General features: G+C 34.2%; 5 protein-coding genes across 7 annotated transcripts; all 5 read right to left on the bottom strand.

Annotated features, from left to right (window-relative positions):
- Positions 1–1,058: 1,058 nt before the first annotated feature.
- Positions 1,059–2,663, bottom strand: LOC145326978 (small ribosomal subunit protein eS21-like). The gene is made up of 3 exons (XM_080170447.1): positions 2,523–2,663; positions 1,984–2,048; positions 1,059–1,348 (listed from the first exon to the last, which is right to left on the bottom strand). The coding sequence occupies exons 1-3, from the start codon at positions 2,634–2,636 to the stop codon at positions 1,276–1,278; spliced, it is 252 nt and encodes an 83-aa protein (XP_080026573.1). The 5' UTR covers positions 2,637–2,663; the 3' UTR covers positions 1,059–1,275.
- La (La autoantigen-like) lies at positions 2,660–10,342 on the bottom strand. The gene is made up of 10 exons (XM_080170446.1): positions 10,201–10,342; positions 9,523–9,667; positions 8,848–8,995; positions 8,575–8,699; positions 8,042–8,182; positions 7,487–7,607; positions 5,633–5,765; positions 4,031–4,130; positions 3,469–3,564; positions 2,660–2,974 (listed from the first exon to the last, which is right to left on the bottom strand). Exons 1-10 carry the CDS (start codon positions 10,251–10,253, stop codon positions 2,939–2,941), a joined length of 1,098 nt encoding a protein of 365 aa, XP_080026572.1. The 5' UTR covers positions 10,254–10,342; the 3' UTR covers positions 2,660–2,938.
- On the bottom strand, positions 10,303–16,828 carry LOC145326976 (ribosome biogenesis protein WDR12 homolog). Of its 2 annotated transcripts, XM_080170445.1 has the most exons (11): positions 16,687–16,828; positions 16,399–16,470; positions 15,838–15,920; positions 15,439–15,501; positions 15,032–15,110; positions 14,358–14,446; positions 13,755–13,899; positions 12,960–13,004; positions 12,262–12,458; positions 11,492–11,776; positions 10,303–11,017 (listed from the first exon to the last, which is right to left on the bottom strand). In XM_080170445.1, exons 1-11 carry the CDS (start codon positions 16,740–16,742, stop codon positions 10,845–10,847), a joined length of 1,287 nt encoding a protein of 428 aa, XP_080026571.1. In that variant the 5' UTR covers positions 16,743–16,828; the 3' UTR covers positions 10,303–10,844. The 2 variants fall into 2 exon arrangements, with proteins under 2 accessions (XP_080026571.1, XP_080026570.1); XM_080170444.1 differs by lacking the exon at positions 10,303–11,017 and having other exon boundaries at positions 11,445–11,776; positions 15,838–15,916; positions 16,395–16,470.
- Positions 16,829–19,054: 2,226 nt separating this feature from the next.
- MCU (mitochondrial calcium uniporter) lies at positions 19,055–28,192 on the bottom strand. Of its 2 annotated transcripts, XM_080170442.1 has the most exons (12): positions 28,105–28,192; positions 26,976–27,133; positions 26,577–26,687; positions 26,200–26,270; positions 25,431–25,616; positions 24,782–24,955; positions 24,268–24,390; positions 23,663–23,807; positions 21,716–21,798; positions 20,101–20,232; positions 19,770–19,815; positions 19,055–19,169 (listed from the first exon to the last, which is right to left on the bottom strand). In XM_080170442.1, the coding sequence occupies exons 2-11, from the start codon at positions 27,130–27,132 to the stop codon at positions 19,786–19,788; spliced, it is 1,212 nt and encodes a 403-aa protein (XP_080026568.1). In that variant the 5' UTR covers position 27,133; positions 28,105–28,192; the 3' UTR covers positions 19,055–19,169; positions 19,770–19,785. The 2 variants fall into 2 exon arrangements, with proteins under 2 accessions (XP_080026568.1, XP_080026569.1); XM_080170443.1 differs by lacking the exon at positions 19,770–19,815.
- On the bottom strand, positions 28,182–46,407 carry Polr1A (RNA polymerase I subunit RpI1). Its single transcript, XM_080170441.1, has 25 exons — positions 46,114–46,407; positions 45,433–45,648; positions 43,746–44,778; positions 42,611–42,716; positions 41,842–41,977; positions 41,328–41,504; positions 40,759–40,856; positions 40,371–40,434; positions 39,880–40,057; positions 38,674–38,822; positions 38,276–38,393; positions 37,712–37,979; positions 37,172–37,282; positions 35,959–36,043; positions 34,978–35,115; positions 34,097–34,455; positions 33,622–33,745; positions 33,112–33,257; positions 32,263–32,330; positions 31,722–31,801; positions 31,084–31,194; positions 30,560–30,667; positions 30,168–30,281; positions 29,553–29,687; positions 28,182–29,132 (listed from the first exon to the last, which is right to left on the bottom strand). Exons 1-25 carry the CDS (start codon positions 46,399–46,401, stop codon positions 28,356–28,358), a joined length of 5,187 nt encoding a protein of 1,728 aa, XP_080026567.1. The 5' UTR covers positions 46,402–46,407; the 3' UTR covers positions 28,182–28,355.
- Positions 46,408–60,948: the final 14,541 nt, after the last annotated feature.

Here is a 60,948-nt window from a genome sequence, read left to right as displayed (position 1 = left end):
TCAACAATTTGAGACATACAAATTAACATTCATATGTCAACTTGAAACCTTTACACAATGTGTTTCATTACAGAGATAAGACAATGGCCAATAAATTAATCATCCCCAATGATGATACAAAAAATTACTCCTTCGGTAGATTACAATTACTGGTTGAAACGTTTAACCAATCAACTTAATAAACCAACCAATCTAATCACTAAAAGTTTTTTTTGTAGGTTTCCCTATCTATAATACAAAGTAGAACGATGTCTGTCTGTTTGTAGCGAAGGATCTCGCTAACCGCTTAACCGATCAGGTTCTCCTTAACAGGGCAGCTAATAATAGGTCCAGGAAGGTTCATATATCTATTTTGGGGGAGGGAACCACCACCTTCCTAAGAGAAATCGCCCCTAGAATTAAAAAAAATCTAATTAAAGATCCAATCCAAAAATCTTTTCTTTTAAAATCTAAAATAAGAAATTGAGTTTTCTAATTCAACTCTCCCCTCCTCAAGTGTCCCTAGAGACCTCTAGGGGCGTAGCCGCTAGTACAATAAATAGTAACAAGATGTTACTGTGTGTAGTATAGGATCTCGGTAACTGCTGAACTAATATAGTTCTCAACAGTGAAGATTCTTATAGATTCATGGAAGGTTTAATACCATTTCGAAAGAGGTCACCATTACTATCCCTAGGCAATATGGGGCTTAGCCACTAGCAGGTATAAGGTATAACCAACAAGTGAAATAAATCTATAATAATATTTGGGGGGCAAATGGAGAGGTCGTCAATTTTACGATGTGTTGCCCCCCAACGACAGCTGAAAATTACGTATAGGTTTCGTGATTTTTTCCCAAATTAATTTCGTTATTGGTATAAGCTGAGCCACTAGTAGCTTTTAAAGGTTTGAAATCGATAGGACAATATAACCAAATTAAAGATAAAAGATATCCAATTGGAATTCCCAATATATGTAGATATTTTGGGAATGCTCGAATCTTCAACCCCGCATAATATAGACATATCGACTTTAAAAACATTATAGAGTAGAACTGCTTAAATATAATAAATAAATAATATATCTCATTAATTTATTTCATAACATATGAAAATAAAAATTTGGGCACAAGAGATAATTGAATAATCCCGGTTTTCTATTGAATTAAAATATTTTTAACCAATAGGAAGCTCTTAAGGGAAACATTAACCAACCAAAGCGCTTTCCGCCAAAAACATTTGACCAATGAAAAACTAGGAATTGATTAATGTCAACCAATGAGAACGCGGGAGAATGTTAAAAGCTTTGCCCCATCATTCCGTCTTTCTTTGCAAGTCTGTTGATACAGTCATCGCTTTCTCCAATGCGTCTAAAATAAAATCATAATTAACTAAAGAAAATTTTAACTATTGATATACCTATTATTACTTGAATATTGCACCAGATTTTCATGAAACATAAACTGAGGACAAATTTCCCCCTGTCAATATATTCACGTATATTCTATATCCATTTTTAAACACGCCAAGCTACAATTGAATCAAGACAAAAGTAAGTGCCGAGCTCTATGACCTATGTATGGTGAAATTAGACATAAAACCATAATGATTCCAGGTAAAACCAAAATATTTCAGCGGGGTCTTTTTGAGAAAATTAGATTTGAAAATTTCAAATTCAATTTTTACCCCCTAGGAGTTTCCGCATAATCATGACAAGAAAAGCAAAGATTATATATTTAAAATTTTAAACAACTTTGCTTTTATGAAGTCTTTCATAAAACCTCTCTATATATGATTTATTCCAAGGCTGAATTTCCGTGACCTTTGAATTGAACTGGAAATTTTTAAATCTAATGTTCTTAAAAAGACCCCGCTGAAATATTTTGGTTTTACCTGGAATCATTATGGTTTTATGTCTAATTTCACCACACATATGTCCCAGAGCGCGGCACTTAATTTTGTCTTGATTCAATTGTAGCTTAGCGTGAAAAAGTAAGTTTGTTACCTGATGGAACCAGCAATAGCATAGGTCTTGAATTCACCGGTCATTCTACCAGTCTCAGGGTCAACCTAAGGTCATATAAAAAATTTCAATGTGAAAGAAAATCAGATGGACAAAAAACTTTTCTAAATTGATTGTAATACTTTTATTAAAAGATGTGGAAATATTTCTAATAATTCGTCTTTGCTACAGAAATTTGAAGTTTCTACTGCTGCTATGTCAAAGGCAGGAAAATAATAGGGATGATATTTGCCCAAAACCAGATACAATTTAATATTAAACAGATATCCCCGACTTAAACTTTGAATGGGTTGTTACAAATAAAAAGTAAGATCTTCAACAGCGAGGGAGGGGAGATTGGACTGTAAATTGTACCAGTATCCAAAGTTAATTAACTAATTCTCCATTCATTCGCTTGAAAACCTAATCTTGATTACTAAGTTCAAACTAGCAGTGTCCAAACTTTTCAACCAATAATTTTATTTACATGATATGCAATTATTTTTAAGATTATGTCTTCCCTGAATATTAAATGAACCTACCTCAGCAAAGTTGAGCTGGACCGAGGCATGATCCTTGGCTGCCAGGATCCTGTTGGAGGCGGAGCACTTCCTGGGGATGTACAGGTCAACATATTCTCCAGCTACGTTCTGCATATTGGCGAATAATTAGAAAACTCTTCTGAAAAAAATGCAAACAATAATGTCAAAGTTTTTCAATTGCCTGTTTTTTTGCGTGGATAATATAGAAGATTTTGTAACAAAAATAGTTTTAGTTAATATCACAAAAGTTGTTGAATTAAAAAAATATCACACACACAAAAAAGGCAAAAACAAAGGGTTTGTACGACCAATACCCCCGAGCATAAAATGCTTTACTGTTGTTATTTTTATGATACAAATAGTGATTGATTGATTGATGAATGTAGATTTTGTCAGGTCCCGATGTTGTTCTTCTTTTAACGTCTTCCTCGCTTGGCGTTTCCACCGCCACCCTAAAAAAATAAGGTTAATGTTATAATATTTATGAAATAATTTTAAGATTAGCTTTTATTTTTATATTTTATAATACTTCAAGGGCCTGACCAATATAACAAGTTAGAAGGCAGTAACATCCTAACTATTGTAAACAACCAACCATTTGATTGCATGGCTTTGGTATGGGTTTTATTGAATTGCGCCAAGGTATTTCTTCTACTTTTTACTACTAATGTAACGTATCAGTCGTAACAGCAGTAGGATTTACTTTTACTTGAAGTAGATGTTTTTTTTTAATTCGTCAATCAATATCTCGCTAAATACCGATTGAGTTATCCATTTTAGGAAAGCTTTATACAGGTAATAGGATGGCTCTGGGCTATTTTCATTTAATTTTAAGCCTTGGTGTTGTTTTAGTAGGGGAGGGGAGGTTTATGCAACCATCTCGTAATCAATGATTTAGTTATTTTACTGACATCCTGAGATGAAAAATGTAAAATAATCCAGTTACCTTGCCGAAATTCTTCCTCTTATGGTTCTTGCTCTTTAATCTTTGGTTCTTCATCTCAACAAGAGCGGCAGCCAAGTATTTTGTCTCCTCTTCTCCCTACATATTTAATACATTTTTAAGTTATGGATATAGATGATACGTTATTTGATAAGATAACTTTCTTGCATTTGATCACCATTAAATGAATAAGCCTCTCTGTCCTCCTATAAAGGGGGGAGGCGGTTGTGACTCTTTTTGAAACCAAAACTAAGTCAAAGGAACTTAACTAAAAAAAGTTACAGCACTGAAATTTGGTAAGGCAGTTGCTTTAAAGAGGTACAATGTGGAACTGTGAAGAAACGGCGGCGGAACCACCTCTATCGCCGATTTGTTTTTTGGCGGGATATAACGGTAGCGGCTGTTTCACCAACTTTTCTTCACAATTCCACATTATACCTCTTTAAAGCGACTATCAAGCCAAATTTCAGTGCTGTAACTCTTTTGTAAGTTGAATTCCTGTAAATTTGGTTTCAAAAAGTGTCACAACCGCCCCCTCCCTTTTAAATTATTTATCAATAAATACCTCTAGAACAGATGTTTCAACTTCATTTTTTTCAATTTTCATCTTTCCTTTCTTTGTGATCTTCTCTAGTAGTTCTTTACCATAGTTCTCTGCCTTGAATCTAGAAATTAAAAGTATTAGTGGGGTTTTTGATCGGTAGGCTTATTGAGGTACAGTACCAAATAATCTGTTATCAAGGGCTATTTTTCCTAAACTATCTGTTATGAAAATAGGTTTGCTACGTCTGTAAGAGGTTGCGGCGTCTGTAACAGACCAGGGATAAGGGATAGGAAACCTGGCCATAAATTAGGTCTCGGCCTGGTTTTGAAAGGGATCATGCAACTTTTACCATTTGCCTAATTTAATGACCTTACTGGCGGACGGCTCATATTGGCTACCGCTCTAAACCAATAGTGTTCTGTGATTTGGGCTTATTTTGTATCAACCAATCACCAATTGGCTCCGTCAATTGGTGATTGGTTGATACAAAACAAGCCCAAATCACAGATGGCGGAAATTTTAGAAGCAGACAATTTTAGAAAAAATAATGATTTCGTCTGCTACGAAAAAATAAATATAAATGGTGTTAGATCACATTAGTTTAATTATTAAATCTGCTTAGAGTTAAACATTAAAAAAGGGCCACATAGAAAAAACAAAAATAACGGGATTATTTTTTTGGAAAGAAGGTAGCTACGAATTTTCATTTGGTAGTTTATAAATTAGATGTTGTATTTTGAATTTTAAAAATTTAGTACGGAGTTGATACAACACCTTCACCCTAATTTTTGTACAATACAACACAGTACAGATATATCATTACATTATATCCAGTATAGTATCCAAAGAACTTGATAGAATGTTACCCAAGTGCATATTTATTTATTTATTTTGAATTTTAAATAGCAATGAAATTTTCAAATAAAATTTTTACTCATTAAAAAAAATGCAAATAATACAAACTAAAATCTGTCTGAGGGAAACCCAACGATAGCTTTCTGACAGTTCAAATTACCAAAGTAAAAGATAAAAAAATTTGGGAGAGAAAAAACTTCATTTTAACAAAAGCCATTAATATATAGGTTTATAAAAAGTTATGTTTTTTACTTTAAACTAGCTACCTGAATTTGATTCTATACTTTATCTACACACACACACACACAGCTTTTTCATTAGCATTTTATACGAACTACTGCGCTATCCCAAAACTGGTTTATTAGGCTAGAAATAGGCCTAGGCTTGAAATAGGCCTGAAATAATATTTTCCTACGTTTCCCATCCCTTATCCCTGTAACAGACCAAGCCAATCCCCCCCTACTTAAACTGATAATCTCAAGCATTAAACGTAGCGCCAGCAGAAACACATATTAAAGTCTTTGGTTATGACGTGACTTAAAGAATGATTCTTAACAATATATTTCCTGGGAAAGATCTGATGTCAAAAATAATAAATACATGGGTATATATTTTGCTCTTTTTATAGTTTTTATTTCATAACTCTTTATTTTTTCATTTTTCACATAATTTAAAAAATCTTTATTAACCCCCTTTAGCCGGGGATCCATAGCAGAATGTGCACCACTGGGTCTCCAATCTAATTTTACAAACATGAAAGAATCCTACCTGATGAATGCCTCCGTCTCTCCCTTGTTGTATGTGATAAAAGCAATATCCCCATCATCCCTGGCAATGTTGACACCAAAGTCATCTTTCAACTTCTCCTTGATGATCTCTCTTGTGGTTTCATCTCCAAGACCTAACAATGGATTAATCATTGCTTGGATCTTACACCAGAATCAGATTATCATGTACTCGAATAAATTAAAACTTGTAGCTGACTTAATTAACGACACCCTTACCCCCACCACACTCCCTTTCCGCCTATTGGATGAAAGAACTGACCAAAAAGTGATGTCCATGTTAGCCCTAAATTGACAATTTTCACGTGTCATAATTTCCACGTATTTATATATCCATAGACCTAACACAGTAAAGGGGGGGGGGGGGAAATGTGGTGACTCGTGCCACGACATACCAGCAATTTTATTTTGGGTGCTACTCCCTTAGTTTTAGAGATAATTGGGTGAAATCTTTTGGGCTGGGTCACTAATTACCCCAACTAGAGGTATCTTTCAAAAAAAACGGCGGCGAGTCCGCCGCTCCCGCCGTTCGCCGCCATTTTCCGCCGCCGCCAAAAAAAAATTTTTTATTGCATTTCTCGCCGAATTAGGCAATTTGGAATCATTTGAGACCATGTTATTTTTTTCAAAAATTTTTCCCCTTATAACCAACCCTGCAGGGGGACTTAGTCATTTTTTTCAAATTCTCGTTTATTAAGGTATATCTTAAATTCAGTGCCTCTCCTAAGCTTTTAAAGATATTGAAACAAAATCTTTTGAGGTAGATCAGCAAAAAAATATTTGAATAAAAAATGGCGGCGATACCACCGCTCCCGCCATCCACCGCCATTTTCCGCCGCCCACAGGACGGCTTGTAAGGGGAAAAATTTTTGAAAAAAATAATATGGTCTCAAATGATTCCAAATTGCCTAATTCGGCGAGAAATGCAATAAAAAAATTTTGGCGGCGGCGGAAAATGGCGGTGGACGGCGGGAGCGGCGGTACCGCCGCCATTTTTTATTCAAATATTTTTTACTGATCTACCTCAAAAGGTTTTGTCTCAATATCTTTAAAAGCTTAGGAGAGGCACTGAATTTAAGATATACCTTGATAAACGAGAATTTGAAAAAAATGACGAAGTCCCCCCGCAGGGTTGGTTATAAGGGGAAAAATTTTTGAAAAAAATAACATGGTCTCAAATGATTCCAAATTGCCTAATTCGGCGAGAAATGCAATAAAAAATTTTTTTTTGGCGGCGGCGGAAAATGGCGGCGAACGGCGGACCCGCCGCCGTTTTTTATTAGGGCAGCGAACATGAACAAGGATGACATCTGTTATAAGCGGAGCGCACAAACAAGATAACAAACTGACAAAGTGAATTAAACAGCAAAAGATTTGGTGTTTATAAAAAAAGTGAGGAAAGGAGATGAAAAGAGAAAATAAGAAAATCACGTAACCACATAAAATAATATAATATTTTGAAGCATGAACGACATATTTTTTTTAAAAAATTGCTCATTATATAACAGCCGAGAAAATAACATTTCCCTCTAAAGCGTTGCGGACTGACGCGGTGAATTAAAGAGTAGCCTGCTATCTAGCATACTTTGGCCTTCAAAAGCCTAGTCGATAGTCAATCAAAATACACTGGAGTAGATTTATCATTAATTGGACCATACACAAGATTATTATCTACCGGAATAAAGTGAAACTTGTAGCTGGCTAAAATTACGATACCCCCATACCCTCCTTACTGGACGAAAGAACTGATCAATAAATGACAAGGGAAATAGCAACCTAAATTGACAATTTATTCCCTTTCATAATATCCACGTATATCATACATAAAGTTATTAACCTGTAATTTTAAGAACGGCTCCCTTAGGAAGTTCAGCAATAGCCGCCTCCTTTACAGCCTGGTGCACTGCAACTTCCTTTTCATGATTATCTCTTCGTTTTTTGTTCTTGTTTTTTCTCTCCTAGGAAGATTTAAATGATCTTAAAATATTACCATAAATAAATTTTCCAAGAGTTGTTTAGGTAGACGATCTTTTTACTGCATTACGCACCTAGATGCCTCTAGGAGCAATTAAAGTGGGGAGGGGGAAAGAGACCCCCCCCCCTCTCACAATTTTCAATTAAAATTTTAATCTAGGGGTTATTTTACCTTGGGGGGGGGGGGGGTGGAGATACCCTATCCTCAAAAAGTTATAAACATTTCATGGACCTAAAAGAAGCTTTAACGTAATGGAGAACCATATGGGTTCAGCTGTTAGCAAGATCTACAGACGCAAATACATTGAAAATCAGATGAAAAAATCGCCAAGATATGCAAAATATCGTACAGAATTAACAATTTAAGAAATTAAATCGAAGTTTTCTACAATTTGAGTGTAAATAGTATACGTCTTACCTCCAATTCCTTGGCCTTCATCTCAAAGTAATCCTTCTGGAAGAGGACTTTCTCCAGCGTTATATCTTTGTACTTCTGTTCGGGGGCCTCAACAAACTTCTTACAGTCCTCCTCAGTTGCAAAGGTCAGGAAACATGATCCCTAAATGTTTATTCGTCTATAATACAAAGTAGTAGGATGTTTGTTTGTTGGTCCGTCCGTCTGAAGCCTAAGATCACGGTAACCAGTGAAACAATTGGGTTGTGTGTGAATAAACCAACTGGTTCATTACTGATTTTATGCTATTTTAAAGGGGGAGAAGAGTGTGGAACACCCCACGATGCGTATATTCTTCACAAGAATTATTTTTTTCCCCTGCTGCAATATATTTCATTTTTTCCCCTAAAAAGAGGGGAAAATGGATACATATGTTTAATAATCTTTATTTTATTCATTTTTCCCTTTTCCACACAAGGACTGTTTATTTCTTCATTTTTTCCCCAGTGCAGTGTAACCCATGCAGAATTTACACCCCTGATTTAAATCTCGCCTACCTTGAAGCATCTCTGTTTTGTCTTGTTATCCAGGTAGGATCTCATGTTGATGTTCACGATAGTCACATTCTTTTCAGAATAAAAAGTTAACAGGTCATCCATGCAGATGTTGGTCTTGGGGTAACCTAGGAGCAATAAAAATATTATTACTTGGATCTTAATTTTCATTTTTTTTGATAAAGTGAAGCAAACGATTCTATTAGCCATACAGACAAACTTGCAGTGAGTTGTAGAGTAGCTTCGCTACAAGCAAAATATAGACAAATTTCCTACCTTTAGCATAAGCAGTTCTGGCCTCCAGACCCTTTTTGGCCTCTTCGGTGTTTTCAGGAAGGGGGTTGCTGGGGGATCTGCGGATCTTTTCATTCTCCTCTGACACCTCCATAAGGCCAGTCTCGGACTTTTTCAGGGCAGCCATAATCTATATAATGTAAATATTCTATGAAATAAAGTAGTTTTTTGTCTGAAGCTAAAGATATATCCGAATTGTAGTTTTGCAGAAAAGATAATGACATTTATCATAGAGAACAGGGCTAGTGCCCCTCATTTTGAAATAGTGGTAGGGAGGGGGAGGGGTATGTAGTTTTTAGTTTAGGAATTTGTTATTGCGTTTGTCATATTAAATTAGGTTGGATTGATACTGCTTTTCTAAAATTAAAATAAGAGGGGGAAAAGTTTAACATTGTTCGACTGGGCATTTTGAGTGAGAATACTAGGCAAAGTAATTCAGGGATCTTAAGGGATAAGGAAATGGCCGATAAATTGATGTACATCCCCCTTCTGTAGATTAAAATTATTGCTTGAAACGATTGAACTCTTAACTTCATGAACCAACTAATTAAAATTCAATAAATCCCTCAAGATATTAAGCCAATGAATAAGAAAACTTTTTGGACTAGTGTAATAAACAGCCCATTGTCTCCTCTCTCTCTATCTGAAAGTAATCACCTGTTTAGGATCAGTCGACAGGGAGGCGAGCCTCTTGAAGTTGAGCATGGTCTCCATGCTGATCCAGCCATCGTCCTCCTTCAGCTTTTCCCGCATAAACTTGTCCTTGATCATGTTCACGTCACCGAAGTAGAACTCTACTTGTCTGAATAAATTATAACGTTCATTTTTTAATCTAGCTTATTATAATGCGAGGTGAGTGAGTTTTGCCTTATTATATCATATGCTTTTTTGAAACGAGTGCAAGATAAATACATCAATAAATAACCTATCATCAACTATATTATTAAACAAATCCTTATAATAAAGTAACAGGATCTGTGTGTGTGTGTGTACCACTAAACCGTTATGGTTCTCCTTTACAAGGTAGGTTCTCGTGGAACCTGAAAAGATTAACAACTATTTTGGGGAAGGTTACAACCAAACTCCCAAAAGAAATCTCTCCTAAAAATTACCCCTTTTTAAAATAATTGAAATTGGGGGAAGCCTCAATGGTCCCTAGAGTCTTCAAGGGGCGAACAGCTCGTTATTGATAAATTGATGTACATCCCCAATGGCAATAATAATCAACAAAATTCCTTAAAAAAGATATTGGTTAAAAAGTTTGGTAACCAACCTATCAAACTTTAACAAAGTTTTTGAACCAACGAATAAGATAACATTAATAAATTGTCTAACCTGATAATACTACTTTCAAGAGGGGAGATCTCAACCTTAACATTCGCAACCATTTTTATTCTTTTTTTGTATCAAAATTTACAAGTAACAACCACTTCTATCTGAAAATTTATAAAAAAAAAATAATAATAGTTATTAAATATTGCTTCATCACAGATGTAAAACAGATTAGTATTGTGCAACTAAAAATCATCCTAGTGATGATACACAAATTTACCCCTTCTCTTGATTACAATTAGTGGTTGAAAAGTTTGGACATTCAACCAACCAAACAAAATACAATAACCCAAAGCTGTTAAGCAAACGAATAAAAAAACCGAATTTTCAATTGCATAATAATAATCAATTTTAAAGGCTTGTCGTCGGGTACTTTTAATGGCTTACCTAGTTGTTTTTACTTAAGAAATTACAAAAACAATCAATATTCCTTGCAGGGATATATATTTTCCAAACAAGTTAAATTTCCACAGTTTTCATGGTAAAAATATGTGAATAAAACCTAATTTGAGGATCGTGGAATATTCACCCGTTTTAATGCAAAGTATAAAGGTATTACAAGGATAACATTGAAAGTCCAGAATAAACTGCCAACAAAGTCCCCCCACCCCCGCATATCCTGAACATAAAGTAACAACAAAACATTATCACTTTTCCGTCTCCTTATCTGGGGCCATATTATAGAACTTGAGTTGGTTGTCTGCTCCACCAGAAACAATATGTGTGCCCAGCCAGTGGCAGGCCAGCACCTTGTCGCTGTGCCCGGTCATCTCGTACAGCGGGGTCGTACAACTTCTTATGTCCCAAACTCGCACACTATATCATGAAAAATAACACTTTGAAAATTCCTGAATAAACAAAAGTATCAAGGCACAAGGTACAAGAAAACATGAATGGACAAACGGACAAAGTGAGGTATAGAGCTGACGTTTAGTGGTCATGAAAGGAAAAAAATAACCATAAAATATATTTTTTTGGCATGACCAAAGGAACAAGTTTTGGAATAGGATATTTTTACTAAAAATCCTATATTCTATTCATTCGCTACTAAAAAAGAACAACTATTCCATAAATTGAGCAAAAATGTAAAGCCAACGTAAAAAGTTTAACACAGACAAATTTATTTTATCTGAGGAATCTACACTAAAATTATCAAAGCTTTCACTAAAATATTAGCAAAGTAAGTCCATATGACGTTCGACCTACAATGCATTTATTTATAGAGAAGCAGCTATGCCCGAAAGTATTATTCTTATCTAAATCTAAAAATCAAAGTGTAAAATTTCTTTCCTCGCATCATGTGAAGCCGAGACAAAACGATTTGTAGAATCCGGGGCCCAACTAACCGCCGTCACCCAGCCGGTATGCGAAATAAACGCCGCCTTCACATCAGTACCAGACTTGGGGTCGTACAGGCGGATAGCACGCTCCGCCCCGCTCACCAACAAATTATCTCCGCGTTCGCCGCCGACCGCCACACTAAACAGAGCTTTGTTGGCGACTATTTCGGTTTTCAGGCCGCCCAATTCTAGCTCCCAAATTTTGATGGTGTGGTCCCAAGACACGGAGATTAGGTCCTGATTTCAGTTGGATTATTAATATAAAGCTATGATCAGGGATCTTAAGGGATAAGACAATTGATTGAAACCAACAACAACGGTAGAAAAAAAAGTTTGGACACTGATATTTTGTATCAACCAATGAAGATTGATTTAAGGTCCTACAAGTTTCGAAGCCAACGAATGGGAGAACGTGTTAATAAAAATTTAGGGACTAGTATAATTAACATTGTCCGCTTCCTTAGATATCGGCATTCAGAAATGATAACAGTAAATTTTATTACCATGTAATTTTGGAGATAAAAAAAGTACTTTACATTTTGAAATAAAAAAGTTATGATGTGCGTAAGTACACATTTTAAGTGTTTGATATCCTTATAAATAAGTAACAGGATCAATGTCTGTCTGTGTGCACCGAAGGCTCTCGCTAACCACTAAACCGGTAAGGTTCTCCTTTAAAATTTGACTTATAGTCAAATATTAAATAATATAAAAAATCCTTCCTCTTTTTGCCACGCTACGCCGCTGATCGCCTCTTTGTGGCCGCCAAGTGTTCGCAATGGCGTTCTTGTAACCGGTTTAGCCGCCGTGCTATCGCTACGAGCCTTCTTGGCCTCGCTTGCCCCGCTGTCACTGCCCTTAGTGGGTTTAGCGCTCCAGATTTTGACCATGCCGTCAAAGCTGCCAGAGATAAAATGCTTCCTAAAAATACAGTACATATTTTCAGGGATCTAAAGGGATATGAAAATGACCGATAAATTGATGTACATCCCTAATGATGATACACAAAATTACCCCTTCCGTATATGAAAATTAGTGGTTGAAACGTTTGAACACTCAACTTAAAGATACAACCAATCAAAATTCGCTTAAGTTTCAAAGTTGTTAAGCCACGATTAAGAAACGTTATTACAAAACTTTGGGGACTAGTGTAATACACAACCCATTATCCCCCCTCTCTCAGACATTTTACCTTTGACTAAAATAATACTATAGTAAAAGCATAGTGGTGGTGTCAATATTTTTGGATAAAACAGATGTATAGTAAAACTAAACAGTCGGAACAGAAGCATTTGGATGGGTAGAAAATTGAAAAGGCCTGCTTTCATAGTAACTTAGAACCGGTTCTAATTTACCTAGCTGATATATTAATCGGTTTCGAAGCGATTCTTGATACATTTTTTGATATTAGAATTAACTTACTTATCGGGGCTTACTGAAACACATTCTACACTTCGCTCGTGCCCCCTAAAAAATAACATTTATTAAAAGAATGAATACAAAAACATTGTAATATTATTTGGATGTTTCACCAATTTTGTTCCAATATATTCTCTGATAAAGTGATGCTCGCAGCTGGCTAAAATAACGATACCCACTATCCCCTCCCCTCTGACTTGATGGACAAGCCCAATAAGAGATGTCCAAGTTAGCAACCTAAATTGACGACAATTTTGCCCCTGTCAATATATCCACTTATATCCTATATCCATTAATAATTAATAATCCCCTTCTTACACAACCAGGGGAAGTTGCGTGAGAAGGGGATTAGTAAGTAAGTTTGGATACTTAATAGTCAAGTACATAATATCAGTACTACTCTTATCCCAAGCTCCTCTGCGGAGAGCGTCATTCATTACGGTGACTTAATTTGGGACACCTGCCATACTCGGCGAGGGTGAGGTAATAATGAGTAGCTCTCATGAGATAGCGGGTCAAGTCATAATGTGCTTGAACGTGGAGCTTGATAGCCCGAGTGGCTATACAAGAGTGTCTCAGCCTACTCCATGACTACTTAGGTCCAAACCCTAAGAGACTATGGCTAATCAATCAATCAATCAATTAATTAAAAATCAAAGATAAATATATGTAAAATGACCCCCCCCCCCAAAAAAAAAGGTTTTAATTATCTACGAAAAAATAAAAATACAAAATAATGTCCTCTAAACTTGTCCTTCCAACAGTTCTACCAAAGACATTATCTAAACTCTGACTTACTTGCATGTGTTGATATTTTCAATAGAGTTTTGTTTTCTGTTCCAGGTATAAATATTGAGGTTCTGGTCATGAGAAGCTGATACAAAAATGCCGCCATTGTCTGTACACTCGATCCAGTCCACGGCTTTTACTGGTCCCTCGTGTCCTTAAACAACATTCAAATACTATTTTTTTTTAATGGGGGTGTTAAAATGGCAAGTATAAGTTTCTTATTCCACCACCCTAAAAACGGGGGTAAAATTTACTAGAGCAACCTCAATTTTAGAAGGGGGGAAGCATTTACCAACCCCCACTTTCCATAATTAAACCTTATAAATAGAGAAAGAACGTAAAAGGTTTCTTTTTATCCAATGTAGAGCTAATGTGTTTAAAAGATAAGATAATCGCCGTTAAATTGATGTACATCCTCAATGATTATTCACAAAATTACCCCTCCTGTAGATTACATTTAGTGGTAGAAACATTTGGACACTCAACTTAATACATTAGCCTATCAAAATTTAATGATATCTCAAAGATGCTAATGTTAAGCCAACGAAAAAGAAAACGTTCTTATTAAACTTAAGGTACTAGTGTAATAGACAGCCCAAAAAAGGTGTTTACCTGGAATGACCAATTTCTTTTCTCCTTTCAGAGACCAAATATTGACTGTATTATCGTAGCACCCAGTTAGTACCAAATCTCCATTTATTCTAAAGAAGTGTAGTTTGGTGTTTTATGATTATGCAGGCACTTCGTTTAGAAAAAGGGTTTGAGATTTTTTTTATATATTTTTTTGGTTTTAGGCCTGGATTTAAACGGAATCTGAAACTGTTTAAATCAAACCTAAATTTATAGAAAATCACTTAAATTGACGTACAGTATTCTCTATGAATCAAAAAACACCCTGCCTGATTATGACAAATGTATTACCTAATTACAAGCCTTAAAATTCAAGGTAAGCCAAATCCCAAATAAAATGCCATGAAAATAGCTTTAGACATAACAAGAGGTGAATATTCTGCACAAGATAATTTTTTTCCCCTGATGCAAAATACTTCACAAGCCTTACCCCCCCCCCCCCCTAGTTTTTCAGTACTTTTTAATTTACCCCTCCCACATATTTTTCTAGTTTATTCCCCAATGAGGGGAAAATGTTATCAGTATCTACTCTTTATTTTTACCCTCTCCAATATATCTTAAATTCCCCCCTCCCCCCTTTGCGCAGAATATAAACACCTGACATATCAATAATTATGACTTAACGAGCCCTAAATATTTCAAGTAGAATGTCTTACCTGCAGGAGCTGACCCAATCGTCATGATTTGAAACATTATCAGGGCGTGGCATAGAACACTTTTCAACATACTCAATAACTAAATAATAAAATAATTAAAAAAATATGGCAAGATTAACTATTCTTATTAATTGGACGATAAAATAAAGATATTTTCCTTTATGATGATAAAAAATTGCCCTTTCTGTAGATTAAAAAGTATGGGTTAAAGTTTGAATACTACTAGTCTGTGACCATCTTACGAAAATTCAATGAAAGTACCCCCCAAAAAAACGTTTTTATGGGACTTTGGGTACAAGTGTAATTGTAATTCAGTATGAAACAATGTACCCCTTCCTCCCTGGAAATAATTCAGTATGAAACAATGTACCCCTCCCTCCCTGGAAATAATTCAGTATGAAACTTACCAATAACACTTTCTGTTGAAATATCGTCTCTGTTGGCTAAATGCTCTGATAACTTGCCACGAACTATAAACAAAATATATTGTTAATATGAATTATAATATGAAACGGTAATTAAATTACCCTTATATAAAAGTAACAGGATGTCTGACTCTGCATATCTATACCGTTAATATCTCATTAATCGCTAAATCACCCTCAAAAAATAAATCGACCCTAGGATAATATGCCCACAATTTTTTCAACACTTTCTCTTGTTCAAACTAAAATTAAAAATAAAGGGCCTAAGGTGCTGGGTAGCCACGCATTGGGTAAATATAGGAATTCACACCCCCTATCATAAATTAATTTCATATGAACTTAAAGAATGAAGTATTGTGCATAAAGCACCAATAAACTTACCTAAATCATTGAAGCAAAGCCAGTCAAATTCAGGTACATCGTCGCTACTTGATAATAAACTTTTTACAAGACTGTTTAAACCTGACAATTATTTTAATCAATCATTTCGTAATTAAGATTAAACTTGCGGAATGAGGGTGTAAGGTGACTATGGAGGAAAGTATTGACCCATATCTCAGGTCCTGAGGACTATATATTAGAAACCTAAATTGCCGACAAAAATTCCCTCTCACATTATCCACGTATTCTATATCAATTACAATATTCTCATACATTTCGACAATTTTTCAATAAAGCGCCTGGCAAATGTGACCCACTGTCCCCCCCCCCCCCCCCAAAGGGACACGACTTATTTCAATATTCCGCAAAACTAAGTGATTAATACATCCGGCTAAAAGTTCATATATAAAAGATGTTTATTGGGAGGCTAATTTGAAATTAATATCAAAATCTTGTAACTTAACGTCCGAGTTTTGCAATTTATCTCATGCCCTTTGTAGCCAAACGCTTAAGAAAATACATATTTGTCCTTAATAAAAATTTCAAAATGATTAAATTCCTTTGGGGTCTATTGAGAAAGGGACAGAAAAAGGAGTGTCTTCAACACTGTACTCTAGTAACTCAGTTTTTAACCTAAAATAAACAGTATTAATATTGTCCATAAGTAGCGCAGCAATATTAAGATATCCTTATAAAAAATGCACCATAAATAACTTCTAGTTTCCAATTTTGTTCATATTGACCTCATTATATGCAAGTAAGAAAAGTTTCGTCTGCTTCTTTCTGATTTTAAAACTTCGCTTTTATGGATGTTATGATCCTTGTTGTAGTAGAAAATTTGAAAGTCACCTTATTTGAATTTCTTGATCCTTACTGGACGCCTCGGCTTTCTCTTTTTCCGGCATATTTAATAAATGTTGTGTCTAACACTTTCTGAAAGAACGCGAGATTCAAACTTGTGACTCACTTGACTTGACTGGTTCTAAACTTACACAACACATAGGAAGAAGAGAGAAGAAATATAATGGCACCATCCCACTAATAACAAGTGAATCAGACATACCACCCCCCCCCCCCTCTTGTTTTATTTGATTAAAAAATGTATTTGTAAGGATTCTTACAGATTATAAGGAGAATTTTAATATCATATTTAAACTCTTATCGCCACATAGGCTGAACAAATATATGAGGGGGGGGGGGGGGGGTATGGTCCACTAAGCAATCGTAGGGTTAGTGCCGATAAAATTTTAACAATAACATAGAGACATAGCCTAGTATTCTTTAAAATAATAAAACGGGATAATGAAAAATATCAATGACAATGGAATGTAACGGAAAACTGTATGCGACATTTTTCTTTTATTTTGTCCGATTATTTTTTAAAGAAAACTAGCCAATATCTTCTAATAACATCAACAATTTAACATTTTTACAATTTAGATTATGATAATATCATATCATAGCTTTAATTCCTTAATTCAATAAAGTTGAAAAGGTGATTGAAAGTGAAACACAATTTTTAGTTTGAATCATAAAAGATTTTTTGGGGTACATAATTTGGAATGTGATTTGCATAGAGGATGTGATTGCTATTTTTTGGCCTTAATTTTTTATAATTCTATAACGGTCCATTAACCGTTTTTTTCCCAGCGGAATCAAACCGGTTATGAAAAGCGAAAAAAATACATATGTCAATAGACTTCAAATACGATAAGAAAAAATCTTTTAAATTGGAAATATTTAATCCACATTTAAAATTGTAAGATAATTTTGAAAATGCCAAAATCTAAGAATATTAATAAAATATCTTAAAATTAATATAATAAACTACATAGACTAAATGTAAATTTAATATAATAAAGGATAAAAAAATAAATAATTTTGAATAAAGTTTAAGGGTCTTGGTAGTCCCTTTCATAAAGGTATCATTTAAGAATCAAAAACTTTATCCAAAGATAGTAAAAATAAACTTTAATAAAATTTTGAACTGACATATGAAACATAATATAATATTTCTCTTTTTTAAAAGCTGGTTGTTAATAAAACCCTCATTTACCTATTATAGGTGATGCTTAAAGTGCAAATTACGATATTTTTATAAAACTTTTTAAATTCAACAAAAAATATAATTCTAGATTTAAATTTTCCAACAACCGTAATGAATAAATTTTTTTTATATATAAATCAGAAAGATAAAGAATGAAATATCACTAATAACATATTTCTATAATAATTGTATAACTGACTAAAAAACTAAAGCACCAGAATTAAATAAACTCAAATTTATGTTATATCGGGAGGGGTGGATGTGTAGATATCACGTAATGTCCAACTAGATCTGTTAATTTTATATGATGGTTGTGTGACTTTGATTGGGATGACGTTCATAATAATTTCTCGCATAGTATTATAGACAGCTTTCCGGGAATATTAAAATGAAAAATTATAATATTAAAACCAGTTTTGTTAAAGCCAAGACGCCGAAGGCCCGGGCAAACAACACTGGTATTAATATTATAATTTTTATTTTAATACTCGTGGAAAATTATCTGTATTACAATGCGATTCATGATTTTTCAATATGGTTGAGAACCAGTACTAATCCAGCGGATATTAATCGGTTTCGAAGCCATAATGGAAATATTTTTGGCTCAAAGATTACGAGAATTCTAATGATCCAACCCCCCCACTTAATAATATTTGGATAACTAGTTATATAATATATTTAATATATATTTACTGTATGTAAATCGAACACCAAACATGGAATAAATGTGACTGAAAAAAAAATATTTCATCATATTATGCAATAGAAATTGCGTAAGATTATATTTGATAGGGCAGAGACTATTTTTTTAATCCTAGGTATTTGAGAAAAGTTTTTAGCCTTTAAAAAACCAGTTATTAAAAACTAAAACTTCCTTAAAGATCTAAATTTCACAATAACTATAACTATAACAAGAGAAAGAGAGAGATAGAAGAGGGAAAAAGTTAAAATCTTAAAATCTAAGCTGATGTTAAAAATAAAAATCAGCTTTACAAAAATCCTCAAAAATGCAAGAACAATTGTTGTTCTTTAATAAATGCTTGCCTGAAAAGTAAGGATTTAGGCAATTTTTCAACCAATGCAATGCTTTAAGCAAGCATATTGAGGCAATTTCTATTAAGCGATGTTATCAAGCAAAATGTCGTTGGTGATATAATAAACCTTGGTGGATTTTCTTTGAAATTGTTGGTGCATTTTGTTGAGGGTTGAAACTATTGTAAGTTATGCATTAATTCCATGTGGTTGGTGCTCAATGCTTGCGTCACTGCATCTTGTTCAACACATCCTAAATTAAGTGTTAAAATTGTAAAGAATATTCCCTCCATAGATAAATTACAAGTAGAGTAAAGTAAATATGAAGATAATGATTAAAAATTAGTTTAAACCTTAATCTTAATTATAAAATGAGTAGGTAAATATAATGAGAAAGAAATTCATGACAAATAAAATACAACCCTTCAATTAATTTTTACTTTCTTTTAATTTTATATTTTTATTATGATGACTAAAAGGACACAAAAAACTAACACCTTATAAAAATGTACCATTTTAATAGGTAAAGAGTAAATATCATTAGTAGTTTCAGATGAAAAAAAAAAATTAGTTCTTTAAAACTTAAATGTTTTGGCAATGAAAGTTTTCCTCTCAAAAAGTCATAAAAATCTAAATTACATGCACAAACAAAAATTAACAACCAAGACCTATAATATTTCATTTTGTTTAAAGGGTTAGTTTGAAAATTAAATATGAAACAAAACAATGTAAGAAAATATATGAATTAGAAAGATGTAAGTAAAGGAATATTAGTAAAATGATTAAAATATAAAAAAATTGTAACAAATGTTAGTAAAAAGTTAAAAATGAAACAAGACAAAACAGCATTTACTTGTTAAGGGAAATTTTTAAGAATTTTCTGATTTAATAGCAGAATCCTGAAAAAAACCGCTTGTTTAAATAAGGATAACATTTTTTTGGATGCATATTAACATTAACAGAGGGTTCCCTATTTACATTCCCTATGATTAACAAAATAATCCTATCTGTTAATCTAAATTATTGGTTAAAAAGTTTGGACACTGCTAGTTTGGAGAGCACAGATCAAAGGTTTTTGCGTCAACGTGGTTATAACTTATGGTACCAGTGTAATTTACAGTCCAATGTTCCCTCCCTCCCTAATTTCAAGGCTATTATTTTAATAGTTTTGACGGATTTCTTACCTTAAGATTGTTAATGCCGAAAATTCCCGCCGTTTTGCCGTCCTCTTGCAAATATTTGTGCTTGTTGGCACCTCCCAGGGATTGGATAGGGGTCCTTAGCCTTCGTAGGTCAGATTCTACACTGATTATACCCTAGAAATAAAATATTGTTAAACAAAGGGCTTGACTGGGTAAACTATTAATTTTTCCAGTTTTTTTTTCTATGTATGTGTGATTTACAATGAAAAGTACTTTGATTATTGTTCGTCAGACTAAATACAATATTATCAATGAATGTAATTAATAAGTTATGCTATTAAAAGGAGATTGCTTCCTATAGCCTTAAGCTTTTACTTTCATGACGTATTTATGAAACCGAGATAATTTATACAGTGTGTTTTTTTATGAGAACTTTTTTGAAAGCTATTTTACCCCACTTATAGTTATCAGAATTTAATGATTAATGGCTTATTTTCTTCGTTTTTTAATGCAATTAATAGAACACCAAAAAAATATTTAAGTTTTCATTTAAACAGTACAGTAAAATCTAAAATTCAAAACTTAGGTGTCATCATCTAAAAATGGTTTTAGCACATTTTCTTATGCCTAAATCTTCTAAGAAAAAAAGAGGGGGGGGCGAAAGTGACACTTTTTGAAACCAAAACTAAGAGTCAAAGGAACTCAACTAAAAAAAGAGTTACAGGTCTGAGATTTTGCATGGCAGTTGCTTTATAGGGGTACAATATGGAACTGTGAAGAAACGGCGGCGCAACCGCCGAAAACCGCCGAGAAAAGGCAAAAAAAAAATTCGGCGGGAAACGGCGGTTTTCGGCGGTTGCGCCGCCGTTTCTTCACAGTTCCATATTGTACCCCTATAAAGTAACTGCCATGCAAAATCTCAGACCTGTAACTCTTTTTTTAGTTGAGTTCCTTTGTTGACTTTTAGTTTTGGTTTCAAAAAGTGTCACTTTCGCCCCCCCCCCCCCTTTGATTTTCTGTAGTTGACTTTGGGGGCCAGTCCTCCCTCCCTGGTTAAGATATGACCTTTAAACTTTGATATGTTCTAGTACATGTCCCTAATAGTATCTGTATAAATTTTTAGCTCTATATCTAAACTTTGAAGTGTTTTGCAGCCATTCTTGCAAAAGGATGAATATTTGAGCATAAGAAAAATGCGTTAAAACCATTTTTAGATGTTGACACCTAAGTTTTGAATTTTAGATTTTACTGTTTTTTTAAATAAAAACTGAAATATTTTTTTTGTTGTTCTATTAATTGCATAAAAAAACGAAGAAAATAAGCCATTAATCATTAAATTCTGATAACTTTAAGTGGGGTAAAATTGCTTTCAAAAAAGTTCTCATAAAAAAACACACTGTATATTTATCTCTTTAAAATAGTCTTGTTCACTACACACAAAGCAAATTTTTTTTAATTAGCATTAAACAAGATGACAAATAAAAATTTAACGGTTTTTAAACGGTTTAAAAATAAAAATTAAACTTATAGATCTAAAAATACCAATGCCTTTTTTTATCATTTTGTCGTGTTCCAGAGATCACCCTTCCCCACACTACCAAGTATAAAACCTAGAATTTTAGCAACGTTTGACATCACAAAAGCATTTGACTAATACCTGTTTAAGATTATTATATTTTTCCACATTCCATCTGTGCTTGTCCGCCTTCTTATGGAAACTTTGTAGCCAGGTTCTCTTGGCTAAACAAAAATATTATGGAAACTTTGAAGCCATGTTCTCTTGGCTAAACATAAATATTATGGAATCTTTGTTGCCATGTTCTTTTGGCTAAACAAAAATATCATGGAAACTTTAAAGCCATGTTCTCTTGGCTAAACATAAATATTATGGAAACTTTGAAGCCATGTTCTAATGGCTAAACATAAATATTATGGAAACTTTGTAGCAATGTTCTCTTGGCTAAGCATAAATATTATGAAAACTTTGTAGCCATGTTCTCTTGGCTAAACATAAATATTATAGAAACTTTGTAGCAATGTTCTCTTGGCTAAACATAAACATTATGGAAACTTCATAGCCATGTTCTCTTGGCTAAACATAAACATTATGGAAACTTCATAGCCATGTTCTCTTGGCTAAACATAAACATTATGGAAACTTCATAGCCATGTTCTCTTGGCTAAACAAAAAATATTATGGAAACTTCGTAGCCATGTTCTCTTGGCTAAACATAAATATTAGGGATGGGAATCCGTCGAATTTTTGGGCGGATTCGGATTCCGGATTCTGAAGGAATCCGTCAAAAAAAGTGACGGATTCTTGCGGATTCCGGATTCTTATTTTTGGCGGATTCCGGATTCGGATTCCGGATTCTAGCAGTATTTTAAAAGGCCATCCGTCACAGGGATAGCTTTTTTCGTTAATTTATCACTATGTTACTTGGTTGAAGCCTTGATTTGTTTAAAGTGTTGACTTCCAGCATAACTAAAACATTTACATCACATTAGTAATTATTAAAATTTGTTTTGTAGAAATTTTTTTTTATCTTTGCCTTCAAACAGAGGGAGTTGTAAGAAAAAAGACGGTAATTTTAGCCTACCAATTTAGAATCCGGAATCCGCTATAAAAAACGGATTCCGGATCCGGATTCGGATTCCAAAATTGGCCGAAAATTGGGCGGATTCCGGATTCCGGATTCGGATTCCGGATCCGGATTCCCATCACTAATAAATATTATGGAAACTTTGTAGCCATGTTCTCTTGGCTAAACATAAATATTATGGAAACTTTGTAGCCATGTTCTCTTGGCTAAACATAAATATTATGGAAACTTTGTAGCCATGTTCTCTTGGCTAAACATAAATATTATGGAAACTTTGTAGCCATGTTCTCTTGGCTAAACATAAATATTATGGAAACTTTGTAGCCATGTTCTCTTGGCTAAACATAAATATTATGGAAACTTTGTAGCCATGTTCTCTTGGCTAAGCATAAATATTATGAAAACTTTGTAGCCATGTTCTCTTGGCTAAACATAAATATTATGGAAACTTTGTAGCCATGTTCTCTTGGCTAAACATAAATATTATGGAAACTTTGTAGCCATGTTCTCTTGGCTAAACATAAATATTATGGAAACTTTGTAGCCATGTTCTCTTGGCTTAACATAAATATTATGGAAACTTTGTAGCCATGTTCTCTTGGCTAAACATAAATATTATAAAAACTTTCTAGCAAGGTTTCTTAGCTAAACAAAAATATTATGGAAACTTTGTAGCCATGTTCTCTTGGCTAAACAAAAATATTACTTTCAAAAACATAAAGTACAAATTACGTTGCAAGTCTTAGTTTAAGATATTATGTATGGAGAATATACAAATTGATGTAGAATATACGTGGATTTTATGACAAAGGAAAAAATTTGAATTTAGCTTGCTAACAACTAACAAGGAACTTGTTTATTGATCAGTTCAGGGGATGGGTAAAAAGGGTGGATGAGGGGATAGTAATCTATCCAGATACAAGTTTCTTTTTATTAGAGAACATGAAAATCTGGTGTAAGATCCAAGTAATAATAAATCCACAAAAAATGCACGAAATTACCTGCATCGTTGAACAGATACTCTGTCTTGGTGAGGACAAAATAGGCATACGCAGCCATAGCAGTTCCATAGGTCACAAAGTACGTGACTGGCTCCATGATATCCCAGCTGTACTCCCACCAAGTCAAACGGGCCAGCACTCCAAACTATCATATTTTTATTTTATTACTAAAATATTTATGAAATAAAAACAAATGTATATTTGCAGTATGGCTTCCCAACCGGTTCTTCGCTGAAAAATCATGTATAGCATCGTATTAGACAATTTTTCAGGAATAAAATGAAAATCATAAAATAAATACCAGATTTTTAAAACATTGATGGTTGAAGTCTTATCATTTTTAATTTTAATATCCGCGGAAAGCTGTCTGAAATTCGATGTGACAAATAACTATTATCGATTCGATCATACACTTCTTAGGTATTTAAAAAAAAACAATGGTTTATATTGATTTCCCTGAATTACCTCACTTAAGTTATATTTCATACTGAGTAGCCCCACTGGGTTAAGACATAGAAGAAAAGCCTAAAACTACTTCTTTCCAAAATTAGAGTGATGGGGTTCAGTGCTCGATATGCACTTTTAGGGAAATTACCAAAATCTACCTGAACAGACATAAGACCAAGGCCAGCCCAGCTGATATAGCTTGTTCTTTTCTCTGCCCAATCCTCCAGCTCAGCCTTCTGGTCCTCCAGAGGTTTCAGCTCTTTCTTCAACTCCTCCAATTCCTGAGGAGAATTTGGGTAAATACAAGGATGACATCATCCATAAGTAGCAAAGCTAATAAATCATACAGTGCAGGTATACAGAAAAATGGAGCTAAAGAGCAAATGTTGTGTGGTCATAACATATATATTTAAAGTAGAAAATCACAATATTAAATCAAACATTCATAGGCCTTTGGTAGCATGACCGATAGACAAAGTAACTTGTGCTCATTAGTACAGAGAATCTTCACGCACAAAATTCAGCTGTCTATCTTGAATAACACCCAAGAAACACGCATTTCCCCCATAGCGTTACGGACACACGAACAAAATACTGTAGAGAATCATCGCTACTTAAGATAAACACATTAACGTCCATTGTTATCCCTTCAGATCAACAAAAAAAATGTACCTTAACCAGCTGTGCCTCTTTCTGCACATGGAAATCCTGGATGTTCAAGGCATCATACAGCTGCGAGATCAAGTACTTGACGTCAGAAATTTTCTTCAACTCCTCGCCGCTCAGAGACTCCAGCTTGGGGGGTGAGACGTGGTACACGTTGTCGTTCATATAGATGGAAAAGTCCTAAATAAAAGTTTGAGTATACAAAGTGCATTTCATCAGTTTGATCATATCAGGTTTGTGATATTAAATATTCAAGTGGGTCTTTGCATCGATTACTCAATCTCTCCCCTCCTTATTAGGTTTCATTTTCTCCCTTACAGAAGGGGGGTGGGGGAAGATGAAATGTTTTTTGCATCCGGGAAAATAATTTATCTTGTGCGGATTATAAACCCCTGACTAAGTTAGCTTACGGGAAATTAAATCGTCGAAAAATTTTGCCGCTTGTTTTAAAGGAATGAATCGTATACAATTAAAATTCTCTAGAACACAATTATTGGTTGAAACGTTTGAACACTAAACTTCATGAACTAATCAATCAAATTCAATGAAAGTCCCTAGAGTTGTCAAGTCAACGAATCAGAAAACATAGAACATTGGGGACTAATGTAATAAACAGTTCAATGTCATCTCCCTCCCTGTGTACAATATTTAATACCTGTTCAAACAAAGTCTGAATCGATGTTTTAGAAGCAATCCTGACGCCGTCCATGTTCTTGATGAAGACACTGTCGATGCCCTTGTCCTCAAACTTGAGCATGTCCACAAAGTCCCCGACATTGTGGGAGATGGGCTTCAACGAGAACACACACTTCTCGTTACGTGATGGCAGCGGAATTGTTATCTAAATTTTTTTTTTAAACAAATACTGAACATAAAGTAATAAATATTTTTTAAATACTATAAGAGACTTTTCAGAAAGGCTTCGAATCCAGTTAATTATCGCTGGATTAGAATAGAACTGCTTCTAAGCTATACTGAAAAATCATGTATCGTAGGTATTGGAGATAATTTTCCAGGCATGATAGAATAAAATTAATCTTATTTTCTTAACTTTCTGCAAAAAGCTGTCTGTATTTCGGAGCGATAAATGTTTTTTTTATCTGTATGGTTTCAATTCGTAAGAGCTTATGTTCAATTGTATAAAAAAAAATAGTCCATTATCTACTTTTCTAAATAAAGAAAGCTTTCCCTGAAAGTTAGAAGCAAAAATCAAGGGGGGGGGGGGGACTTTATAAATGCCTAATTTCTGCAGGGCTACCATATACCCAATACCACTTCACCTAACTTAACCTAGACTAAGGTAACAATTCACACAAGAAAAAAAACACAACTCCCACTTATCTCCAATTTAGTTCAAATTATGGGATGCGGGGGTCTATGCTCGACTAGGCACTTTAAAGGAAATAACCGCAAATAAGAAATACCTGTGGTAGACCGTTAACAACTTTGACATCGTCTATTAACCCTTTGTTGACGGCTGATGCAGATTTTACTCCTATTAAAAAGATTATTGCTTAGATTTTATTTATTACAAAGATCATCATAAAATGGAAAAAAAACAAGAATGGCGAAATTCATAATTAGATTATCAAAATAAAATAATCTTAGTTTAATGGACAAAGTTAGTTAAGAAGCAGATTTTCGAATTTTATTACTTAGAAAAGAGGGAGAATATGCAAAACCTTAAAATAATGAATAGACTAGATGCACATTTATCTGAAAAATTCAACTGTTTTTTTTGTAATAGCAGCTGAAAACAAAGAAAACAAATTCAATTTCCATCTTAAAAAATAATATTTACCTGTGGTGGAGTATTGCTTGTACCCTTGCTGTCCATGTACACCAAAGTACGGGCTGTACTTCGGCTTCTGTACCGAGTACAATTTGTAAGGCTTGTTTTCATTATAATCTGGTACAATAAAGTTATTTATGTTTGAATTGTAGTAGGTTTAGTAATAAATATTGGATATATTGATAGGGGGTCGATAATTTAGATCGCCAACATGGACCACATTTATTGGTCAGTTCGTTCATACAGTAGGGAATTAAGTAAAGGGAGCGGATGGAGGGAAGGGGGGGGGGGGCGTATCGTTATTTTAGCCCGCTGCGAGCATTACTTTGTCTTTCTCAGAATACACGAAAAAGTAGTGCTATATCCAAGTAATAATAAATCCATTCCTTTAAAACATAAACATCCCTGTGCTGTGCGACTGATGTGTAGAGTGCAGTTGTGGCATAGTAGTGAGCATATTATTATTGGTTGTGTGAAGGTGTTGTGTGGCCGCCAGGGGCATGACAGACCCGCAGGACTGTGCACCCATCCACCACACACCGCGCTGCAGGCCCAGGAAGGTCATCCTAAATAACAAATAAATGACATTGGCAAATCGTTTTCTTATTCTTTAACTTAACAACTTTGAGGACTTTTAATGAATTTTGATTGGTTGGTTTATCTGGTTTATCAAGTTGAGTGTCCAAACGTTGCAACCACTGATTATAATATACAAAAGGGGTAATTTTGTGGATCATCATCCGGGATATACAAATTAATTAGCCATTTTCTCATTCTTTTAGGTCCATGGCCAAAACTATATTAAAACTTTGTAGTTATATCTATCTTTCTTAAATTCATAATCCCAGTTTCTTCCACTCATTAATAAATACACCCCCTTCAATTTTAGTCTTGAAAAAACTTCTTTCTGGCATCTACTGGCCTCTATCCTTGCTAAGTTAATAAAGAAAAAGTAAATTCTAGGCATGGGAGGTACATTGCGCTGTTTATTATTCTACAGGGGTGAATATTCTGCATGGGATCCCCGGCTCAGGGAGGAAAAAAAAATAAAAAATAAGTGGTTTGAGGGGAAAAAATGTAAAAATTAAGAAAACTGAAAACATTTTTTTCATTTCGCCCCCCTCCTTGGTTAAAAAAACTAAAAAAATGTGTAGTAGGAGGGATAAAATAAATAAAATATAGAGTTCTTTAAATATTTTTCTATTTCCCCCCCCTACTTTTTAAGAAAAATCTAGGGGGGATAAAAAATAAAAAATTTTGTAGCAGGGGAAAAAAAATAAATCTTGTGCAGAATATACACCCCTGTTATTCTAGTCCCCAAAAATTTATTATAGCGTTTTCTTATCATTCGTTTAAGAACTTTGTGGTCTTTTAATTTTTTTTGATTGGTTGGTTCATGAAGTAGAGTGTGCAAGCTTTATGACCACTGATAATGTAAAGAACGAATAATTTTGTGTATTATTATTGGGGAAATACAAAAATTAATTAGCCATTGTCTTATCCCATTAAATCCCTGAGAAGTTCACAAAAAAATAACCTGTAAAAGCTGTGTAGAGGTGCAAATAACAAACGTTGACTATCCTTTGATAGTGACTAACCTATCAAATCATTTTTTTTCTGAAAAAAAAATTATTTGGTAAAAAAATAGGCACACTTTTATCACAGCCGCATGACTAATAAATAACAATGTATGTACATAACATGATATTTCTTGTATTTTCACTCATCTCCTACTTTTCTTAAATTTCTGGGTTTTTTTTCTCCACAATTCCACTTTGTATTGGATGTTCACTGTATTCTATACTGCAAATGGACGGAACCGGTTCCGAGGCCGACATGTTTGCCCGTTACAATGCTCGCCGACGGCGATTGCAGAAAATCGTAACTGTTATTAGTAACGGCAGATTTAAGGAACGGAACCGCCGTTTCAAATGACATTTGCTGCAGTGGCGATGGATTATTTCTAATGCCGAGACGGTTAAACGGCCTGTAACAGCCCTCCAGTGTCATATAATCGGCAATTAAGCTCAAGTGTCGGTAGTCCACATTAATGCCGTAAACACCGAACACGTTTTTAATTTCTTGTACAATGGTCCTGCCGGCTGCCTCAATGCCATACCACCTGGCCATATCGTGGATGCTGTTGGCCCGTAATCTGTCCAAATCCAACATTTTGCCGTACTTGTACATCCGTTCAAAGTTGATGCCGTCAGTTTGTAGATTGAACTGACGGTCCTTCTCAACAATAAATGCCTTCTTGATCCCCTTAACCTCGAAAATGACACCTTTTCCCGCCGACTTTTTGATAATGTTGACAAAATCTGGCTTCTTGGCATTCACGTCTAGATTCAAAGTAATTTGACACCATAGATTACTATCCACATCATAGGCATAATCAACAATCTGGCCATACTCTGCATCGCCAAATTGTTGCAGGAATTGTTTGCGTCTTTCTCTGGCTGTACCAGTAGACATTAAGGCAACATTTGGATCTTCTACAACCTCTTCTCCTTCCTTCTCGTTGAAATTCATGTCTCCTATAGCTTCGTCATCTTCATTTTCAGGCTAAAATAAAAATATTCTTTGAAATATTACATAATACAAAAAAAACTAGCAGCTAAGCTCTAGGGGCACTAAAAGATATTGGTGGGTTGAATTCGACCCATCATTCTTTATTTAGGTAAAAGAAGTTTTAAGGTGGTGGGGTTATAATTTCTTGTGGAGGGAGGGAGTTATCGACTGTCCCCTCCCTTATTTTTAATATTAGTTGTAAAAGTGGATTTTTTGGGGGGAGGGGGGATTTTTTTCTCGAACGATTTCTCTTAGGAGGGTGGTACCCTCCCCCAAAATATTTATGAACATTCCAAGCACTAATTGTTTTCTACTGAAGTGGTAATTTTGTGCATCATTATTGTGTCAATGTGTATGTACATCAATTTATCGGCCATAATCTTATCCCTTCAGAACAAGAATATAAAAACTTACATTATCAACATCCTCCTCTAGTTGCGCCGCCTGCTGTTTAATCTGCTCATCCTCCTCGTCCATACCCTCATATTCAGGCGCCTCTTTCCGGTCAACTGCGCGCACCATGTCCGTACCCTCTCCTTCACGGTCAATCTAAAAACATTCATACATTAGTTTGGTTTCTGAAACTGACAAAAACATCAGCTCATAGTAGCTTGGCTAATGTTTTCATTTAGCCATATAATATATAGTAAATTTTTGCCATATAGTATGATATAGTATCCAAATTCATCCTATATAGTATAAATAGTATATATAGTATGCAGTGGTCGCCCTGCATATGTATATTTGTATATAAACAATTATAATAGAAAACTCGAATGCGTTTAGTGGAGGGGGGTGGATCAAAACTAAATTATTGATCTTTCTTCTTTTTCCTCTCGTCATGTTCGAACTCGGGGGGGGGGGGGGGGGGGAAGAGAGGGGGATGAAATAATTTATGCAGCTGGAGAAAAAATGTATGTAATAGAAATAGAGTATGATATATTTTTTTAACGCACCCTGGGTTTCTTAAGAGCAGATGGAATTTTCAGGATTATCTATTAAAACTACTATTAAAAAAATTGAATTAACCTCTTCATCATCGCTCTCTCCAAACTCTCCCATGGCCTGCTCAGCCATCATCTCAGCGTCGCGTGTGTCACCATCGTCATCAGAATTATCTGCAGCGGTCTTACGTTTCTTTACCTTTACAAACAATGAAATATAAAATACTAGCGACTACGCCGGTAGAGGCCTTTAAAATCTGAAAATTACCCCACCTTTTTTCCCCCTCCTCTGGGGAAAAAAGAAAAATATAAGGAAGGGAAAAATGTACCTATCAAATAAAGAGTGAAAATATTTTTGGATTTTCCCCCCTTCCTTGGATAAAAAATCTGGGGGGGGGGGGGGAGGGATGAAATATTTTTGCTTTAATGGAAAATAATAATAAATCTTGTGCAGAATATACACCCCTGTAATCTTACCTCATCAACATTCTTACTGATAATTCTTCTCGCACTTGTATCATCTTTTGCTTTCAGGAAAGGCATGAACACTTTTTCAAAAAATTTGCTTTCCATGTAAGATAACACCTACAAAACATAATTTTGGTAAGTTTAAAAGAGTAATCCACGGATAATAAAATAAACGTCACAAAGGGTTATTTCCTAATTGTTAAGGTTTGATGTCTACACAGGCCAGGGGCTGTGATTTAGCAATTCAAACATGGTTTTGCGATATAACCAAAGTGAAGCAAAGTTTGAAATCGATAGGACAATTCTAATATGCCTAAATTAACTAAAAAACTGTAAGTCTCGGACGCACGGACAGACCGACCCTAATTATAGAAAAGCTTCGCTTTTAATAAAAATAACTTCGATCTACAGAAGGAGTAATTTTGGTTACTGCTATTGGGGAATGTATATATATATCAACTAATCGTCCATTGCCTTGTCCCTTAAGATCTCTGGATAAATAGATGTGTAGATTTAATAAAAATTGCTCTTACCTGTGCTGGTTTAATGTTGAAATCATCTTTGTACACTTTGTGGGGTAGGAACTTAAACTTTAAATTTACAGTCCTAACCCTTCTGGGTGACAGAACAATTTTCTCTCGGACCTAACAAATAAAAATGATTACATGCAAAAGTAGCGAAGCTTTGTAGTGAATAAAAATCAGTTTTAATGGTCCTTAGAAATAAGAAACCGTTATTTGTTTTTAGTCAGTTGAACATCAAATGAAAAACTATATTTTTGTCAAAAGAGTACAAAAAAGAAGGACCCGTGTCTTTACTCATTAGTATAACGAAGCTACTTAAATAGTCGTCAATATGCTTTTGATAAAAGCCAAGCGGCTAGGCTCCCACAGAGGTCAGTGGAAAGAACCTCAACTTTCGATTCCAAATTCTAAAAGAAAAAATGAGGGGTGGGGGGGGGGGGGAAGGGTGTATTTATTCCTGAAGACAATTTCACTTGGTAAGGTGAGGTAATATCCCTCAAAATAGCTATGGATATTCCTTAACCAAAAAGGTTTACATTTATTACCGGTTCAGCGGTTTGCGAGATTCTTCGCTACACACAAACAGACAGACAAACATCATGTTATTATTACGGATTTTGATCCCTGCGTTAAGAATAAGGACATACCTCAACTTCCTCTAATAGATCTGATAGAACAATTCTGTTGAACATTTTTCTAAGCTTATCACGTTCGCGCTCTGTTACATCTAAATTACAAGGATAGTTCAGTGGAAGATAAAATTACCGTTCGCCCTCCCCTTCCCCGCCAATGAAAGTAGCTGCGCCCCTTATTTTTTAAAATGGTTTACTTTCTTGGGATAATGCTAAAGATCAAACATTTTCATCTGCTAGAAATTTCTTTCCAGTATAATGGATCAAAACATTAATATGAGCTGGATTAGAACCGGTTCTCAGCCCTATTGAAAAATCTATTGAAACCTTTCAAAAGCTGCCTATAATACGTTGAGGGCAAGAACGTCCAAGTCTTTTTATTTGGGGGGGGGGGGGGGGTATAAAGCCTAAATGGGTAATAAATTAAGAATTAAAGTTTTTGGAGGGAGGGGGGGAATTGGGGGAAGATATCACCCCGACCCCTTTATCCCCCCCCCCCTGATTGAGGGATTATTGTGCCTGTCTGAACCTTGAGTAATCTAATGTCATAACTTACCCGGGAGGAAGGGAACTGTTAGACTAGGGGTAGCAATATTTTCAGAGGCAACCATAAGAATCTCTCTACAATCATGGATTTAATTAAAGAAGTTTATCTGGCGAAATACAGGGGTGTATATTCTGCACAAGATTTTTTTTTCCCTGCTGCAATTTTTTTATTTTTTCCCCTCCTAGGTGTTTCCAGCAAAACTCGTTATTTTATTCATATTATCCCCCCTCCCACATATTCTTTTATTTTTTTTTTCACCAAAAAGGTGAGAAAAATGGAAAAAATGCTTTCAGTTCTCTTAATTTATACATTTTTTCCCCCAAACCACACATTTTTATTCCCCCCCCCCCCCCCCTCAGCCGGGTCAAATTTGAAAGTATACACCCCTGGCGGAATACTAGATTTGAAAGTCAATAATAAATATACAGCTCTCCTTATAATAGAAAGCATGAAAACATCTATAAGTAGCGAAGAATATCTTGGAATAAACCAACGGACAAATTGAGTTAAAGAGCAGATATTAAGTTTTCATAACTCATAACAAAGAAAAGAGAGATAATATGCAAAAACTCTATAGAACTTTATGATACCTTTAATACCTAATAAGGTTTCTGCCTTTTAAAGCATGACCAACAGTCATTCTGAAAATCAGACAAATAAAGAACAGCGCTTTCAATATTGGAGGAACAAAATTAAGTCTAAATACAAATTCTATATCATAAAATTGGTAAAAACAGAGGAAGTTTAATTTGGACCTCAAATAATACCACAAAGTTACAGAAATCATTTTATGCAGGGTTTACAAAAAATAAACTCTTCTATGCCACATTCATCTTAATTGTATTAAATCCTTTCCTAAGCCTGGGAATACCAAGGGTGACGTTCATTTCACCACGCCCAGCAAAATGGAAAGTGTTGAGTGTCATCTGTGTGCTGGGTTCTCCAACAGACTGGGCGGCCAGCACACCAACAGGTTCACCTGGATCCACAGAGGCCTGCTGCACCTGCACAACAACAATGGTTGATAAGTTGGACCTTTTTAAGTATTTATCAGGTTATCAGTAATAGAATAGCAGGTGAAAAAAAACACACTTCATCTTTTTAACTCGTATGCCTTCTAGCCCAGTACAGACATTCTAATGGACAGACTGAGTTATAGAATAAAAACTTGTTTTCAAAAAAAAAAAGTTTTCCCAACAGAAGTTTCATGTTCTTCAGAGCATTACCGACAGACTGACAGACACGGTAAATTATAAAATGGATCATCACTGGTATATTAAAGTTTACCGTGGCTAAATGACAGACATGTCGAATTATAAAGTAAATTGAATCATAAGTTTATATTGATTTAAGGTTTAAATGACTGACCTTAAGGAACATGGTGTCCTTAAACTTGTCTACATCGACCATATTCTTGTTCTTCTTGGCATAACTGTTGATCATCTCATCACAAACCTCGGTCAGAGACGAAAAGTTTATCGGGGGCAAATATCTAAAATATTTTTTTTTTACTTTTATTTAATCCAATTAAAACTGTTACATCAAGATGTCTGCTTGCGTCTGTCAGTTTACCGGATATCAATCTTTTTTTACGGTGAAACATTTTTTAGGTCCTATATAGTATAAAGGTTTATAACTATTTAAGAGAGGATACTTTTACCCTCCCAAGAATCACCCAAAAAGAAATAAAAACAACAATTTTTATTTTGAAAATTGGAAGTAGAGGTTTTTTTACCCGCCTCCTCTCCCCCTTCCAACAAGTTCTCCTAGAGACCTCTGAGACGCAAGTGATATAAAAAATAAACAGAAAATTCCAGAAAATTAAATCAAATAAATACAATACCTCGAGGCAACTGGATCAGGCTTCTTACATTTCTCAACTAGCGCACTCTTTGCATCTTTTTCCATCTTAAAATACTCTTTGGCTAACTTGTAATAATTTTTCGATCTGGAAACGGTATTCCCAGCCATTTGCTTGCTTTTGTAGCCAGAAAATTCTGCACTGCGTGTAAATTCCAGAAAAGGACTGAATCTTCGGTTTCCTGGAATCTTGCTTTTATCGTATGATTTGACCTCCTTCTTCGCGGTTTTGACGGCTTTCAAGTCGGCGCATTCCTTGGCTATCTGGACGCTTTTCTTGTGATAGACGGCGTCAAGGTTGTTGGTGATGTGAACCAGCTTCGAGGGTTTGATGTATTGCGACTGAAAATGGAAATAATAATTTTACTTGAAAACTAGAATAATATTACTTAAGTATTTTTATCACAGAATTTCTAAAAATCCTGCGATACTAATAACTTGCAGTAAAATTACCAAAGGAAGCTAATATTATGTTTTAAATAATTTTCCTACACATAACTTTTGGATTCATTAGGAAGAAATGTAAATAATTTTTTTGTCCATTGTAATATCCCTCGAGATCCCTGAAGCTTAGAGGTACTAATAGTTCTCTATACCATCGTATTATCGACAGCTTTCTACGGATATTAAAATAAAAAAAATATAAGATTAGAACTGGTATTATTTATTTGTATGTTATTCGTGGGAAATTGCCTGTAATACGATGCTATACATGATTTTGGAATATGTCTGAGAACCGGTTCTAATCGATATTAATCGGTTTCATTCACAGCCATACTGGAAAATACAATCCCCAACCTCATTTGTTTTCATCAATTCTTTACATAAGAACACAATAGTGAACAAAAGAACATTAAAAATCACCTTGCAAATATCCATAGAATCCTCCCCGTACTGGAACTGAACAACAGCCCCGTCCGAGTCGCGGACAGTGAAGTCATGGTGGACCATCAGACCTTCCAGCAGCTTCACCAGACATCTTTGAAGGTAACCAGAACGACTTCAGATTGTCAATATGATAAGATTAGTATTTTAAAAGTAAAGATGCGAAAGTGATCAAAGAGACAAAAAAAGGAGTAGTATTTGAAAGTGGGGAACTGGAAGAAAATATCATCTTTCAGTAATGCCTCTACAAAGGCCAAATCCAAAGAAAAATGGAGAACCATTGTGCGTGGCCTATGCTCTGGAAGATAAATGGCAATGAATGAAGGAATTTGAAAGTAAAAGAGAAAACAGAAGGCAGTAAATAATCATTTCTACTAACATTCCATGCATAAAATACAGAGGTGGATTCTTCAAAATTTTTTGCCCCACTAAAATCAGTGGGGGAAACTAAAATTTTAGAAGGGATAATTTTGCCTCACTAAAAGTTTAGTGGGGCAAACTGATTTTAGTAAAGCAAAAGTTTTTTTAAGAATTTACCTCAGGTCGAGAAAGGAAAAATATATGTTCTTTAAAAGATTTAGGAAAATATAGAAATACGGCCTAAAAATGAGTAGGTACAACTAAGAAAAGGTTCAAAATTTTTGGAAAACAAGAATAGTTTAATAAAAAACTTACGCCTTTTTAAAAGTAACAAATAACTCCACTTTGTCTACAGACATGCAAACCCGTAGCTTAGGATATTAATTTTGAAATACTTACAGCCCAAAAACTTATGGTCTAGGTAACTACTGTTTTAGAGGTGCCTAGGGCCATTCGAATGACGAGTAAGCAGTTGGTAATTTCTTTGAATTGATGGAAGAAGTAATCAGGCATTAAAATAAGGCATGTGACAAAAAAGTGCCCGAATAAAGTAAATACTGCAAGAGAAATTCAATATATCATAAAATTATCAATTTTCCTGGTTTTAACAGCAGTATCAATAAGACCTTCTCTACCAGCCATACAATGGAAGAAAAACTCTTGAGGTTGGATTCCAGTCATAAACCTGTTGTACAATATTAATATCAGTCAATGTGATTAATATCTAACATTTGCTGAGCATTGTAAACAGGGCTGTGCAAAACCCGGGTTTTTTTTTAAAAATACCACGGGGTCGTGGAAAATAGGGGTTTTACCCGGGTTTTAGGGGTTTCTTTGGGTTTTTGTTTTTTGGGGTTTTTATACTTTTTATACTGTAAAAGCTTATAATATATTATATATGATTATATAATATATAATAGACGATTCTTTCTATGGCGCAGCGATTTCACAGTAGCTTTTCTCTTATTTCTACCCCTGCGGGGCAATCATTACCCCTTAACTAACCTAACCTAAAATAACCTATTAATAGCTACCATAAAATACAAAGAAAACCACTGTGCCATGAAACCAATTAGGTCCATTCTTTTAATATTTAGAAACAGGCTAGGACATAAGAAAGATGAAAAGTTGGCTGCTATTTACAGGAAAAAACAGAAAAAATGCAAAAATCTAAAGATCCTAAAACTGTACGTGCTTTTCTTGCTGGTATACCTATCTCTTCCTGAGCCCGTGACAATGGCAAAATCAAGCACAAGTAGTGATAGCAGCAGTCTATTCCTTTGTTAAATACATGCAAGGGGTTAATGAAAAACATATTTTTTTTTATACATATAAACAATGAAATATAAACTTATTTTTGAAACAATTTTACTTTATTTTAATAAAAACCCCAAAACCCAAAACCCCATGGGTTTTTTAAGGTGGGTTAAAGGGCAAAAAACCCGGGTGGGTTTTTGGGTGGGTTTTTTGTCTGCAAACCCTGATTGTAAAGGGTCTTCAGAGATAAGACAATGGACGATATAGGGAGGGGGCGGAAGTGACACTTTTTGAAACCAAAACTAAAAGTCAAAGGAACTCAAGTAAATTAAGACTAAAGAGTTACAGCTCTTAGATTTGACATGGCAGTTGCTATGAGTATGAAGAGCTACAATTTGGAACTGTGAAGAAACGGCGGTGGAACCGATTTTTTTTTTTGCTATTTCTCGACAAATTAAACAATTTCAATCATCTGAGATAAACTTTTTTTCATAAAAAAAGTGTAATTTAAAGTGCAATGTCCCCCTCCTCCCTCCCCTGCTATGAATGCACTAACCTTCCATCAATATAACCCCCGGCTCTGGGCTGTGTACAGTAGGCAGGGAATGAGGGCAGACTCTTACCACTTATCATTACTGGCGGTCTTTTACCTTCCAACTCAATCTGTTACAAATCATTGAGTTCATTTTCCACGATACACATAATAGGTAGCAACAAGTTATTCGGAAGTCTACTAACTCCTTTACTTTTTCAATATTTCTTACGGATCTTGTTTAGTGGGGATCTAAAGGGATTAGACGAGGGCCTTAAATTGAAGTACATCCTAAATGTTTAATACATAAAATTACCAATTCTGAAGATTACAATTACAAGTGGTTGAAAAGTTTGGATACTCAACTGAATGAACATACCAATCAAAATTCATTAAAGGTCACCAAGTTTGTTAAGCCAACGAATGTGAAAACGTTATTATATTTATTAAACGTTATATGAACTAGTGTGATAAAACATGCAGCCCATTGTCCCCTCTATCTCTCTCATGGCTTAAAAAATCTAAAATTAATGTAATATTGTGATGAAAATGAACCCCCCCTGTCCAAGCAAGCAGGAAATCTGTGTTGTGTTGACTGTGCTACCCTTAGCTCCGGAATTAACCATCAGCTGCAGGTTGTTGTGGGGGAAAGGTTTGATAAGACCGGCAGGTACACAAATAGAGTTGATGTCGTTGGTGGCAGGATTCATAAACTCCTTGTACCCAGCATCCAGCTCCATCCTGGCACGTGGGTTTTGTCGGCTAGCCCTGTGCGCCTCCTCCATCATGGCTCGTAACTCCTCCTCTGTCACTTCCTTCTTTGCCCCAACACCTAAAGAAAATTGAGTAATAAAAATTACACGAATAGAGAAGGTACGCTTAATATAGGCCGCCCATCTACAAAGCTATGTTAGAAGTGTTAAAACAAAAAATAATATTAAGTACAGTATGAAGATTGTGGTTTAAATGAATTCGGAACTGATCAAGTTCTCCTTTTAACGGAAGCTACACAGTATAATTACCTACATAGGTCTGGGATAGTTTCATGCTGTTTTTAGATTTAATCCTTGGGACAAACCAGATGTATAGGTATGAGCTGCGCTACTAAAATTATAATATATCAAATACCTTTGGTAGCACATTTATCTCCAACCTCAGCTGTATTTCTCATAACTTCTTTTCTTTTCATGTTAGCTTCATCTTGGACAAGAATGTCATCTACACCAAGAGTAAATCCTTCAATGCTCTAAAAAAAATTTATTATTTTTCACGGATTTTTTGTGCGAGTGAGTATTGTGGTACACTAAACATTATCCTTGTGCAGGTTTAGCACCTCTTTTAGTTAATTTCATTTATGAACTAGCATTTGCGTCCCTAGAATCTAGGGATCCAAATTAAAGATAGGCAGAAAAATAGCCCAAAACCCACCACTCGGAGCTAACAAAACAAGTTTTAATCTCATAATTTTTCATTTCTATATCCACGGAAAGGTGTCCATCATATGATGTGGAAAAATAACTATTCACCTGTAAGAAAAATGTGAACATTTGTGAGATACCAGAGAGGAAACTGCACATAGAGCTTTCTCCATAGAGCTCGAAGAGTAAATGAGTTAGGGAGTAGGCTGTGGCTCCGTACTGAGACTTATCCAGGATTCCAGAACATAGGATACCATCTAAATAAAGGGATTAATTATTACTTGGATCTTACACCAGATTTTCATGTTCTCTTATAAAAATGAACGCTTTAGCTGGCTAAAATAACTATCTCCCTATTACCTCACTTAATCCCATCCACTCTCCTCCTACTGGATGAACTACCAGACCAATAAATGACATAGGAAATTTCAAATTAAATTAACGACAATTTTCCCCTCATCATAATATCCACGTATATCATACTGTTTTACATCCATTGTTTAAATACTGTTTAATCATTTAACAGGGGTGAATTGTATATTCTGCACAAGATTTATTTTTTTTCTCCGGCTACAGAACTTTATATCCCCCCCCCCCCCCCCAGTTTTTTCTCAACAAGTAGGGGGAAAATGGAAAAATATTTAAAGAACTATATATTTTATTTATTTTATCCCTCCTACCCCACATTTTGTTAGTTTTTTACCTTGGAGGGGGGGGGGGGGAAGGAAATGGAAAAAATGTTTTCAGTTTTCTTAATTTTTACATTTTTTCCCTCCAACCACTTATTTTTTATTCCCCCCCCCCCCCCCCCCTGAGCATGTAATAAATGTTCCTATAGGTCCAGGGAAGGATAATAACCTTTTTGGGGGAGGGTATCTCCACCCTCCAAAAATCACCCCAAGAAAAAATCACCATCCAGGATTTTTTTCTATTTCAAAACTTTTAAAAAGAGAAGATTTATTTAAAACATTAAAATTGGCCCCTATAATTTCTAAAGATCTTTGAATAGGCTAAAAGTAAGAGTTCTAATAACAAACGATCAAGTAAAGTATCGCAAATGAAGTATGAATGTAACTTCGATAATGATATTCTGTAGGGAATAGAAACTACATATAATACATTGATGACAATTGCATTTACTTACACATCTAAGTAATCTAATCTCAGGGATCTAAAGGGATAAGACAACATCAATGAATTGATTAAAATTTCCATGATGATAAACAATATTACCCCTACCTCTCGTGTTTTGAGTAAAGTTTGTCTTTAAATGCATTGCTTTTTAATATTCATAAAAAAATTACTTGTTTATACCTCTTATGACAACATCAGATTCCGACATACTGATATCATCGCGTTGTGGACTCCCACCCGCCTTCCAGGGCCGGGGTCGGCTGTTCTGCCACAGTTTCGAGCGAATCTTGGCCTGGCCGAAGAAGTTGGGAGGTGCCATATTTTTGGGGATTATGTTGATTATAATTGTTGATAATACCTGTACAATAGAATAAAATAATTCTGAATAAAAGTAATAAGATGTTTATCGTTACCGAAGGAACTAGCAAACAGATAGATATAGTTCTCCTTTTCAGTCAAGCTTCTTATAAAATCAGGGAAGATATAAACTATTTGGTGGAGGAACCTCCAACCGCCCTCCCAAGAAAAATATTTTCTCCATCCCCCATTCTTTTGCTTTTTTTTCAAAAACTAAAATTTGATATATAATATTGGGTCGACGTCACCTCCCCCACTACTAAAGTGCCCCTAAGGGCATCTAGGTGCAAAGCCGCTAGTTAAAAAAGTAATACCTGTTTTCCTGACCAGAGAACTTGTGGTTTTAAAATAGATGGTGGCAAAGTTTTAATTCGTCCTTGTTTTATAAATATTTTTCATCTTCATGAACATTTTCAATTTGGAAAAAAATCATAGCTATGGAGTAACTTCGCTAACTTGGAAACTTATTAATACTATCTAACATCTAGAGGCTCTGTACTCAGATGGGTAAAGGGAGAAAATAAAGCCTGAAATCATATAAAGTTCTTAAGGCTTAATCAAAGAAATACAATAGCCTAAAACCATCCTAGAAACTATGTAAAGTTTTCCTAAAGTGGAGAACTCAGTAGTCATTGAAATATTAAACTTCAAACTAAAAAAATTTTAACTTTATATTATAGGATGACAAATATTTATTTTCCTGGCATAAATTGAATTGCCTGGAATACAAGTTGTAGATATTCAGCTCTTGTGAAGAATCTTCCTCGCAGAGTCATCTTCACACCAGCAATAACATGATCCTGGAAACAAAGGATTGGAGCTTTCTCACAAAGTGCCTATCGAGCACAATAATCCCCCACCACCGCTAATTTTTAGCGGGGCTACCATATATCCATAATTAACTTATCTTAACCTAAGGTTAGAATTAACACCAGAAAAAATCTACAAAGGGGGGGGGGGGGATCTGTGTTCGTCTAGGTACTTTGAGGTAAACCGCCAGTCTAAGAATTATTAATGTTAATTAGAGCCGGCAGTCGTACTCGTTAGCCGTCACTTTTCCAACTTTTTATTCGATCTAAGGAAAATAGACCTACCAAGGAATATTTATTCCAAATTTCAGCCTGTCATTAGGATTCTAAGTGCCATTTGTGCATTTACGAGATGGTTGCATTACCCCCCCTCCCCCCTTATATATTACTTGCTAAAATAAGAGATCCCTTTCAAATATTTTGTCATTGTGATACTAGTTAGGTCAATGCAACTCCACATACCTGGATAAGACCCTGCAGGGGTTCACCATCCTTGGGACCCAGGTACTGGCGGGAGGACAAGCAGATGTTGTAGGCCTCAGACCTGCACCTCTCTGACTGGGGCAGGTGGATGTTCATTTCGTCACCGTCAAAATCTGCGTTGTATGACTTACAGTTGGAGTAGTGCAGACGCATAACCTTTAGTTATATCTTATTTATCAAGGTTATTATTGGACAATTTCCCCTTTAAAGTTCCTTATCGAGCACTAACACCCCGCCCGTCATCACCCTATTTCTAAAACAAATTGAAAATAGAGGATGGACGGAGGTAGGATATTTTTTCGTTTGTTTATTACTTAGGGTCAGGTTATATATTAAGTACTTGTATTAGAGACAGAGCAACGCATTTCTACCCCCCCCCCCCCTAATTCTTCAATTTTTTAGATTAAACGAGGGGAGAGAGTGCACTAAAAACCTTATCTCAGGAAGTTAGAATACAGTTTTTCATCATTATAGACCTTGCTAAATATCCTGCCTTTTCTCCTCTGAGAACTCTGGCCTTGTGTGCCATAATACTAGGCTTGTGGAGAGAGGGTTGTCTGTTGAGTAACAGAGCATCTCCGTTCCTCATCTGTCTGTAAACGATCTTTGGTCGTCCAAGTTTCTTATTCCTTAAAAAAAATAAATTACAAGAAAAAACATAGGTGAAGGGATTAGATTTGAAAAGTTTCAGAAAAACTATCCTATTGTAGAAAATTGAAAATTTTTTTGTCTGAACATTGAATAAATATTGAACTGATTTACTTCACCTTATTTAAGGAAAGCTAAACATAGATCCTAAGATGATATTAGTCTATTTTATGTCCCCTTCTCATTTACCTACCCAATTAAAATCCTGACTTGAACTTCAGATTAAATATATCGAAACTTAAGAAATTGTGTAACTTTTTAACAAATAATAAAGCTGTATTGATCTACACTCTTATCATTTTGACCCAAATGTGGGATTAGGAATCTAGACTTACTATATATTTACTAGCGGTTTCGACCCTAGTCTCTAGGGTCACTTTATTCTAAGAAACATAGAGGGTCTAGAAAATAGCTTAAAACCCTGCTAGGACTTAATAGAATTGCATTAAACCCATTAAAGAATCTATGTGAAGCTTACCTAAATAAGAGAATTGAACTACATGGGTTCTGTAGTTATTGAGATCTTAAGGTTCAGACATAGGAAACCTTACTACTTTACGTAGTAGTTTTCTACAAGGTGAAAATTGACCCAGGACACATAAAAAAGTTCTTACTTGTATGTAGGAGTGAGGAGAGTATTAGCAATCATAGTTCTCTGACTTTCATCTCTCGAACTTAGAAACGTAATTCTTCCTAACTCATCCTCAACCATATTGGCACCTAATATACATTTTATATAATATACATATTTAAAAGAGGGGGGGGGGGGGGCGCTTTTAGAAACCAAAATTAAAAGTCAAAGGAACTAACCAAACAAAGGGACGACAAAGGGGACTATCCACGAACCAGAGCAAGTGATTCTAAGCATCTTCCAGCATTGACCTATAGTATTTTTTTAGTGAATATACTAGGGTTATGTTTAATATTCGCTTTATCGACCAAAAAGTTAGGTTTCACCATGGTTTTATATGAAAAAAAAACTTTGAAATGTTAAGCATTGTTTAATGCAATATCATCCAATGTTGTGACGAGTTCAAACTGTTGTTTAATAGCTTTGACACAAAAGTATATTATTTTGATTAAAAATGTATATTTAGAAAAAGGGTTGGTAACTTGTAAACAGTTTATTTAATGTACTTTTGCAATTTACAACATTTGATGCCTTTCTGTAGTGTTGTTTTATTTTGTCCTTTGAACTCAACAAAGCATTTGATGATATTACTTTAAAAATTGCTTTGCATTTCAAAGTTTTTTTTTCAAGTTACTGTTTACAAGTTACCAACCCTTTTTCTAAATATACATTTTTTATCACAATAATATTCTTTTGTGTCAAAGCTATTAAACAACAGTTTTAACTCATCAAAACATTCGATGATATTGCATTAAACAATGCTTAACATTTCAAAGTTTTTTTCATATAAAACCATGGTGAAACCTAACTTTTTAGTCGATAAAGCAAATATTAAACATAAACCTAGAATATTTACTAAAAAAAATACTATTGGTCAATGCTGGAAGATGCTTAGAATCACTTGCTCTTGTTCGTGGATAGTCCTCTTTACATAGAATCTAGCATGGCAGTTGCTTTAAGGGGGTACAATGAGGAACTGAGGCAGACCCGCCACTTTTGCCGAAAACCGCCGTTTTAAGCCGAATTTTTTTGCCTTTTCTTGCCGAATTAAAGCAATCTTATAAATATTGTAACCATGTAAAAAAAAATTCTGTCATATTGTTTTAGGTTTATATTACCTGGATATTTATCAGCCCCGTTCAAGACCATTTCTCTCAATTCTCTGGCATTATACGGGGTCACAGGTACCGGGTAGCTCAACGCCTTGGCAAACACCTCCGGCACACCAATCTCGTCAATTTTGATGTACGGGTCCGGCGTGATGACAGTTCTGGCCGCGTGGTTCACTCTCTTGCCCATCATGTACATCCTAAACATGCCCTCTTTCCGCTCAATCAGCTGTTTCAGTCCCCAACCTGGAACTTTATTCATCATTGTTTGATGGCTTGTCGAATCGAGCACCCTGTCTACACTTTTCTGCAATTCTTTCCATAGCTCGGCCAGTTTCAACGCATGTGTGTCTCCCCTCAAGCTTTGAATCATTGTTTGGGTATCTGCGTCCATATCTTCAAGTTCACCCCCCTTCAGCAACCGCAATAGTGGGCGCAATACTAGAACCTTTTCCAAGACAGCGTGTATGGTTTTGGTCTGCGGATGTATCGATACCACGCCAGCTGTTCGTTGCGGTGGACGAGATTTGGACGGCGGTACGGACAAAACTTCAATAAAGAATAAATCTGTTGGGTGATCAAGATCTTTGCCATTTTTGAGAAAAGGAAACAAAATGTCGAGGATGTCCTTGTCATTCTTGTAAACCTTGCGGAATATATCCTGTAGAACCGCGGCATTGAGATCATATCTGCTCACATTCGTCTGATTTGTCCGTCTCTTTGGCTGCTTTAAGGTTTGTTCCAGCAAAGTTTCTTCGTCCAAATCGTCATCTTCGCGTCGTTTTGCTCCTTTGTAAATAATTCCACCATTCTCATAAATGGCAGAATCAAAGTAGGATCCGCAATTTGGGCACTTAGATTTGGGTTTACAAATTTTCAAAAACTGTTCGGTGTAGTTTTTTTTCATACTAAACAACATGCGACTTTGTACAGTTTCAGTAACTTTTTTGTTGACAGTAATTTTGTTTTTCTCCTGCTCTTCTTGTACGTAGTTCTCAATAAGATCAGGGTTTTCTTTTCCGAGATCTCCAACATTTTCAGCCTAAATTAAATTAAACAAGAATGACAAGATACTAAAGTAGAAAAAATTATGGATATATAAACGGACAAACGAAGTTATACTGATATTTAGTAGTCATAAAATAGAGTAAGAGAGACTGTGCAAGTAATCAAAGAAAACCACGAAACCTTTATGACAAAAAGCATTTGTATTTAGAAATTCCAATTGGTTTTTAAAAGGCTGGAAAGAGTTTTTGTGAGTCACACCAAAACTGTTTAGTACTTAATGCAGGGGTGTATATTATGTTGACCCTGCTAAAGTGAGGGGGGGGGGGAATAAGTATTTGGTTGGGGGGGGGGGGGGATGGGTGTAAAAAATTAAGAGAACTGATAACATTTTTCTCCCTTGGTGAAAAGAACTAAAAGAATATGTGGGAGTAAGATAATATGAATAAAATAGAGTTCTGAAGATATTTTTCCATTTTTCCAATTCATTACTGGAAAAAAAACTAGGCGGGGGGAAAAAAATTTGCAACAGGGGAAAAAAATGAATCTTGTGCAGAATATACACCCCTGACTTAATGAAATTTTATAATGTAATTTCTGTTCGGTTTTCAGTTTAGTATTTTTTCATTCTCTTCTACAGACCAGCATCATTGAATATAAGAAAACAGTGAAGATAATTATAAAACAATACCTGTGAGGTCATACCAAGAGCAATAAACTGCATCTGAGCTTTGAACATTATCTTATTAAGATCTTTTACAACGAAGCGGTGACAATGGATACAGCACATTTTCAGCAGATGTCTGATTGTTTGGATGTAGAGTGGGTTGATACAGGGCACTGGAAGGCAAATATGACCGATGTGACCACTGCAATAGTTGATGTTTTGAAAACAGCTTCCACAATACTAAAAAATAAATAAGTTTTATGAATAAATGGATATGATATGTGTATAGATATCGTAATACTAGTTTACCTATAGGCTATAACCTTTAATAGGTATCAAGCTAACTTTATTTTATAGTTAGGTTGGTAGTTTATTAAGATTTTCTTCCAACGTCAAAGACAAAAACCCTAAGCGTATGTTTAATGAAATATTATAGAGCAAACAAACACACAAGCATCCCGACATTTTAACACTAGAGTTAGAAGGGATAATACAATTGACTGTAAAAAAAATACATCCCCTGCTATGACATAAAAATAAGACTACCCCTGGTCTAGATTTAAATAATCAATTGAAAAGTTTGAACGAATAAGAGAATGGATGTTTATTTAACTTTGAATACCAGTATAAAATGTCCCCTTACATTCGGCCTTGGATGAAAATTCGTGTAGCCAACATATTCTGTTTTCAAGAAAATAGTTTTACCTGTCCATATAGATCATAAGGCCCCATCCTAAGATCATGCAAACCATTCTCATTAGGATGGCCCAGAGCGCTGAATGTGGACGGGTTGAATATCTCTACTGTTGACAATTTGAGAATTTCTTCTTTTGAATATACACCAAAACTAATATTATTTGGCTCGAAGTGAATGGGATCACGGTTGTTACCGGATGCATGCTTGTTAGCAGCTTTTACTCTTCTCACAGAGCCACCGCCAATCTCTTTCGATTTGTTGCCCAGATCACCCATTTTGTTTCCCAACTCCCCCATTGGGTCTGAAAATTAAAGGCATATCATTGCAAAATGAGAAAAAGGATTATTTTAAGCAGCTATTGAGGGTCATCATAAATGGCTTTAGTATCAAGTCGATGCACGGCTGGGGCAAATCAAACTATGAAAGGCCAGTTATACCTTTGAAAATAACAAAAGTTAAGGCCTTAGAATAAGCTCATGATTAAAAGAAGGGAGGCAAAAAAGTATATTGAGAGTAAATCCAATCCAAACAAAACCATTCAAAAAGGTTAGAGTGGGCTCTCTTATTTATTTTTTTAGTCAATTTTGAAGGGAATAAAATGAGGAGTTTCTAAGCTTAGGGTGGGGGGAGGGGAAATAAATACCCCTTTGCCCACAACCTTGGACGTCTCTGAACCAGAACCTTCTAAAAGTTGAGAAAAAATTTTTATTAAAGAGGTTAACGATGTCTTGAGAGCATCAATACTTGAAAGAAAACAAAGTATAAGCTTCTAAGGCCAGAAATTTGAAACCTTTACCTACTTAAATCGACATATATTTTTAATAATAGGAAATAAAGATAAAAACAAAGATATCACTTTACTGTATAATTACTAAAAATAGCTCTAATAAAGTATAAATATTACATTAAGAGATAAAATATATAAGAATTTAAATAGCATGAAACTTATGTACATGAATATTTAATCAAATATTACATAACTTATTTTAGAGATAAAACATAATATTAATAAATAAAATTAATCACTAAGAAATTAATTTTTGATAAATAAAACAAATAAAAATTGTTAAATACTTTAAAAATCACAAATAATATTTAAAATTCACTTAAAAATAAAATTTTATATTATTATTTTTCTCCCCACGTTTCTTTCTGCACTTGCCAGCCCTCTCCCACTCCTCTCCCCCCTACCCGCACATTGATCTCATCAGCTGATCAAAAACAGGATCGCCGCATTTAAATCAAAATATTCTACTACTATTTTTCCTTAAAAATAACTGTTTTATTAGATGGAACAACAAAAAAAATCACTTACTTTGATACAAAACATACTAAATACATTTTTAAAAATTAAGCTTAAATATGCGGTACACCTGTCAACTTCAGAGGCTTACACACATGCGCATGTGACCAGGAATTTTTTCCGTACATTTTGTTTCCAAAAGTAAATTAGCTTAAAAAGAGTCAGCTTATAATATCATCATCGAAATTTTTATATTTTTTATTTTAATCTAGTTTTGATTGTGCTTTTTGTAAATATAATCTGTCATATTAAATTTTCATGAAATGTTTCAATATTATTTACTTTAAAAATGGATAATTGGTTCAAGATTATCTCATTTTATCAATATACTTCGTGAAATTATAAAAAATAAACAAGGATGACAATATCCATTTAATTAGCTAAGCTCATGATTATTAAACAACAAACGGAATTAATCAGGCTAAAGTTTCAATAGCAGCAAAAACCTTGCAAAAAAATTAGTTTTTTCATACTGAATTTTACACTAGAAATGAAAGAACTAGGCAATTTAATCCATACAAAAGTACCAGATTGTCCATCTGTCTGTCTGTCTGACTATCAATTATAGGATTTCGCTACTATCTTCTAATGTTCCTCTTTTCTTTATTTTTCTTTTTTATGAACACTAAACATTTGCTTGATTCAATTTCCGCTTGCCAAACCGTATGTTTTTTTTGTGCGTTGTTTCTTATGAATGTTTTCATCCTTGTTGTTAACACTAACAGGCCTTGTGACAGACCTATCTAAAATACAAAGTAGAACGACGTCTGTCTGTCTGTCGTCTGTCCCTTAAGATCTCAGTAACCACTGAACTGATTGGATTCTACTCTTTAGGGTATATATCTATTGGTCCTGTGGTAGTTTTAAGCTATTTTCTTGGGGGGTGGGATACCCCCAACCCCCCCAAAAATGAAAATTCCCCCCCCCCCCCAAAAAAAAAAAATTGTGTTTAGGCAGTTACTGCACAATAAATGGCAGCACCAGAAATATTTTTTTTTTATATTTTTTTAAATCACCCCCTGGGGCAAAGCCCCTAGAGGCTAGGGGCGAAGCCGCTAGTATAGTTATAGAGTAACATAGTGTTACTAATAACAAGGATGACAATATCCATAAAAGCAAAGCTCTGAAACGGTATGACAGACGAACATTAACTCTTGTAGAAGGTCAGAACTGAATGTACAAAATATGAATATATAAGTTTTTACAAATTTGTTGCAACACTTCTTAAATACAGAATTCTGTTTAAGGACATACTGACATTTTTAGGACTTGATTATAGAGATGCTTCGTTCAAAATAATGTACCTTACTGTAATAGGAATATGTAATCAAAATATTAGATCAATTGGATGATTTTATTACATAAAAAATTGTTGTTAAAAAGTTAAAAAATCAACATGTTTAAAATGGACGTACGGACATTTTGGTAACGATTATAGAGTTTCTAGGCTTTCTAAATCGTATCTAACTATTACAGAAATTACCATGCAAAGTTTGAAATCGTTAGGACAATTCTAACATGCCTAAATTAACGAAAAAAGCTATCCGTTATACGACAGACTGACGGACGGAGTAACGAAAGGACTGACCGACCCATATTATAGAAAAGCTTCGCTTATAAAAATACATCAATGATTATATCGGGTCAAAAAAATTCCCTATAACACCTTTATGTGTGACATATAAATTTTTTTAAGACCAATGTTTTGGAGTTCCAAGGGCCATAAATCTCAATAGAAACCATTAAAACCATTTTTCATTCGTGGATGAAGTGAAAACTAAATGCCTTTTTTTCAATAAAGGCTTTCAAAGCTATGGCCAAATACAAATACACATTTGAATTACACCTTGTTAAGGAAAACCACATTTTTTATAGTTTGAGAAATTTTAGATAAAAGCCAGGACGATTACGACCATGAGTATCATAACAATTTTGAATTCTTTATTTGATCATCAAAGAAAAGTCCAACAGACAAGATGTTTGGGGAAATATTTAGAAGAAAGAAAGCTCGACTGTCAGTTAAAAAAAAAAATTTAAAATCCAATTTTTACAATATTAAAATTACTGGACAAAAAGAGTTTAATGACGAAAATAAAAATTGTAGAAAATTTTGAACAAATAATAAAAAATATTTGTATATAAATACAATCTCTGTTTTGTTAGCCCAGGCCTCCAATTCCTCAGGCAGCTGTTTCTTAAAATAATGCATAGAGTTGCTGCCTTGCTTAAATTAATGTGATTTCTGCAATAATTGAATGATATAAATGTGGTTGCTAGACAAGGTTTTTAACAAGCGAGGCTTATCTATAATTAGGTTTGGTCTGTCCGTAACTCCCTAAAGTTATCTCTTTTCGTGTTGTCATATCGAATTCTAACTATGAAAGATGATGAGTTAGGTACAATTTAGAAAGCGTGGCAACTCTATAGTGGTTACTAAAAAGGCCTTCGTCCATGTAAAACATGCTGATTTATAACTTTTTTGACAACAAATTTATTTTATGATATAATTATTGATCTGCTATGATTCCTAGGACAACAATGAAAAATATCATGGGCGAATCATCAAATCATCCATAATCAAATCCTAAAAATAAAAGTATGTCCTTTTACAGTCTCCTGTATTTACGAAATTTAGTTTAGAAAACAATTAAAAGTTTTGCTTATCAAGTTCTGACATTCTTTAAATAGTTATCCTTGACCTCTTTTCTGATTTTAGAACTTCGCTGTTATGGATGTTGTCAACCTTGTTTTCTACAAGAAATTGATTGAAATCACGCGCAGTATTACTTAATTTTATGCACTTAGTAGTCAGAGAGGAAGGGATCGAACATTAGACTGTTAATTACAGTTGTACTATTAAAGTAAAAGAATAGAGAGGGTCTGAGCTATGTGTAACTCTGCCCACAGGATGGGAACCCTGTCCCAATTTTGGATTGGGTCTTTTAAATCAGTTAATAGCATCGGAAATAAAAACACAGCTAAGTTCCTACAAAAGAACAAAAGCTATTTGCAAGCAGAAGAAGTGTCTCCACATTAGAGTAAAACACTTGAGGGAGAAAGGATTAAATAACTGTATCTCCCCATCGTAGTTCATTGATAATCAACCAATGGTATCGCTTATATTACCAGCTAAGTAGCAGAAAATAATTTAGAAGCAGACGAAAGAGGTCTTTGAAAAATGAAGGGAGGTAGTTGTTTGTATATACATCTATACTATAGATTTGTTGTCTTCACCACTAGGGCCATGTAGTTGACTGGATTATACATCTATTCTTATATATTTATTGTTGTACCAAAAGCTTTGAAAACACATTTCTCATTCGTGGCTTGATTACTGTGGGTGAATCTTGATTGGTTGATTAAAACTAGCAGTGTTGGTACGTTTCAACCAATAAGTCTTGTCCACAAAAAGGGTAATTTGCTTGTCATCAATGGGGATGTATATCAATTTGTTGTCCATTGTCTTGAATCAACAAGAATGACAACATCCATAAAGCGAAGCTCTACCATCAGAGCAAACGAAAATTAACAATTGTAGAGTTTCAGAAACGAATGAGCAGAATATCCATAAAAATCTATAGTCTAAACAAATTTGTAAGTAAATTTGTGCAAATATAGACCAAGAGAATTTTTTTTACGTATAAAGACTTGAACGCAACATAGATAGGTATCGTATTATTTTTTAAAAAAAACTTTAAAGTGCCACTAGAGGCCTCTAGGGGCGTAACCGCTAGTACAAAATATAAGACATTACTTTAATTTGAACAATACTCATGATTAAAATCACCAAACCTTCCTTCATTTTATTTTTGCCCTAGTATTTACAGAATGCCTTCTTTCTATTTCCTTTTAATCAGAGTGACTTAAACAGTGTCATACTAAAGACTTTTGGTCCCCCCCCTCCCCCCCAACCGCCTTGGATGTGCGTCCTGTTTTCCGTATTTAATGATCTGTCAAAAAAACAGAATAATCATCTGATTTTTGGAATAATGATTCCTAGAACATCAAGGTACAATGTTTTTTACCGAAGCAACTCTGTATTCAAGTCATAGAAAAGTAAGTATGCCCTTTTAATGTTGCATACTGTATTTAGGCAATTTACAACAATTAATTACATTTTTGTTTAGATTTACAAATTAATTTCTGACACTCTACAAGTATTTATGTTCGTTTGTCATACCTTATGATATTAGAGCTTTTATGGATGTTGTCACCCATGTTTAAAAAAGATATGTAGTAAGGTTAATGGATTCTAGTTCTAGAGTTTCTACCAGGGATGCGGAGCCATTTGATTTTTGGTGCGGCTCCGGCTTCGACTTAAAATCAAGAAATACTCAACCAATTCTTTTTTTCAATGTCTATTTTTTACTTTTGAAGATTTTAAAAGTTAAATTTTTGAAAAAATGGACTTGAAAGATTTTTAAACATTAAGTTTAATCAAGGTATAAAAAATCTTTCTTTTATCAGATATTTTTTTAGCTATCTCCGGAGCCGGAGCCGCTCTGAAAATAACGTCTCCGGCTCCGCATCCCTGGTTTCTACACTACATAATCTTAACCCTTAACGGTCGGGGGGGGGGGGGGGTGGGGGCGCGTTGAACGCCCCCCCCCATCCGTTTTTTTCTATCTCATTTTCTGTGTGTGAAAGATAAAGAGCCCAAACTGCGTGACTTTTTAAGTTTGGGTATGACACATAACCGAGAGTTGGAATTTTTTGAATATCTCCATCCTGGCGGGCACAGGATGCCAGCAAACCTGGCAGGGTCATCCAGGTAAAGAGCAAAAATATTTTTTTGACTTAAAAAAAGCATTTTATCTTACCAAAATACTAAAATATCCTCTAGTAGTACATCCTCATATCAAATACAGGTGTTCAAGTCAATTTCAGGTTCCAGGTATGATCCTGCAGGTCCTGATCCTCCAGGTCTCCAGAAATCTTTAAATGGCTCCTGTGGCCGCAATTTTTGACTTAGAGACTTCAAATTTTAAACTTAAGCTTTTCTTACATGTCTACATAACGTATTTAAATTTCATAAAGATCCGCCGCCGTTGTCCTGCCGACCACCGACTGCGGCGGCTGGCAGCTGCCAAGTACAGCTGCGGCCGCTGAAATTTATATTTTGATATTTGAAATATAAAATTTACATAAAGATTAACATTTTCTGCAAAAAAATTTTATTCTAGCTTCAAAAATAAAAAAATTATAGCCGTTTGAAATTTTTAAGTAAAAAAGGACCTAAAAACAAAGGTTGTTAAATAAAAGGGTGAAGGAAGCGAAAATTGACCTTGACTTACTTAAGGTCGGAAATTCATCATAACACAGGGGACTTACACAAAAATTTTAGCCCTCTAGCCCTAATAGGAACTGAGGTAACATGGGGGGGCGTTGAACGCCCCCCCCCCCCTCCCCCCCCCCGACTGATTAAGGTGCGGCAAGGGGCCCGACTGTAAGGGGTTAAGTGCGGGGCAAACTGACAATTAAGTTATTATTACTTGGATCTTACACCAGAATATTATTATGTACCCTAATAAAGGGAAACTTTTAGCTGTCTAAAATAACGATCCCTTTCATCCATCCACTTTACCCTCCTCTTCTACTGGATGAACAAACTGACCAATAAGTGATGTCCATGTTAGCAACCAAAATTGACGACAATTTCCCCCCTGCAAAAATATCCACGTATATTCTATATTTATTAAACTGACACGGACAAAGATATGAATAATTCGCACGCCGTAAAATTCCGCGATTGATCGCTAGTGGAGTCACACACAGACGAAATATTTTACAGTATTTTACGGTACTCTTATAAAACAACAAAGTACCAATTTATAGTAAAACTTTACTTTTGTAAAAGTCAAAAAGTGTTTTGTTTGACATATTTTATAAGTGGAATTTATTATATGTTGCATTTCGTATGATTTTTATTTGAAGGACATACTTTCAATTTTAGTATTTGATTATGGAGATGCCTCACTTATGGACCGACCCAATTATAGAAAAGCGTCGCTTTTAAAAAAGCGTCGCTTTTAAAAATCTTCTAATGTGAATGGAAAATTGTTTTACTTTTAAATCATATGAACTAAAATTTTATGTATTTTTTTTGCTTTATTGTATGATTTAACAACAAAAGAGTAACAGATAGTAGCGGGGAAGGGGGAAGGAAATGGTAGCGAAATTAAAATAGGAAGCAACGAATTAAAGGGTAAATTATTAATATTATAGGATATAAAACCATGAGAATAAGAGGATGTGTGTGTTGGGGCTGGAGGAGAGGGGGGGGGGGGTCGCTTGCGCTTCCCGCATAAATAATTGACACTTATATATTCAGCAATGTCCTTTATAAAAGGATATGTACAAGAGGGGGGGGGGGGTAGGGTACTCTTTACCATCTCCTCCATTCTTTCTCTCTCTCTCTCTTACTCTCTCTCCCTCTCCCGGAGACAACCCCGCTACTCTGTCAGAGGCGATCAAATTCAACATTGGTACGTACAGTTGAATTTCAGTGTTAAGGACGTAAAGACATTTAAAATATAATGTTATGATATATTGTTATAATTAAACATAAATTAAGACATTTTTCATATTTTAATACAAGTGATATTTTCAAAAATTCTGCTTAGTAGCTGCTTTTCAAAATTGCTTTCAAAGGTAAGATTATTATTCTGTGATATAAAGTAGTAAGCTTTTTTTCTGTAGCCAGGGATCTCGCTTACCGCTGAACCGATGAGGTTCTCCTTTATAGTGAAGCTTCTTATAGGTCCTGAAATGGTTTTAGGCTATTTTATTTTTATAAATAACTCTGCGTATGGTTTAAGGCTATTTTTCTGCCCTTCCATTACCCTTCGTAATAGAGCCCCTAGATGCTTGGGACGATACGATAGTTATTGATATATCATTAGTGGTTAGTCCCCTAGCATCTTGAGGCTTTAAATTTGAAGGAAAAGGATGGGGCAGAAAAATAGTCTAATACCAACCCGCTGAAGCTTCCCTAAAATGGAGAACTGGTTTAAGTGGTTAGTGTGATTTTAAAAAACAACATAACGTTATAAAATAACCAAAGTTAGAACAGAGAAAAAATTTATCCATATGTATCGAAGTAAATAATTGAAAAAGACATTTTCGTTAGCAACTCTATAATCATTACCAGAATGTCCGTACGTCCATTTGAAACATGTTGATTTTTTTTACTTTTTTAACAACAAATTTTTATGTAATCTTATTATCCGATTGATCTGATTTTTGTAATAATGATTCAAGGGACAACACAGTACAATATTATAAGCAAAGCACCTCTATAATCAAGTCCTAAAAATGTCCATAATCATTGTCCTGTATCAAACAGTTTTTCAACAAATTTACTTACAATTTTGCTTCGACTCGTATACATTTATATTCTGATTAATCAGTTCTGACATTATACAAGTGTTAATGTTCTACCGTTTCAGAGCTTCGCTTTTATGGATGTTGTCATCCTTGTTTATGTAAAGATCTTGGACGTATTAAAAAGCAAAGAACATTTAAGCATGAATAAATCACAAAATTTAATCATTGTCTTCTTATGATTAGAAAAGACAAAATACAAAGTTTTTTTATGTATGTAAACGCGTATAAAGTTTTAAAACTTTTCTTAGTATTCATCAAATGACTTTAAATCGAGTGTCGAAACAAATACATAGCATTAACTATAGAGTATTCTTGCTAACGCTTAAATTAATGAAAATTCAAGTACTCTGCTGCATGCATTTCAAAATCAAGTTTTGTTTTGATTATGATATTCTTTTAAATTACAAATGGTGTATCCGCTACCTCCTCTCTTTACATGTAAATTAAGATGTTTCTAAAAATAGAAGCTCTTTTTAGTGCCTATAAAAAATGACGTCATTTAATACAAATGACCAATGAAAGGCCAATACAATGGGACAACGGAAAATGTCACCAAAAAATTACGTCATACGATAAAATAACCCATGAGAGGCGACTATATATTATACCATTGGTCAATTACAATGTAAATTGGCCCATCATTGGACAACTTTATTGTATTACGTCATTTTTTTGGTGCCATTTTGCATTGTCTCCAATACAATTATTACACAGAGTAAATGAAAAATGGCAGGCCTTGTACATTTTAATTGGCAAATGGTAGGCCAGTATGACATAAATTTTTATGGACACCATGAAAAGCTTCTAAACAAATTATTTTTTTTATATTGAAATTTATTTAAGTTTGGCACAAATGATTACTTGATAACTTGAACGCCAATAGTTTTCTTTAAAAGAATTGTTAAATGATGGGGGGGGGGGGGTGAATGATCCATTTTCCATAAAAAGGATTTGTATTTTGTACCTTAGTTTTTATTTGCTAAAATATGTCAAAATTATGTAAAGCCTTTGCACATGATATTTAAGTCATCATTTAGAAACTTTACAAGGGTTAGAACTGCTAAATTTTAACAGCAAATTTGAGGGGGTAAAAGTTATTTATTGCATCGTATTATAGACAGCTTTTTACGATTAAAACCAATTTTTTAGCCTCGAGAGGCCGAAGGCTAGAGCTAACAAACTGGTATTAATTTTATGATTTATGTTTTATTATTCGTGGGAAATCATATGTAATACGAAAGTATACATAATTTTTCAATCTGGAAAAGATTATTTAGATTAAATACTGAAATAATACTTAGGGGTTTAAATAATAGAGGAAAATGCTTACTCGTCTTATGAATCTAGTTAATATAAGATTTTAAAATAAAAAGATCACACATTGTAACAACTTTAAAATTATGTTAATGTCAATACAGTTACTTTTCTTTTTAGGTTATTCCTCTTTTATTTAGGAATCACCATGCACAATGGTTAAATGTTAAATTTAACAGACTGTACAATTTACTAGCTTTTATAAGAATATTGCTGTTCAGTAACAGGATTCTAGTTGTAATTCTTAATTCTGTTCAAAATGTTGATGTAAATGTCAAGTAAAATATCAATAATATGGCAGGCATAGCTCCCAGGAAGGGAGGGGACATTGGGCTGTTTATTATACTAGTACCCAAACGTTTATGATAAAGTTTTCTTATTCTATGGCTTAACAACTTTGGAGATTTTTATTGAATTTGATTGTTTGGGTGTCCAAACGTTTCAACCACTAATTCTGATCTACAGAAGGGGTAATTTTGTTTATCATCTTTGGGGATTTACATAAATTTATCAGCTATTGTCTTATCCCTTTAGATCCCTGTATAGCTTGAATGTTTTGGAAAGGGTTTTGAAGGCGGCAAAGTATTTGCAAAACAAATGAATAGATATCTTTAATATTAGCTGAGATAAACCAATTCTAATCCTCTCTGAAAAAGTATAAAATCATTGTGGAGAATCACAGCTAGATATGTGGTCAAGGATAGAAACTAGATAGATAGATAGAAAATGGATAGCAAAGATAGATAGAAAATGGATAAGTTGAAAATATGCAGATAAAAACAAATAGATAAAAAGGCAGTTAATTAGATAAAATATTTAAAAAAAAAAGTAATAAAAAATCATATTAAAGCATAAAAAATGTAATTAAGTAGTTAAGTTTCTTGTCTGAAGCTTAAGATTTCATAAACTACAAAATTGATTGAGTTTTAGAGAAACTTAACATAGGTTCCAGCATGGTTTTCAGGCTATTTTACTTTCAGGGCCTAAGGTTGGTTTAAGGCTATTTTTCCAAGCATTTGAGGGGGGGGGGGGGTTGGTAAGGGAGAGTCGACCCTCAACATTACAATATTATTTTAAAAAGAAAGAAAAATATTTTTTTTTGTTTAAGTTGGAAAGTTTTATTTTTTCCAGGGGCAATTAACCCTCCAAAGATAACTATTAGAAGCATTACTGCAAAGGAGAACCATATCGGTTACTGAGATCCTTCGTTACCAACGAACAAACATAAAGACATCATATTACCTTTATTGTCTTATTGGGTGTGCCGTTTCTTAAAACGAACATGTCTAAAGGCTATCCGTTACAGATTGACGTACCCACCTTCCTTAATTATAAAAAATTTTCGCTCCCAAAAAAAGTAACACCTAGTGTTTAGCATAATAAAAGTTGATTGATACAAGGACATATGAAACAAAAATGAAAACTATATCATTTCATTCAATTCTAGCTTAGGGAGGGAGGAGACATTGGACTGTAAATTATATGGACCCCAAAAAATTACATGTTTACATGTTGGTTGGTTTAAGATTTAGAATATAATACAAGAATTAGATTATACTAAGCTTTCAGAGAATTTTAGTATCCTCATCTAGTATCTAGTATCAAACATATATTTTAGTGAGGTTATTTTTATCTGTAGCTTAAGATTTCTATAACTACTAAACCGAATAAATTCTCCCATTTATGGAAGCTTCTTATAGGTTCCTGGGTGGTTTAGGCTTTTTAATATTTTCCTAATTTCCATACTTTTTGATTACAGGGCTCCTGGATGCCAGGAGCACATCCGCTAGTTTTAGAATGAATACAGTGCAGTTAAAACCTTACTTTTAGATTAGCTACACTTCCAAATTTTGTATTGAAGTACACTTTAATATTAAATCATGAAAAATTGAACGTTTTTATTTTTAAATTGTTTTACTTTTAAAAGCAATTTGTTTGCAGCATATAATTATTAAGTTTCAGTTTTATTTGACAGTTGGCGTCAAAATTTAATCTATTTTCTCTCTTTTTATTTTCTGCTTTTTAAATGCGACGCTTTTCTACATTAAAAGAATGATTCTTTGTTTGCAGGGATTTTAAGGGATAAGACAATGGCCAATAAATGTCCTACATCCCTTTTGTAAATTACAATCAGGGATTTAAACCTTTGGACACTCAATATAATAAACCAAAAGTCCCCAAAGTTGTTGAACCAGCGAATATCAAAACGTTATTAAAAAACTTTGGGGTGTAAAAAACACCCCAATGTCATATTATTGTTATATTATTTAACAAATTGGCATCTTTTTTCAATGTGTCATAATAATCTACACTGCTTACCTTTCCTGTTTAAATTTTAAGCTGATATCGTATCAACACTTGGCCATTATGAATCAATTCTATTTGAAATTTTAAATGGTCCGTGTAGCTTTATTGCAAAAAGGCAAAATTTATGTCAAAATTTCGACTTGTGCTACAGCTTACACGCTGAAATTTTTATTATTTTAAGTGTAGCATTAAGATTATAAACAACTATAATTATACTTTAATGTACAATAGGGTAGTCCCTTTTTTAGCTGCGCTTTTAAGGATGTTACCATCCTTGTTTTCATATAAAATTTTGTTATATTTAAAATTTGATAATTATATGTTTCTGTTTACAAATTGCAGCTAAATGATTGAACTAAAAGGTTGCATTTTTCATAGAACAAGAAAAAGGACGAAAATGTTAATAAGTGGCGTAGCAATAACAATCTAAAACAGTAGAGCATAATTCCACACAATTAGTAACTAGTGGAAATAAAAAAAGAAAATTGGGGAAATGAGCGTCTGTAACCCTTCACGATTTTGTATTGGGTCTTTAAAATCAGCCAATTGCGTCGGAAATACAAGCACAGCCCAGTCCCTAAAAAAACAGAAAGCAATTTTCTGGCAGATTAAAAGGGTCTTCATCACTTTGGCCAGGTAGTTATGTGTATTAAACATCTATTATTCATTTATATTGTAGCCTAAAACCGTGCAAACTTTTTCTCTAAAAATAAATAGCATAAAACCATTAAGGAAACTTTAAGGATCTTTTCCCAAATTGGTTCATTAGTTATCCAGATATCTTGTCGGACATATAATAGTTATTTCTTTCATCGTATTATAAACGGCTTTCCGCGGATATAGAATGTACAATTATAATATTAAAACTAGTTTTTTTAGCCCCGAGATGCCGAAGGCACCAGCTAAAAAAACTGGTTTTAATCTTATGATTGTACATTTCTATATTCGTAGAAAACTGGATATAACACGATGCTAGACATAGTTTTTTCGTAAGGATGAGAACCGGTTCCTATTCACCGGATTCGAATGAATACGAGAAAAAAAACTTACTTTTTTTATGTAATACTAGCGGCTTCGCCCCTAGCCTCTAGGGGTTTTGCCCCAAGAGGTGATAAAAAAAAAATTTGGCGAAATACAAAAAGGACTAAGGAAATCCCCTACAAAAAAAAATGTTTTTTGTTTTGTTTTTGGGGGGTTGGGGGTGTCCCACCCCCAAGAAAATAGCCTAAAACCACCACAGGACCAGTAGGTATGTTCCCTGAAGAGTAGAATCCGATCGGTTCAGTGGTTACCGAGATCTTAAGGGACGGACGGACGGACAGACAGACAGACGAACAGACAGACAGACATCGTTCTACTTTGTATTATAGATAATTATTTTTTATGTTTAAAAACAGTTACAGGACCAATAAAAAACCATAATTAAAAAAAAGTTTAAATAGTACAAAGAACTAAAACATGGAAATAACAATTGCAACCTAACCTACATATGTCCTAATGTATTAATCTTATTTGAAGAACAATAATAAAAATTTTGTAAATTTGTATAAAAAAAATCAAATATTTTCTATTTTTTTACTTTTTAATTACATTTTTAGTAGCGAAGCTACTCTATAATTTGAAATGTCTGTCTGTCCGTCTGTCCGTATGTCCGTCTTAGTTTGGGGGAAACGTGATTTTCTCGGCTCCTATAAAAGATAAAAGGCTGAAATTTTTTGACAACATTCCCATTATCAAGGAGCACAATTAACTATAAAACATCAATGGCGATAGGACCGCTTTTTAGCAGGTTTTAGGCTATTTTTGTATTTTTCACATTTTTCTCCATATCTTTGGTGTTTATGGTCCGATTTTCAATTTTTTTTCAGTTATAGATTCAGAATTAAATTTCCTGTCATTTCAAGAAAACAACTATGACGTTCAGACTGCCTTTAAGCAGGTTTTAGGCTATTTTTGTATTTTTCACATTTTTCTCCATACCTTTGGTGTTTATGGCCCAATTTCCAATGTTTTTCAGTTTTATATATCAAAATTAAATTTCAAGAACACATCAATGGCGGTCAGACTGCCTTTTTGCAGGTTAGGTTTTTGGCTATTTTTATATTTTTCACATTTTTCTTCATATCTTTGGTGTTTATGGTCCGTTTTTTTTTTAAATTTTTGTAGTTAAAAATATCAAAATTAAATTTCCCGTTGTTCTGAGCATCCAGTATGTAATTTACTTTGACCGTCAGTCTGTTAGTCATAGTACTGAAATATAAATAAATATTAAGAATTTAAAAACAAATGTTGAAAAGGTTTCGTGATTTTTTCCTAATAAACATGCTTTTGTCAACTATTATCTAAATTCTTATTTAATTGTTTATGCTTCGCTACTTATGGATGTTGTCATCCTTGTTTAATATGTAAATTTAGAAAAAAGCAAATAGGTGATAATAGATAATAATTTTATTGTCATACTTTTATTAAACAGTACTAGAAACAATCAAATATAGAAATAGATTCTAAAATCAAGAATTTAGAAGTATTACAT

This window comes from Acartia tonsa, chromosome 8, assembly GCF_053477335.1.
Source record: "Acartia tonsa isolate MP-2025a chromosome 8, ASM5347733v1, whole genome shotgun sequence".
NCBI lineage: Eukaryota > Metazoa > Arthropoda > Copepoda > Calanoida > Acartiidae > Acartia > Acartia tonsa.
The sequence above is the reverse complement of the archived record's forward strand: the minus strand, read 5'-3'. Positions and strand labels throughout refer to the sequence as shown.

Excerpts from the sequence above, each read along its gene's own strand:
- LOC145326976 (XM_080170445.1), bottom strand. The coding sequence starts at position 16,742 with ATGCCGGAAAAAGAGAAAGCCGAGGCGTCCAGTAAGGATCAAGAAATT. Across the intron at positions 15,921-16,398 it reads CCTTTCTCAATAGACCCCAA|AGGTTTAAACAGTCTTGTAA; the intron begins AGGAATTTAATC and ends AAAATAATTGTC. Across the intron at positions 13,005-13,754 it reads GAAAATATCAACACATGCAA|GGGGCACGAGCGAAGTGTAG; the intron begins GTAAGTCAGAGT and ends GTTATTTTTTAG.
- MCU (XM_080170442.1), bottom strand. The coding sequence starts at position 27,132 with ATGACCTTCCTGGGCCTGCAGCGCGGTGTGTGGTGGATGGGTGCACAG. Across the intron at positions 26,688-26,975 it reads TACACATCAGTCGCACAGCA|CAGATTATAATGAAAACAAG; the intron begins CAGGGATGTTTA and ends ACTTTATTGTAC. Across the intron at positions 26,271-26,576 it reads CAAGCAATACTCCACCACAG|GAGTAAAATCTGCATCAGCC; the intron begins GTAAATATTATT and ends TCTTTTTAATAG.
- LOC145326978 (XM_080170447.1), bottom strand. The coding sequence starts at position 2,636 with ATGCAGAACGTAGCTGGAGAATATGTTGACCTGTACATCCCCAGGAAG. Across the intron at positions 2,049-2,522 it reads TCCAGCTCAACTTTGCTGAG|GTTGACCCTGAGACTGGTAG; the intron begins GTAGGTTCATTT and ends ATATGACCTTAG. Across the intron at positions 1,349-1,983 it reads GCTATTGCTGGTTCCATCAG|ACGCATTGGAGAAAGCGATG; the intron begins GTAACAAACTTA and ends ATTTTATTTTAG.
- La (XM_080170446.1), bottom strand. The coding sequence starts at position 10,253 with ATGGTTGCGAATGTTAAGGTTGAGATCTCCCCTCTTGAAAGTAGTATT. Across the intron at positions 8,183-8,574 it reads CAAAACAGAGATGCTTCAAG|GGATCATGTTTCCTGACCTT; the intron begins GTAGGCGAGATT and ends ATAAACATTTAG. Across the intron at positions 4,131-5,632 it reads GAGACGGAGGCATTCATCAG|ATTCAAGGCAGAGAACTATG; the intron begins GTAGGATTCTTT and ends TTTAATTTCTAG.
- Polr1A (XM_080170441.1), bottom strand. The coding sequence starts at position 46,401 with ATGGGGGAGTTGGGAAACAAAATGGGTGATCTGGGCAACAAATCGAAA. Across the intron at positions 44,779-45,432 it reads CTCTTGGTATGACCTCACAG|GCTGAAAATGTTGGAGATCT; the intron begins GTATTGTTTTAT and ends AATTTAATTTAG. Across the intron at positions 29,688-30,167 it reads GAGAGAGCGATGATGAAGAG|ATTGACCGTGAAGGAGAGGG; the intron begins GTTAATTCAATT and ends GAATGTTTTTAG.